Source organism: Misgurnus anguillicaudatus, chromosome 11 (genome assembly GCF_027580225.2).
Source record: "Misgurnus anguillicaudatus chromosome 11, ASM2758022v2, whole genome shotgun sequence".
Lineage (NCBI taxonomy): Eukaryota > Metazoa > Chordata > Actinopteri > Cypriniformes > Cobitidae > Misgurnus > Misgurnus anguillicaudatus.
Window position 1 is genome coordinate 26,450,839 of NC_073347.2, and position 72,089 is coordinate 26,522,927.

Sequence of the window (72,089 nt, forward strand, 5' to 3'; positions counted from 1 at the left end):
CAACATAACGCATGTTCAAACACAGCCGGACACATTGCGGTAATGAGAATTTCAGCAGAAAATGAGATAAAATTTACAATTATAAATTCTTATGTTGAAATCACACATTGTGCAAGGTAGAACACAGTATTGTGTTAATTCTGATGCTTTTTAATGTTACTATATTACACATTTTAAAGCTAAAATCATTAGTGCCGTGGTGTTTCAGTGGTTTCGTGAGAATCACCCATATAGTTACAGTTAACCATGCTTATTTTTGTAAAATATGGTATTTGGTTCTCTCTTCATAGTCACAATTATTTGACACACTAGAATGCATCAAAATAATCGGTTAAATTGTTCTTTGATATTTACGTAGATATAATGACTTGATTGCGCCTGACGTCACAATTGTGAAGCCACTGTGCCGCCATATTGGAATGTCCAAACATTCTATTAAGTCAATGGATGTTATCAGGTTTTAATGATAAAACATTACTTTGGTACTCTCTGTTTTATATCTGACATCTCCCTGTGCATTATTACAAAGCAAAAGTCCTACGCATGTGCATAGTTATGTACATTTTGCTTTTTAAACAGTAAGTTACTATACATTTATCTTTATTACAGTATCAGATCAACAGAGAGACAGCAGCATATTTAGTATTAATGACAAACGTGCTCATTCTGAAATCTAAATAAATAATTATGTTTTGTACCGTATGTGCATGCAATAATTTGCTGGTTTTGTAATTATCATATCTTTACAAGTTAGTTACCTAAACTTATTCAGAGAAATAACACAGACTGTGTAGCTTACTGTCAAAAAACGTTATTTATACTTGTGTCATTAACAGAATGCAGCAGACACATTAATCTTAAAAAAAAAATTATAAATCCCTTATAAAAATTTATTTACGTACACATATCTCAAAAATACATTTTGTATGACTGATATGATGTTAACCGGATGAATTTAGATCATGGTTTTGAATTTAAGTCGATGACGCCCTCTGCCAAGATGGCAGCTCCAACTCTGCACTGGCTTCACCTCACGTTGTTACGTTAAGCGATCTATGCGCAATCCAGTCATTATAGATCAGTGGTCATAAATAAGAATGCTGGGCTCTGCTCTGATTGGCTCTGCCCTGCTCTGAGGCTTATGCCAGTAGCTCACATTAGTAAACATGTTGGGGCATACATCTCGACTGTTACATCACAGTTGCTGTTATGTTGAGATTGGCCTGTTTTCCAACTGTCTTTTGCATGCACAAGGTTTACATAGAATGAGGAAACAAATGCGTTTGAAGGGGATCGCACACCGGCCGCGCAGCTCAGCGTCGCGTCGCGCCTAGGAGAACTCGGAGGTATTGTAAACCGGAAGTGCACATTAAATAGCGCGAGCTTCGTCCGATAGCGTCTACTTTAAAATGCAAAATATACGTTAGCAGCCAATGTTAATACACCGGCCGCGCCGTTCTAAAAAAATCGAACACATTGTTTTTTATGAGTATTTGCACACTGGCGCCACCAGGTGGTGCCTGTCCGCGCCACCCAGCTTTGACTCTGGAAGTTGCTCAAATCCCTGTCGTGCCACACAGCGCCACTCACATAGTTTAACATTAAATAACATCATATTTGTCCCAAATCATTAACGATTAACATTGGCTGCTAACGTATACTTAGCATTTTGAAGAAGACGCTATCTGACGAAGCTCGCGCTATTTAATGTGCACTTCCGGTTTACAATACCTCCGAGTTGTCCTAGACGCGGCTCGACGCGGTGCGGCGCGGCCCTGCACGGCCGGTGTGCGACCCCCTTAAGTCACAGCTGGGCGGCGCGGACAGGCGCCACCTGGCGGCGCCGGTGTGCGTATACTCATAGAAAACAATGTGTTCGATTTTTTTTAGAACGGTGCGGCGCGGTGCTGAGCTGCGCGGCCGGTGTGCGATCCCCTTGAGGCTCGCAATATGTCATTGAACAGAGCTCCTATACACTGAAAAAAATGATTCATTGAATTTAATAAATTTTTTTAAGGTAAGTGGTTGCAATCAATTAATTTAAGCTACATTTAAACAAAAAAGATTAATAAAGTAAAATAAAATATAAAACTTTTGTTTAAATGTAGCTTAAATGGATTGATTGCAACCGCTTACCTTGAAAAAATTGATTAAATTCAATGAATCATTTTTTTCAGTGTACCTTTAAATACAGTTTTTTTATTCTATGGCACCTTTAAGTAAAAAATGCAAAATACTTTTGCAAAAAAACTCTATGTAGGCTACTTAACAAAAATATTAAAATTGTCTTGTCAATAAATTATATAAGAAGTACTTAAGAATTGTATTCTGCAATACAAATCACTAATGGTATTATCATTTAGCTTCATTGTTTGGACTAAACTTACGGGAGTAACTTACATGTCCAGCTCACAAAAGCCAATAATGCAAAGCTTTGTTTCATGTACACTGGTACGAACATGTGAATATTAATTATTTCAATTTGTGCTACCTGCAGGTTCATAAATATTAATTAAGTGGCATGTTTTATAAGAGATTTTCTTGTTTATAAGCTGTAGTGTAATTGAAAAAGTTTACAACCTTTTAATCGTGTCCTGTAGATGGTAGTCTTTCTCCAGTTAAGCCATAAGTGCAGATTGGTGCTTAAGGTTTTTTTTTTTTTATATATATATAAAACACTTTCTTTTTTCCCATGCTTTTAAATATTTTGAAATATTATTTAATGAATCTCAGTCAGATTCAGGAAGACAACAGTTTAAATGTTGGTATTTTAGCAGCTTGTGGAAAAAGCTAGAAACATGATGAATATAAAATACAGCATACCAGCTATTGATCAGCTTGGGTTTAACTGGCAGTGGATGCCAATAAAGAAAACATAATTATCTGATAAAATTAAATTAAATTAAACAATATAAAAATCTCTAAAGTAAGACCTGGCCTCAGACAAAAGTAGCAGGAACATGTGCGTGCTTAATAATAATAGGCTATCAGAGCTTATAATGACATGATGGACACAAGCTTGCTAGATCTTTTCTCCACTGATTATTTTGTCCGATTTTTATCTCCAATCACGGCTGACTGAGAAATGAAAGTGAAGGAAGTTGTCAGTCACTAATCACATATAATGGTGTCAGAAGAAGTGTTTCCTCTGCTTTTTCCCCACACCGCACTCCTTTACGTCACAGCATTTGCTCATGCTCAGTCTAAGAAGCTACAGACCATGAAAACACAACATCTGCTATTAAAGATCTACTACTAATCAAAGATTTGATCTGTTCTGGATTTGAACATGCCAGTCTGTAAGAAATTAAATGAAAGACATACTTGAAGTCTACACTAATCAAGATCTGTATAGTTAGTATAGGAGATTTGAGACAGCAGAGGGCCTTCAATGTTTTTTCTTTTGTCAAATACACATCAATGTTTTTTACAGTGGATTACTTAAAGAAACACGATACGGCGAATGTACTACTCAATTTGTCATTATTCTATTTAAATATGACCGAATGTTCATATTTTCTAGTGTTCACATTTATTTTATTTGGCAGAAGTGATCTGGAAAAGCTGTATATTAAAAGTCATGCCGAATAAAGTCATATTGTGATTTTGAAATATTACACATCACCACTTAAATCTCCTACAGTATGTTTAATACGTTGTGTCTCAGAGCTTTAATAGAAATCAAAGAATAGCAAACAAAGAAAACGATAAAAATAAGTTAAATCATTATAAATTGGGTTTGTATAACTGAGTTCAGCTATTCACTCTTTTCTATATGATGTCTTGCCAGAAAAAACACATCAACTCACTTTCACAAGCTCATTTTCTTACTCTCTTTTTGATCTTGTAGTTTTGATATCAAGAGTCGTAGAAAAAGCTATGACTGCAGCACCACAACGTTTCAGGCTACAAAACAACGTACAATACACCACTAATTAAACTGTGGTGTGAATGTAAGCCAACCTAAATACCATTAATAACTGAACAGATGATTAAAGGAACGCACTTGTTAGTTGGCAAATGTGCAAGCATCTGGATGCAATGCTTAGATGAAACGATAGAAACCATTCCCTTTAAAAGCAAAGCACTGAGAGCATATTTGTCTTTTTTTTCTTTTAAAAGTCAATTTTATTTAAAACATAACCTGAATTGTCACAACAGTTCAAATACTTTGTCAAATATCTTGAGTAGACATGTAAAATAGTTAATGGACATCATGGGGTGCGATTAAGTGCTATCACTTAAACCGTTTCCAGATGTGACGGTCAACCACGACTCATTTTAAAAAAGGAAAGATGAGATTGTTGTCTGATGTCTTTGCGAAACTCTTGATGGGTGAATTGAAAAGAACTCTTACATATCGCCCACAGGTTTTGAGTCTTGCATGGTTTAGATATGATGACTGAAAAAAGCTTGTTATTTATTACATGACTAATGTTTTAAACAACCGGTTTTCTGTTCCAGAATGCCTTTGTCACAGAAGCACAGCGCTAAAAGGCAAACAAGTCTTTAGCACTGTTATAGAAAGTTATAGTAGAAACAAAAGACAATTACTCCAGCCTCAAATGGCACAGCATTGAACAATATAAGGACTCTATAACAATACACTGAAAAGAGGGGAAAAAACAGCATGAAGAATGCATTTGTTTTCAGCTTTGACAGGCCAGTTGTTTGGTAGCTTAAAAACGCATGTAATGTGTCAACTTTACAGATTGAATTAAATGATTACATTTCAATTGCAAGGTGGTGAATGTACGGATGATGGATTCATTTAACAGAAATAAACAATCAATCTGTCAGCCTCTAGAACACAGCAGCCTGCTCGCATGTGTGTGAAAAATAGCCATATTTGTCTTAAATCATATCAGCTTTATGTCAGGATAGCAAAAACAACTAAATTCAGTGTTAACATTAAAAAGTATAAAAATAAAAACCAATGCATTTAGGCTAGAAGAGTCGAGTTCATCAATTGAATTATTTTTCTAAACCCGACCAAGAAGAAAATCACTCACATGACATCTTTAATATTTGTAATATCAAAGAAAAAATTTAGCTCCCATAGCAGTGCGTTTCTCCTGTGTAAAACAATAAAAAAATGTAGTTGAAAATCATGAATTCTCTCCATTCAATCTGCAATCATACATTTGTGCCCTAGTTGAGATAAAAGTCAATAAATTTGCTTCAATTATTATTTTATTTTTTTAAATGAAATCTGATGTTGAAACAATAGAGTCATCAATACTTGACTTCAGTCAAAATACATGAATGTGTTTATGTAAGCATATAGTCCCGAGATGAGTGTTTTCAATTTTACTGGCAGAGTTGGTTTACTTATGGCAATGAGTCCATCTGTTTATTACAAATACCATCAGGCTGTGCTTATTTACAAAATGCTCAGATATCATACATAGTGGTCTAGGATGTTATCTCTGTCCTTCTTCTAACATAAAAGTAGACAGTGAGATTTTCAAACGTATAAGCTTTATTGCCTTTTCATCTTTTGATATGTTCTTGAGTAATTAATTATTGTTTTAAGACTATTATGGCCAAAAATGCACTTTATTAGTACTGGAAAATATGACAAATGTTTGACATGATTTAATAATTAAACACATTCCATCTGCATACCATATGTGTGCTATTACAGCAGACATTTTAGTACACTGCACTGAATTCTCAAGTTTAGTGCAACAATAAATAGCGGCACGGAAACAACTAATACAAATGAATACTAGATATCTTTGCAATGCTCAGACATGTTTATGTTTATTTGTGTATTTATGTGTATCCTATTGTTAACAGTGAAGAACAACCTTTTATCATGTTCTGCTGTAGCCTACTGCAGGTTCATTGATTACATTTCTGTTAAAATGACTACACTGTACTATATTATATGATGCTATTATACTATATTATACAGTACTTTACTGTGACCCTTTTAAGTGTCCTGTCAGTAGTTGTACTCAGCTCAAGTGAGATGACATTTCTGCTGCATTTCTGTCTGCAAACATTACATTAAACGCAACGCACGAGTGTGCCGCTGGGGGCCGCTGTTTTGCGTCACACAGTCACGTGTGTCACTGAACCAGGAAGTGTTTTGGTGTGACGCGAGCACATGCGCCGCTCATCATCACATCACAATCATGCAATAGATAGTCATCTAACTTCACATTTCATTGCAATCTGTTTATTTGTGTTATTAGTGGAGATGTTAAGCCATGCATATGATCGTGGAGATGTGCGATCTTTTGTCGTCATGCATCTAAACTTTTTACCCGAGTGAGTTTTAAAGTCTTTACTCTTTCATTCTGTTTCATTTGTAGCAGTCAGATCTAAGAAAACATCTCATGGTTCATTTAATCTTAAATGATTTAAACTACTCTTTTTACTACTACACTAATTATTAGTTTGAGAGCATGCAGTAAGAGGTTATTACGTTTATTAGATTATTATGTTTCAACTTTGCTTGTTGCTGCTCTGATAATTTCATTACAATGTAGATGTTGGCGTTTTTTATAAACGGCGCTAAAATAAAATACAAATTCTTTAACGTGAAAAAAACACTAGTATACTTTAGTATTTACTATAGTACACTGTGCTAAATAGTAGTAATTTAGTATTAGTAATTCACTACATTGTGAATTGTAATGTACTGTAGTATATTATAGTAATTACTACAGTTTGTTAGTTTATACAACAGTATTATGTGTCATTAACTACATTGAATTGCTAAGCTGTGGTAAATAAAGTAGTATACATTAATATTTACTATGGTAACTTAGGTTATAAACAGTATCTAGGAATTCACCACGGCATTCTGTAGTGAATAATAAAGTATACTGTATTTTATTGTTTGGGCTGTAATCTGCAAAGATTTTAATTGTCAAAATTACTATTATTTAGTTGTATATGTGACTGAACATTTTCACAGTTAAGTAGCTCTCTTTCTCTTTCTCTTTCTCTCTTTCTCAGGACTTTGAGAAGTATGTTTGAGTTGTAAGTGAATGATGGGTGAAAATGCAAGTTATACTGAATACGGGTCATGGAGAAACTAGAAAACTCGGAAGATTGCAGGGAGACTGCGTCTCCACTGAACAATTCAGGGTCTATAATGAACAGCACCATGCCCCATTGTGATGGGAAAGCCATGGGGTTTGTGCTGGTACATGCAGGTGAATCTGTGTCCCTTGTAATTTGTCTACTTAATGTTACCATAAGGCATTTGAGAGTTTGTAACCCAAATCAATGATATTATGGGCTTACGTTTGCATAATATATGCCTTATAAAGGTCCCGTTCTTTCTGTGTTTTTGAAGCTTTGATTGTGTAATATAACATGTGTTCATGTTTATGTGTAAAAAAACGTGTTATTTTTACTTATCTGTATACCGCTGTTTTTACTGTCCTAAAAACGGGCTGATGTCTTCCTTGTTCTATGAAGTCCCTCCTTCAGAAATACGTAACAAGTTCTGATTGTGTGGGTGATTCTCACGAAAACTTGGTTTTAAAAATGTCAAGCATGAAAAATGTAAAAATTGCTTAAATTTACTTTTTTTCCCACCAGACATTGAAAAACAAAGTCTGGAGTAAATGGGAACATTAATTTAAAAACTTTTACTTATCATTTAACACTTTTTGTAACATAATTTAAAAAATTAGTCCTAAAAAATCTTATTACTGCAACAGTCAGAAAACATCAACACTGACATATTTTCAAAATGACATGACAAACCTGAAAGAACATAATTTGGAGATTCTGCACATGCATTTAAAATCAAAGTATTATGCTTCTATTAATTAAATTAACATTTAATAAGCATCTGTTGCGGTAATGATAATCAAAATGTCGTGTAAGCATTCTGACAAAACAATATTTCAAATTAACTGTAAAAAATTATCTTACCTGGTAGCCATCTTGAAGTAACTGGTTCATGTGCTTGGTCACTCAAAATCAAACTTTATTAAAATTCTGTATGTGTGCTTAAACTGTTCTCAAAAAGTGTTGCGGAGGATGAGAACATCAGGCATGGACACATCATTTTGCTAATTTTTCTTCATTATTATTATACATGAATATTCAGTAAATATTTTTTCTGTCATCTAAAGTAGTCTAGCAAAACATCCATTTATTTTTTTCCTAATATTTTTGTGTTAATTTGATTAAATTACAACATAACGCATGTTCAAACACAGCCGGACACATTGCGGTAATGAGAATTTCAGCAGAAAATGAGATAAAATTTACAATGATAAATTCTTATGTTGAAATCACACATTGTGCAAGGTAGAACACAGTATTGTGCTAATTCTGATGCTTTTTAATGTTACTATATTACACATTTTAAAGCTAAAATCATTAGTGCCGTGGTGTTTCAATGGTTTCGTGAGAATCACCCGTGTAGTTTGTTTAGTGTGTTGTGATTCGATAGCAGCTTAGCTTGCCGTTAGCTTAGCTGGCGACTGACATATTCCTGTGGATACTGTTTTACTGATGTCATTAAAGCAGGAAGTAGAGGGCTGTAGTCCAAACCGCCCGTTCGCTGTAGGCTTTGAAAGGTGAAATTCTGTTAAAGAAAATATATTGCCTGGCAGTGAACTATGAGCTTAATAATTTTACATGTATTATTTATGCTATTATAGCAACATTACACACTAACTATTTAGCACCAAAAGTGGTTCTTTGCTCGTAATCATAGAAGAACCGTTTTTAGTGCCATATAGCACCGGTGAAGTACCAGTGAAGCACCTGTGTAGAACCATATAGTGCTATGTAGAACCATATTTGGTGCTATAGTGGTTCTATATGGCCCCTATATGGTTCTACACAGGTGCTTCACCGGTGCTATATGGCACTAAAAACGGTTCTTCTATGATTACGATCCAAAGCAACAGTTTTGGTTCTATATAGCACCGTTTGTTTTTTTAGAGTGTAGGGTTTAAAAAATGGGATCAGAAAGAACATGACCTTTAAAATGGATTGTGTCATTGTTTACTCACCCTTATTTAATATTACACATATTACAAATCATTAGCACTAATAAAGTGTAAACCTTGTCATGCACTGTAAGTCACTTTGGACAAAGTGTCTGCCAAATTGATAAATGTTAATGTTATTTTCTTATTTAAAATAAAACTTTTTCTTTGCAATTTCTGCAGATAAAATGATGGAAACTATATGCTGCTAAAGAGAGCTGCATTTGCCTTATTTTTTGTGATTTTGGTCTCCTCAGGGGCAGGCTATCATTCTGAATCCAAAGCCAAGGAATACAAACATGTGTGCAAGAGAGCTTGCCAGAGAGTGAGTTGCATGTGATTCTTCATTTAAAACTTGATACCTTAAAAGTACTTTTACATTTCTGCTTCGACCTATAACCTATGGCTAGCTCTGCCTGGGGTCATGTCGACAAAACGTCATTTCAGTAATACTTACATCTGCCGATGTACTACTAAGGCTTGTGTATCGTTTTGACAATGCTTCTTTTTACACCACCGTTTTTCAATATTTTACTATGAACTTACCTCAACTTAGACGAATTAATACATACCTATCTTTTTTCTTTACACTTATGCTGCGTCATAAACCGCCTACTTCCATACTATATAGTAGGCAAAAAGCAGTAGGCAAGGCGAGTAGTATGTCCGAATACATAGTATTCCAAAAACAGTATGAGAAAAGTGCTCGGATGACCAACTACTTTCAGTTAGATTTTGCAACGTGCATACTTTGGACACTTCACTATCCCATGATGCCCCGGGAGTGGGCGATGCGACTGTTTTCACCCTGGTATGACATGACGTGATGACAACGTATGTCACGTGATGTATCAACATGGCGGATGTAGTATGTCCGAATCGCATTCATACTACCAGGATTCATACTATACAGTACCTACTGTTTTAACGGTCAGTAAGTACATCTCATTCAGTATGTACTGTACAGTATGCGGTTTCGGATGCAGCCTTAATCTTTGTACAGTGTGTTGTGAATGTGTTAGCATTTAGCCTAGCCCCATTTATTCCTTAGGATCCAAACAGGGATGATAAAAAATGAGAACTATATTATACGGCGGAAGAGCTCTTAGTTTGCATACTTTCGCCTAGGGTGCAGTAATATTGAGGGATGTTTGAGCGAGAGGGGGAGTAGTCAGGAGTGACGATGTTACTGCGCGCTGAGGTCAAAGTTTTTTTTTTTTTGCTGAGGTCAAAGTGCTGCAAACGAAGTGATCTTTCGCCATATAATATAGTTCTCTTTTTTTAATTCACCACGTTTTATTTTGTGCCACCATACTTACTTGTGTAACTACTCATGTAACAGTCTTTACATAAGAAAAACATGGAAGTGTTTGGTGGCTTCTAAATTCATCCCTGTTTGGATCTTAAGGAATGAATGGGGCTAGGCTAAATGCTAACACATTTACGACACGCTGTACAAAGATTATGTGCACATATTAAAAAAGGACAGGTATGTATTCATTTGTCTAAGTTGAGGTAAGAACATACTAAAATATTGAAAAACGGTGGTGTTTTCCTTTATATATATTTTTTAAATATATTAGGCAGGGCTTCTTAAGCAGTGTGTGTTTTTACAAAATCTAAGCCACAGCAGTGAAGAAGATTTTTGCAGAAAGCAGGGTTGCACAGAAGAGCAAGTGTATGTGCAGTGCTTTTGTGTGTCTGAAGTGCCGTGTAAAGGCTGAAAATAAGAGATCAAGCTCTAGTGAAACACCTGTGCCAGGGAATTTGAGTTATGTGTTGATAACCTGACACCGGCAGCAGCCTAAGCGACTGCCTGGCTTAATATAACGTTCCACAGTCGCTGCATAAAGCTTGTCAAGCTGAGAGCATGAATCAGCTTCATTCTTAGCTGTTTGTATTGAATTATCACTTTTTGTGGTTTGTCAATATAATTTCAACGTGCTCTTTTCTGCTTTAAAATGCTTCCTGTAATAAGTCAGAGAATTCTCACATTCAGGGCACAACAAGTTGGTTTTAGGCTTTGGCACATGTGACGTTTCTGTCATCAGTTGTGATTTAATGTGTTTCAGGCGGTGGACCAGCTCAGAGCTGGAGGATTGGCTCTGGAGGCCGTGACAGCAGCTCTTATAGAGCTTGAGGTAATGGCTGATCACTTTTTTTGTTTGTTTTTTTTAGTTAATTCTTACTGAATAGAGACCACTGCATTATTTCACCCTGTATACAATTTTGTGGACATCCTGGTAGTCCGGGTCAAAATGCCAGAATTCTTGTGTCCAACTGTTTAAACAAACAGCAGACTTTTTAAAAAAGCATTTGCACTTTGCAGTGTCAACCGACAAAACATTTCCTCTTTGGTGGTCTCTTAATTTTAAATGGACATAAAAAGAAATACAAGTTCACACATCACTCTTCCTGCTTTCAAACTCTTTACACTGCTGTACTACGTATGCTTACAAAGTATACTGCAAGGGCCCATATTGTGCAAAATACAATTTTATAAGTTGTTTGGACCTAATTGTGGTTGTGTTCACACACTGCCAGCACACTATACAATGAAACAAATCCACCCACTCTTCCTATTTTCATCCCCATTAAACCAAAGCAGTCTCATTAGACATGCTGTTTTGATTCTCTTGTTAATGTGATGTCACACAAACAAAGCCTCACCTATGGCCACTGACTGACTTGTTAACTTAACCCAAAAGCTTTAATAAATGTGTTTGTTAGCACGTTTTTAGTGCTAATGCGATACTATTGTCTGTAATCAGATCAGATCTGTTTTTTACCGAAAACTGTATCTCATTTGCATTTAGAGGTACACGCATGAAAACGGCACTTTTTGTTCCTGTCCAAAAAGGGGCATTTTGGAAATGCTATGACAAATGATCTATGGGGTATTTTGAGCTGAAACTTCACAGGCACATTCTAGTCACACCTGAGATTTATATTACATCTTGTAAAAATGGGCATAATGTTGGGCCTTTAACACAGTGTTAATTTGAAAGCCAATCCCAGTGTTTAGTTTCAGAATTAAGCTTATGTGATTTTGTTAGATTTTCTATGGTGGTCTAATTCCTAAAAGAGCTCCCGAAAACTTTACGGTTAATATTCACTGACAGGACTCTCCATTCACAAATGCGGGTACCGGTTCCAACCTGAACCTCTCGGGTGAGATCGAGTGTGATGCCAGCATCATGGATGGGAAGTCATTAAACTACGGAGCTGTTGGAGCTTTGAGCGGTGGGTTTCTGAGAAGGCTGGTTTTGGCTTTTGCCATTTTCATGATATGTATTTCATGATAGATATCATGTCTGAATATAGTGAAAAACAAATATATATATTTATGTTTGCCCTCTTTATTCTCATCAACAAAAAACTGTTTTTTTTTCTTCTTCCTGACATTAGCAAAAGCAAGCGAAATGTAGATTTTGGGCCAGACTTACTAAACATGATTAGCATGTTTAACATGATTAGCATGTTAACTCTTTCACCGCCAGCGTTTTTAAAAAAAGTTGCCAGCCAGCGCCAGCGTTTTTCATGATTTTCACAAAAGTTTAATGCCTTCCAGAAAATGTTCTTCTTCAAATATATAAACATACAATATACCAAATGAAAGAACAGACCTTCTGCTTTCAAAAAAAAAAAAAAAGTTTCATCCTACCTTTAGTAGTTCTTTTGTAATCAGCTTTTGAATACGGGTAGGTTTCTGCAAAAACACCACATTTTCAGCAAAAAGCAGAGATAATTCCATTTTTGTGACGGACTTTTCATAGAGATCCCATTCAGAGCGATCTTTAAAACAGACACGGACATGCAGCAGCTTGTCATAGAGCAATATTTCCGGTTTTAAAAAGTTGCGGAAGGGTGCCACCTGGTGGATAATAGCGGTATTGCGGAAAGACGGAAAATCTCGTCGTTGGCGGGGAAGCGTTTTCTCTTAATTGACGAGATATCTCGTCAATGGCGGGGAAAGAGTTAAAGAACACAGACGCAACATCTCATTAAGACATGCCTTTTTAGGCGTCAGATATTGGTGCAAATACCAGAAAAATGATGAATGCAAATAGTAGTATTCTTCTCCCATAAATTTTGCATCTGAAAGGGAAACTCCCACAAGTGCATGTGCAAATATAGTAAGTTGCAAAAAATTTGCATTTAAGTGATGTAATGTTTTTTTTCAGGAATCAAAAACCCGGTGCTGGTAGCTGGAAGGCTATTAAGTGAAGCTCAGAAAGGTAAACTTTCAGCTGGCAGGATCCCTCCATGGTGAGCTTCACTCTCTGTTATTCACCTCCCTTCAGTTAGCTCTTACTTACTGTCGGCCACATTCAAAATCTATGAATATCATTAGAATAACCTTTATGGGGCGGTTTCCCTGACAGGGCTTACATAAGTCCCAGACTAAAATGCATGTTTGAGCTGCTTTAATTTCAAAACGCCTTGCACTGACATATTTTAACATGTATATCAGTACCATTGTTTTGTCAAGACCGGTACCGTCCCTATATATAAGAATAACATATTGAGCATGTTTAAACGTGTCTCTTTCACTAAGTCATTCGAAATTGGCAGGTCAATGTGGTGAACTTTACATGCCGTTGGTCTGCTAGAGCAAGTGACTTTAAACATCTGCGTAAATAATCTGGATACTATCTGATTATATAAATAATTGCAAAAATACTACGAAAAGATACTCAATACAAAGAAAAGTGAAATTATTTCTGTAAAAAATTCAGGATTTTTTATTTTGAAGAGTTACTGTACAGTGTAATGTAACCTTGAAACATGTTTTATGAAATGTGGACATGTTTGTAAAGTGCTAAAATTGTAAATTTGGCCTTTGCTATTCCTTGTCAGTTTCTTGGTGGGCAGAGGAGCAGAACAATGGGCAATTAGCCACGGTATCCCAGCATGCCTAACAGAAAAGATGACAACTAGTGAGTATCAGACCACATAGACTTACCCAGAGACTGACTGCTGTATATGTTACTGCATGGGTAGATTTCATGAGTAGATTTGCCAAAAAAGCTCATTACAGGCATTTTTAAGTTGTCTAAATGGTTTTATTACATGGCTCGTGGGAATGCTTGATTTTGATTGTCTAGTTGCGACATTTGCAGCTTTGATTATTCACAAATATCACCTGCTTAATATTAATAACACACGGTAGCCTGGATGCTGCAAATAGTTTTGACAGATACAGTTTAATATTATACACAAATAAACTAGAAATATGTCTTTTAATAAAATATGACATTCTATTTACAAATGATTAAACCAAATAGTGTTTGTGACATTTGAACGTCTTATCTTAAAACCAAAAGTTTCATGTTTTCCTCATAAAAATGAGCTAATGCAATATTTCAAATCAATATTTAATGTTTCTTACCTTACTTATGAGGTAAGTAGCTGTGTAATAAGCGGAATAATGTCTGATACAAAACCTGATTGCACTGTTGGGGCTTATTTTTGTGAGAACAACCAGCTGACTATACATCATCCCTTACTTATTTAATTATTAAAAGTTATGTATATGTTTTCAATTCATACTGTGGAGTTTTTTTATGTGTGTGGCTTGTGTTTCTCATGCCAAATTCACGTAGCAATGAAAAATGAGGCAGGTCAGTCGTCATTGCTATTTTTAATGCAGATCTTAAATATGGATATTGCGTAGTGCTTTAGAAGGACAGCAAGAGGACAATGTTTGCATAATAATGTAAATTATCTCAAGGGTAAATAAGGTTTTTATAAGCTGTACGCTGGATCGCCATTTGTTTTGGCACACAGATGTGGAATCAATTTGGATGTGTGACAAAGGTTTAATCAGTTTAAGATATTTTCATTTTGCAATCTCAAGCCAGCAATTGTATTACTGAGGTAGGCCTAGTTAAATGTTTACTTGGCAGGATAGAGATAAATTACCACAGTTTTGATATTTCTTTTTTAAAACCCTAACAGTAAGTATTAAACTCCTACAATTAATTCAGCCCAAACCTCATATTCTATTCAAATCTTTTGTATTTAATTTAACCCTTGGGTTTGACCTGGATAGAATATTTAGCATTCAAAATGTAGATGACAGTGAAAATGCCATTGCAATAGTTGCATATTATGTTGTGATAGATAGTGTAATTTTAATGCGCTGTAAGTCTCTTCGGATAAACCGTCTGCCAAATACGTAAATTTAAATGATAGCTATTTTTATAGTCTTGACGTGGCATGTATCGATTAGTGTTTGGCAAGAATACATGTGCTTTCATTTGGTAGACTATTTCTAAGCCATTAACTTTGATATATATTATTTAGCTGTAATTACATTCCATTAAATTCATTGATTCATTTACTTTGATTAAAGGCGGGGTGCATGATCTCTGTAAGCCAATGTTGATATTTGAAAACATCAAAACAAACATGCCCCTACCCCAATAGAATCTGGACCTTCTTTTGAGGCAATGATGTGGGTTAGTAGACACGCCCCTTGCTGCTGATTGGCTGCAGGTGTGTTTTGGTACTTGGCGCGACTCCCATTTCCAAAGTGTTTTTCAAAAATCTTGCACCCCGCCTTTAAAAGATTTTCACATGAGTGGAGGCCAGCATTGGTAAATAATGGTTTTATGTTCTTTTAATAAAGGGGTTAACTCACCGTCTAAAAGATGAAGTTTGTGTGTGTGCTGTGTGTGAGTTTTCACTGTTGGAAATATTCTGTTGCCAAACGCATGACCTTACTATGTCCTATTTTTAAAAAATAAAGTGGAGGATTTCCACCACATTTTCACCAATAGACTGATTTATCATGAGAATCAAGGCTTCATCCTGCCAAAAACTCTCTTGCTGCATTATATAATTATGAAAAATACGACCAATAATAAGATCAGCAACAAGACCAAAGAAGCAAGGAGTCTATCTGCATTAGTGACTCATGACTCAAATGCTCATTTTTATCCGTTATGGACTGTCATGCCTTTATTCAACTTATTTCAGAGTTCAGTTTGTCAGCCTACAAAAGGAACAAGAGGAAGATGGAGCTGGCCGAGCAGGTTGAGACCAAGCGGAGGCGACAAACAAGTGGACGTGTAAGTGAACGTCTAAAAATGGGACCTTATTTGGTGCTTTAGTAATCCATACAGTCTTTTTACCAGTGTGTACAAGCGTGATGCGGTCACGGATTACTCTGTCCACACTGGACATGAAACACTATTACAACCAATCAGATCCTTTTCAAATGTTATGCATTTATAAAACACAATTTTGGTCCAATGTGAATTAAAGGATTAGTCCATTTAAAAAAAAAAAATCCAGATAATTTACTCACCACCATGTCATCCAAAATGTTGATGTCTTTCTTTTTTCAGTCTAGAAGAAATTATGTTTTTTGAGGAAAACATTCCAGGATTTTTCCCATTTTAATGGACTTTAATGGACCCCAACAATTAACAGTTTTAATGCAGTTTAACATTGCAATTTCAAAGGACTCTAAACAATCCCAAACGAGGCATAAGTTTATCTATCTTTTTGGCAAAAAAACACAACTTCTCATCTTCCTCAGGTTGTGTGATGCGCCAGCGCGACCTTACTTAATACGTCATCACGTCAAGAGGTCACGGATGACGTATGCGAAACTACGCCCCAGTGTTTACAAGTGTGGAGAAAGAGGACCGTTCCGACGTTGTTGTATGTCAAATGATACTAATTAATGTTTTTGTGTCAGTTTATTGTTTAAAATGGTCCGCAAATGTGCGTTTCATAAATGTAACATGTGACCTTTCGACGTCATTACGCAATTACGTGAGGTTGCGCTGGCACGTCACACAACCGGAGGAAGAAGAGAAGTTGTGGTTTAAAAGTGCATATTTTTTATTTGTCTTGCCAAAAATGACAATCGTTTCGCTAATAAGACCCTTATGCCTCATTTGAGATCGTTTAGAGTCCTCTGACACTGCAATTTTAAACTGCATTAAAACTGTTAAGTGTTGGGGTCCATTAAAGTCCATTAAAATGAGAAAAATCCTGGATTGTTTTCCTCAAAAAGCATAATTTCTTCTCGACTGAACAAAGAAAGACATCAACATTTTGAATGACATGGTGGTGAGTAAATTATCTGGATTTTCTTGTAAGAAAATGGACTAATCCTTTAATGGTGGGAGTGACTATCCAGAGCAATGGAGCAGATAAAGTCACTTTTCCATCGCGGTGCCAAACCGTTCTCATTCTCAACTCGTTCTTACAGGCCATACACACCTAACGCTAATTCATTCGAGTTATGCGAGAAGATTACATACATACAACATGAATGCAAAGACACGAATAGACAGGAACTTGTGCGGGCGATACGAATCACGCAAAATTGGGTGGCGCGATTGTTGTGAAAACGGGCTATTAGCCTCAAACGCATCTTCACGCAAGTAAAAAAATTAAACTCAAGTGAGAAATTCACATGACACGAATCCTAATGTTGCGTTTACACCAGCCGCGCATAGTTGGACGCTTGAACATTTGAGTTTACTCGCTTCATTTGCGCGTGAAATTCTAGTCATTTGAGACATTCACGTGGAAATCCGCGTCATGGGAGGGGCTTCTGTGACTCTGCTGAGACTCCGCTCGCTTCCTGTAATCACGTCACTACTACAACAAGGTCCTGATTGGTTAACGCGGCATGGAAATCCACCTAAGTTCAGATTTTTTAACTTGCGCGTTTCCCACGTGTACGGCGCCGCAGGATGCCTAATCGTCTTTGCATTGACTTAACATGTAAATCACCCGCGCTTGCCACCTCTACCGCGGCTGGTGTAAACACAGCATGAAAGTTTTGTGGAGTGAGAAAGGCGGTGCTTCGCGTTTGCTGTGTACGCAGCATTAGAACAGTTCAGCCCGAAGGTGGAAAAGCGCTAAAAGTGTTTTTACAAAGTTTTTACTTAAAAAATCTTTTATTGCTTGTTTATTACAACCCATTTAAGTAGGACACAGCGTGGAAGCAAATTTTTTGAGTCTATATAACGCACAGGATACATTTTATATTTGGCAGGGGCGTTCTCTAAAACTTTTTCTGAACTTTTTTCTATAAATGCGCCGTGATCTATACGTTTCCACCCTTAAATTGAGTTAGACACATTTAATTACACCTAAACACAGCACGGCAGAGGCATTCACTCTGACATTATTACTGGACTGATAACAGGATCTGCATCTGTTTAGTCCTCTAATCCAAAACCACCACATAGCCAGAGGAGGAAACCAGTGGCGTAATGACGACCTTCAGGAGAAACGTGGAGACCTTAATTACTCACGATCACAAGAAACACGCACATATACTTATACGCCGCTTATATGGCATTGCACATTATTGCACAGCTTTACAAAGGTGACACAGGAGCTTTTATGGTGAAATGTTAAGCATTAGCGGGCATATGTTTGCCAACTAGAAAATGTTTATTCGGTTTAGTTTAGCGACGTCATTGATTTTATGGGTCATTTATTTCTCAGTTCATTGCAACCAAAAATCACAGATTTGTGTGAGGTCACGATATGAGGCCTCATGAATGTTACAGGAGATTTAAAGCAATTGTTGACGCTACGCTGTGATTTGAGAGTGATTGCAGAGTTTTAACACCACCCTGCTGCCCGATTTCCCGCACCCACATCTTGAAGTTATTTCGTCAAATTCTTTCTCGTAATGTGCTTGAACATGTTGAATCTCTTCAACTTTTCTAGTAGATTTTGAAGGAAGCTATTTGAAAGGTACACATGGAATGCAGGTGTCGAGGAAAAATGGTTCGGTCAATGGGTCGTTCGTTGTGACGTTTGTGTGGTCCCGAAAAGTGGATAATTATCTGCAAATTAGTGTCGGAATATCCCAGGGAAAATTTGGGCGAAAAATTTTTTTGACAAGAAAGACAAATACGTCAGGGGCTGGCTCGGTTCGGTATACATGGTATTCACGTTTGGAGTTTGAAACTCGTATGGTTTGTTTTAAAGATAGCATCAGTTTAAAATAAATGATTGCTATTGGTTCTGTCTACATGAATGATCTTTGCCTGTAGGCTGCCACATGGTATTGCGTCCTTGTTCTTAAATGCAGTCCGGTTCAATGATCCCTTTGCTCCAAAGCTATGCATTAAATAGTAATTAAGATAACAACACGTCCCCCAGTCTCCTCTCAAGTGGCCTGTGGTTTGTTTGATTTTATAAGTGGCATATTTATTGTTTTACCAGGGATGAAATCCATTTGTATTGCTTGCCTGGAGGCCCTATGTTCCTTGGATCCAAACGCATTTAATGTGCTTGACAGAACTTTCTGTAACCTCTGTTATGTGGGCAGACTCGAGCAGAATTAACGTCTGGTGGAGTTTTTTTTTGCGTTACGGTTAAAACAATATAGTTCAAACTTTGAGTCGTGGGAATTCGTTGGTCAAAACGGCTCACAAACAAATATATTTTTCTGTATCCGACTAGAAAAAGGTTTCATATTCGCTCCATGAGCTGATTAAAGGTTTTAACCAATCTGTTTTCATCACAAACTAATTTTTAAGACACAAAGGTTATACAAACAGCTACCCATAGAAGAAAAATTGATGCTCCTTTTTGGAAAGGTCTTGCAAGCAGATGTTATATTTAATTTGTCAGATTTATAGCTGATGGAGATATCAATTATTTTAACGTCCGGTTTTTCTCTGATGTTTTCGAAAGTTAATTTATCTAACAATCAATCGACGTCTGAAGATCCAAGCTCCTTTAATGACTCTCTGTTCATGGGAAGATTGAATTATAAATTAAAATCAACACATTCCCTGCCACAATTCCCCAGGAAAGGCGAATCCATCAAGTGTCTCAGTGCTTCTTTCAGTTCACAGAGACTCGCCAAAGTACACAGTAATCAGCCAATAAAAACAATCCTTTAAAATGACCACTTTACTCATTATAAATGAGATGCTAATAGATAATGGACCACAATTAGGCTTTATTTGCACAAGTAAGATAGCGAAGTATTATTCATTTCTCAGGTTTGGTTGTGGTAACCAGCTGGGTCTTGAAGCGACTGCATGATCAAAAAAAAAAAAAAAACTAGTGTCTCTGTTTCACATGAGTTCTGGAAACATGCCTTTTTGATGTTGCCAAAACCTCTTTGTTCATATTTTTTGGCACACGGTTAAGCATGAAAATACATTGACACTTTAAAAGAGTACATTTATTTTTGATTCCACTGCGTAAATGAAGTCAGGATGTTAAACTGAAAACTCAAAGTGCTGTTTAATATCTTTGTGTGCAATAGGAAATTGTAATTGAACAGCAATTTTGTGTTCAGGGGAAGGATTTTGGCTGCTTGGAGCCTGTAGGAGAGATCATGGTGGAAGGTGAGGAGAATCATTCAGCTTGTTTGGACACGGTAGGGGCGGTTGTGGTGGATCGGGAAGGAAATGTGGCAGCTGCTGTTTCCAGCGGAGGCCTGGCCATGAAACACCCGGGCCGGGTCGGACAGGTAACATTGGAAAGGCAACATCTGATCATCTGTGTTTGGGCTGCAGGCTGTTAAACATCACATATGTTAAAGAAATTAGCGTGGGAGATGTTCTCAACTAGTTTTGCTCCAAGTCTCATACTTTCCATTGAACATCAAGTGGTGACCGAGCCCACTACCAAAACTATATTATTTAAACTATACATTATTTCAAATTAATAAAATTTTAATTCAAATTTATGATTTACTTTGAATATTTTGCTACAATTTATAATAAAATATTCAGTAACACTTTACTTGAAGCTGTGTGCATAAGACATGACACCTTCATAATCATGACATGACATGTGTCATGAACATGAAGGAGATTTTATGCACATTTGTGACGGCTGTCATGGGGTGTCATTTGTTCAGTTGTGTAATTTTTAATGCAAAGATGACATTGTTTGAGATGTCTTTGTTATGCCAACTTGACATAAACCAATACATTTTGACTTGTTATAAATCTGTCACAGACATGACATAGCAGAATAATTATCAAACTTAAGAATCTACCTAGCTTTATGGGTTAACATTACATTAAACTGTCATTTAAATAGCATTAAGTGTTAATACTGTCCAATAGTTTTATAACAACATCATGAATATTTTTCTTGACCTCAACTACAGTGGTACAAATTAAACTTGTAAATAAAATGTCAGTAAGTGTTAATATTATGGCAAATAATTTGAAATACATTAACAAAATGCAACAGACACGTCAAATGATTATACTTAACTTTATGTATGTGCACTAGGGCTGTCAATAGATTAAAAAAATTAATCTAGATTAATCGCATGATTTCATGAGTTAACTGCGATTAATCGCAAATTAATCGCACATTTTCATCCATTCTAAATTTACCCTAATTTAACACTTTTCAGGTTTTTAATATTCTAATCATATATACATATATAGATGCTTTATGCAAATGTATGTTAACAACAGCCTGTTTACATTTTAACAGAATCACCAGCCATTGTTCTGTATATGAATTTTCCTTTCAGAAGATTTTTCTTTCTCCATTTTTGTTTGCTGCTGCATCATTTGTGACCTGTGCTGGCAAGTTGAGTCAGAATTAGCAAATTTAAAAAAAATAGTTGTTCATATTTTGACATTCTCTATTAAAACATAGAACAATGCATGATTTGTTGAAATATAACAAAATATGACAGAACTACACGTGTTTGAAGTTGAAAGAGTCAAATTACCACAAAAATTTCCACATCCATACATTATATTACCACATTAATACCTTAAAATCACTGGTAAAACTAATAGATTTAGCACACACAAAGCAAAAACATCATCAATGTATGTTCAACTTTTTTCCTTTTGTTTGATTGACATTGAGACAGACTGCTTAAAATCTAAGTGGTCTAATATAATGTTACACATCAGATAGTTTTACCCAACAGTTAACCAAACATTTACTTAAAACATAACAGATTATAGAGCCTACCTGCGTGAATTCTTATCAAAACAGATATTTAAAACTGTAATTTTGTGTAGATGTCTATATATCTGGGTCGCGCACTCGCGCGTCTGCGTGCACGCGCTTCAGATATCAGTCAGTCAGCGTGAGGGGATCGCTTTTGAGTCTTGTCGCTCTTAATAACTCTTTAACATTAATCAGGTACCGAACTTTATCTCTCTTAATGACTCTTTTAACATCAAGCAAGTCCTGCAGTCTATTTTCTAAGTCATGCATAAAAGCGAAACCAAAATGAATTGAGACGCATTTTTGTATTAGATTAAGCATTAGGAGGACGGTAACGTTACACCTCTCAGACGTATAAATTAAGATGATATCAGATGTCCAACGAGCATTTAGAGCATTGGATTTGGTAGACTATTTGCTTAATGTTCTTATTTCTATGAAAACCTTTTACTCATTTAGAGAGAGTCACATTTGTCTGCGTCTCTGTTCATTCAACTATGGGCTGGACCAAGGGTCAAACAGAAATTGCGCGTTGCGTTAATCTCCGTTAAAAAAATTAGTGGCGTTAAAATGAATTTGCGTTAACGCGTTATTAACGCGTTAATTTTGACAGCCCTAATGTGCACAAATACACACAGAGGGTTCTGACATTTTTTGACATAGAAGAAAAAACGAACAAAACCATTTAATTAATAATTCATTTAAATAATTCACTTAATGTAATGAACTGTTTTCCAGTGATACACTGCATGGCTTAACCCATTAATGTATTGCTTTCATTTAATTTTAGGTGAATCGGTCTCAAAATGCAATAAAATATAATTTTATCGATTTAAATTATTATTATCATTATTGGATGATTGATTTTATTTCACCTGGAGGAAACTTAAAAAAAAACATTATGAACATTATGAATATTCATGACGTTGTTATAAAACTATTTGATATAGTTTTTACACTTAATGACATTTTAATGACAAATTCAATTTGTATCACTGTTAAAAAGTGGTCAGTTATGTTGTCTTGGTAATGTCAAGTTGTCATGACAAGTTGTGATGTATAGGTTAATGTCAATTTGCCATAACAAAGACTTCTCTTTCCATTAAAAATGACATAATTAAACGAATGGCACTTCATGTCAGTTGTCATAAACGTGCATAAAATCTCCTCCATGTCCATGGCACGTGTCATGTCATGATCATGAAGGTGTCACGTCAGTCCCATGAACAACCCTTCAAGTAAAGTGTTATCAAATATTCAAATAAATAATACATCCAAATAAAAAATGTATTCAGAAATTCATGAATTAGTAAATGTTGTTTTAATCTGAAATATTTTATCTTTGTCTCAGGCTGCTCATTATGGGTGTGGCTGCTGGGCTGAAAACGCCCGTGATGTCAGTCTTTACTCTACAGCTGTGAGTACCTCAGGTATTAAAAACACGAGTCATATTAGACATTGCTGTGTGTTTCATTACAACATTTGAAGGGTGAATTAGTGGGGCAGAAATTATGCCAATAGTATTAAAGGAACACGCCCACATTTTGGGAATTTAGCTTATTCATCGTATCTCCCAGAGTTAGATAAGTTCATACATACCTTTTTCATCCCTGTGCGTGACGTAACTCTGTCTGACGCACCCCTGCTAGCTTAGCTTAGCACAAAGACTGGAAGTGAATGGCTCCAGCTAACATACTGCTCCCAATAAGTGACAAAATAACTCGAACATTATCCTATTCATATGATGTGATAGTCACACCGTGTATAAATTGAGACACAGCCATCGTTTAATCGTATATATACAGGGAACTATGTTCTCAGAAGACGAAGCATTGATACTTGGGCGGAGTGATTTGCTCGCAACACCTGAGAAACCCAGTGGTGAGGTGCAGAGAGTTCGCTCAGAGTCACGACGCCCATGTAGCAGTGCTTCGTCTTCTGAGAATATAGTTCCCTGTATGTATACTGTTAAAAGATGGCTGTGTCTCTTATGACCCTGTTATTTATACATGATGTGACTATACAAATCAAAACATATAAATAGGAAAATGTTGGCATTATTTTGTCACTTATAGGGAGCAGTATGCTAGTTGGAGCCATTTAATTCCTGTCTTTGTGCTAAGCTAACGGGGGGGAATCAGACAGAGTTACGGCATGCAAGGAGTTGAAAAAGGTATGTATGGACTTATCTAACTCTGGGGGATACGGTGAATAAGCTAAATTCCCAAAATGTGTCCGTGTTCCTTAAAGAATCAGATTATACCGGTTCAGTTCAGATACCGGCTTAAAGGGTTAGTTCACCCAAAAATTGAAATTCTATCATCATTTACTCACTCTCATGTTGGTACAAACCTGTATACATTTCTTTGTGCTGATGACCACATAGGGAGATATTTTGAGGAATGTTTAAAACCAAACCGATCATGAGCCCCATTGACTTCCATAGTTGTAAAAAATAATACTATGACAGTGAATGGGCTCATGATCGGTTTGGTTTCAAACATTCTTCAAAATACTTATTTATACAGATTTGTAACAACATGAGAGTGAGTAAATGATGACAGTATTTACATTTTGAGTGAACTATCCCTTTAATGCCTTTTTTATTTACTCACCAAAGCTAATTTTAGCTTGCATTGTTTGCTGAATGTTAATAGTTTGATCCTAGTTGTAGACCACTAACCAGTGAAGCATCATTATCTTTGACTACAACATCTTAATGTCATTTTACCAGATATCAAAAGCAAAATAAGTTTTTTTTCTTTGCCTAATATTGCCTTTTCATTTCATTCTGTCACATAAATAAAAGCTTTTCTTTTTTAATCTTGTGACTTATGTAGGTCAGTAAATCTCAGACATAATTCACTGTCACTTGTGGGCAAAGAGGATGTCTGGAAAATAGTAATGATAAAAGACAGTTGGTTATTTCTGGCTAGACAAAGAGGAGGATTACAATTGGGTATAAATGAATGGTTTATAAGCTATTCTCTACATGTCAATCCTAAAGAAAAGAAATAGTCTGGAGGAATCTGCCCCTTGTAAGCTTTTTGGAAATGTATATACTTTGAAGCAGATGACTAGATTCAGACAAATAGGATTCAATTTCTTTCATTAATTTCTTTTCCAACAACTGGAGCAAATGATGTCTGGGGTCATAAATGTGCACTTGCTCATAACCACGACATGGTGTGAAGCACTTTTCAGGCAACTGCACCTGTAACTTCATAATAATATTTCACAAGACACCGACGTTGCTTTAACTACCAGACACCTTGTAAAAAACTCAGCTTTGCTTTGATTGGTCGAACTGTAGCCTCTGTTACTTTATTTCCTCGTGCTGTAATCACTTACACAACTTCCAGAGAAAGTTTGACTAAGATGAAGGCCACATTTTTTCCTCTTCAGCCTTTGTGTCACATACATGCACATGGCCTCAATGGCCCTGCGGCACACTAGTGCGAAAGCACCTTTGGCCCGGCCCGATCCTCGAAGGGAGCGCACACCTGGCCCGTCGGATAGAGACTGTGGTTCATTCACACTTGGCATGTTGCACAGGGGTGCCGCATGTATGACTTCCTCTAGTAAAACAAAATCACACGAAAGTTGCTTTTGTTGTTGACCACACTTGCTTTTTGAAAGAAATTCTTGCTTTATTTTTAACACATTGCATTAGAAATCCACATTTTGTAATCTGCATATAATTTAGCCAACTATTAATTTATTTTTATCTTTATATAACATCATGTGAGAAGTAAAAAATAATAATATTTATACAAATTGGCTGTCATTTCCTTGCAAAACATCATTTTTGGCTTTCGATCGTAGTAGACACTTTTGACAGGTTTCGTGAGATTCACTTCATTGATCGGTGCAACAGCTCTGAAATATTACGAGCGATGTTTTACATGTGTGCTCCCTGTTGACATTTTACTTTATAATCACAGAACTCATATGCAACAGGCACGAAACTCGCGTCGTGTTGTGTGCTGCTTTGTTTTTGATCGTCCGCCATTCCAAAAACAAAAGCAGAATCACACATTTTATCACCTTCTCCCCTCATGGCCATTTCAGCATGTGTTTCTCTTTCATCTTACTCAAAATTGAAAGCGCATGACTGTGAGGACGGCCCGTTCGAATGTGCGCTCCAGTGGTGCACCTGCTTTTCATTTCCCAACTTAAAAGGCGTTCCTATCAAAAGAGAGAGAAAAACAATCATTCTGGCTTCATACTGACATGCAGAACCCGCGTTCTTCCTCCACTTGTGCCCAGGTCAACCCTGTCGCCGTTTGCTGCGGTTTTGCTAAAGGCCGAATGGCTAGCCGGTGTTGTTTCCTTTCGTGGCCTTTTTATGCCGTCTCTGTTATGTTTTATTTACTTTTTTGTTGCACTATGATGGCACTTGTTTGCTTGTTAAATGAACTGTTAACTAGCAGTAATGTTGCCAATAACATCCATTTCTCTCAGGAGAACGGTAGGGTTTACGGTAACCTGAAAATGGCAAGCCAACGGTGGAGCCAGTCGTTTGTTCGCTCTTTTGTTTGATGCAAACAAAAAGAAAAGAAATTAGCATCTTAATGTCATGGCAACAAACCTGCACAGGGTTTTGTTGTAGTTACCTGATATTTTACGAGACCTACGTTTGTGTTTACAGAAACAACACAGCTATTTTCTTAAGACTTTATGGTTTTTGGGGTTGAGCAGCTGCCAGACTTTCTGTGTTTAAGGCATTTCTTAACACCCTCTCTCCCTGTCTCTCTCTCTCTCTCTCTCTCTCTCTCTCTCTCTCTCTCTCTCTCTCTTTTTCTCTCCTAAACTGGCTGCTGTTCACAATTGGCTTTAAAGACGAATGCTGCAACGGGCTGGGGCGGGTTGACAGTCAAAGATTAAGAATTTTTATCTTTACATTTCTGTAGTTCCCTCACACAGACCTGCTGGCTGTTTTTCTACAGCATTGCTGTTAAGATGTTTTTAATATCTTTTTTTTTAACGTTATGGTGATTATATAATTCAGTCCTTTGAAATAACATAACAGAACAGCCAAGTTCATAGTTTATATAAAAATAAGAACAAGCTTGACATCAACCTTCCATTTGAGAACATTTTTAATCCCTGCTTTTCTTTCTTTTGAAAACATCATAAACCATTAATCTCATTTTATTGTGTAAAGGAGATTGCAGGTTTGCACCTGTCTTTCAGGTAGATATCCAAAGGGATGTCAGGGTTTCCCACAGAAAATGTGTTAGTTAAGGTGGTAGGGTTTGCAGCCACACGGGGTGATGGACTATAGACTCTGTACATTTAACAATTATTTATTAAATACTAAATGTAAAATATAACTCATATTAACAATAAAGCAAAGCCATTTTATTACACCTGATAACAGTTCTGGCCTCTCGTAACTTCTTCTATTCTTATTTAATCCACAACATACACACATTCATACTTTATCTTATACTGTATGCTAGAAACATCTGTTGTTTCTATTTGCTTGACTGACAGTGACTGCAGCAATAGCTTTACATGGCAAATAATCTTTTTAAATTTTATTTTAAAATCAAAATGGCAAAATTCACCTAAAGTTCAAAAGTTTGCATCTCTGGGTTTGCTAATTATCTGTATTTAATTAATATAAGGACACATTTTCTGTAAAATAGCTTTGAACAATATGCATTCATGTTTAAAGAACTATACACATGCTCAAACATAATAAACATAAACTCCCGCCTTCGTTCATTTAATTGGTTGGAATGCTTCTCAGCTCTGTAATGTGATTGGCTGGAATTCCTGTTTGTCTTAAAGGATTAGTCCATTTTCTTAAAAGAAAAATCCAAATTATTTACTCACCACCATGTCATCCAAAATGTTGATGTCTTTCTTTGTTCAGTCGAGAAGAAATTATGTTTTTTGAGGAAAACATTGCAGAATTTTTCTAATTTTAATGGACTTTAATAGAACCCAACATTTAATACTTAACTCAACACATAACAGTTTTTTTCAACGGAGTTTCAAAGGACTATAAACCATCCCAAACGAGGCAGAAGGGTCTTATCTAGCGAAACGATTGTCATTTTTGACAATAAAAATAACAAATATACACTTTTAAAGCACAACTTCTTGTCGTGTAGATCCGGTCGTGATGCGCCAGCTGACCCCACTACGTCACCGCAATACGCCATGACGTCAAGAGGTCACAGAGGACGAACGCGAAACTCCGCCCCAGTGTTTACAAGCGTCTTGAAAGAGGACCGTTCTGACGTTGTTGTATGTCAACTGATACTAATTCATGTCTTTGTGTCTGTTTATTGTTTAAAATCGTCCGCAAATGTGCGTTTTTTTTTATATGTAACACGTGACCTCCCTACGTCACTACGCATTTACGTTAGGTCGCGCTGGACCTTGACGAAAAGTTATGGTTTAAAAGTATATATTTTTTATTTTTCTTTTGTTAAAAATGACAATCGTTTTGCTAGATAAGACCCTAATGCCTCGTTTGGGATCGTTTATAGTCCTTTGAAACTCCTTTGAAAAAAACTGTTAAGTGTTGAGTTAAGTATTAAATGTTGGGTTCTATTAAAGTCCATTAAAATTAGAAAAATTCTGCAATGTTTTCTTCAAAAAACATAATTTCTTCTGGACTGAACAAAGAAAGACATCAACATTTTGGATGACATGGTGGTGAGTAAATTATCTGGATTTTTCTTTTAAGAAAATGGAATATTCCTTTAAGAAACAACGACTTCTTAAAACTTAAAATTCTTGCTTGATTGTGTAATTCGATTGGCTGGGAGTCGTTCACTGCGGCTTCTGTGATCAGAAACTTTAATTTTGATTTGTCAACATTTTTACACTGTTGTGCGCTGTTAGATCGCTGCGATAAGCGACTGTGTGTTTTGAAGGAGGCAGCAATGACAACGAGTTTACAAGTGTGTCCAAACAAAAAACACAGTGTTGTAATCATGATTGTCATTACTCTATAACTTACGTGCATTAAAACAAACCAGCCCACATATTGTGATGTGGCTCACTGGGAAAATTCTCGGTGCTACAGATAACCAGTTGGCTACTGCGTCCGTGTAACCTCTATATGTAGAAAAAATCTCACCGGCCCACATAAAAAATGGCCCTGTCCCTCTCGCATTTGCCAGAATTCACAGATGGTCAGTCTGCCCATGTCCTTCAGACAGCGACGGTGGACCACGTCTTTTTCTTTCTCTCATTTCGGTTTTGTGGCGCTCGTGCCCGCTCACGGTGTAAAGCGCGTCTGCGCTATTCTCCGAGATGCACTTGATGGCATTTTGTGCAGCGGATTTTTTTTTTTTGGACAACCTAGTTAAGGCAGTAGGGTTCCCAGCCTAGGCGGGCCGCCCGAACTGCAAAGTGCTGCGGGAAACCCTGGATGTAGTTCAGCATATCAAAGCTGATGTTATTGGAATTGACTTGTACTCTATTCAGAAATCTATTCTGAGAACTGCTCTCTGTCATGTAAGCATAGAGTCTCATAGGCCTCGTACACACTGCAAACTTTCGGGACTGACAACGGCATTTAAATGCAGGAGTGAATCCCCTAAACGTTCGTTACATGTCTGAACGGAACAAGACTCACTCCCGAAAATGTGATGATGGACACAGAGATAACCATAGCATCGTTCTGCCATCTTGCATGGTTATCACTTACAGCTTTGACCAAAATAATTTAACAGCATTATGGTTTGCAATAAATCTCCGTCTTGCCGTTGTGTATTGTACGCATTTGTGAGCGTGCTGTCTTGCAGTGTTGCCAGGTCCTCGTCTTTTTTTTGTACTTACATACTGTTTTGGCGCTTAACAGTTTATGGCTTTTGGCTCATGAAGCGATGAAGTTTTTGGTGTTATTAAAGTGTGAAGATGCCGGTCCCAATATTTTGATCTTTGAGGTAAAGCATTTGGATTTATTTCAGTTTATTATTGGATTTTTCTTGTTCGCTGTGTTTTTCGTGCAAGATCTGGCAACAGTAGTCAGCAAACGCTCGTGCCTCTGTCATTTTCTGCACCGTGCATACAGAAGACTTTTTCCCCTTCTTAGGCATTTATTTTTTTCTGTCATGTCCACGATGCATGTTTAAACACTTTATTAACTACGGTCTCATACACACTGCAAACTTTCAGGAGTAAAACCGCATTTAAATGCGGGAGTGAATCCCCTAAATGTTCATTTCATGTTTGTACAGAACAAGACTCACTCCCGAAAATGTGATGATTGACACAGAAATAACCATAGCAACGTTCTGCCGTGTCGCATGCTTATCACTTACAGCTTTGACCGAAATAATTTAACAGCGTTATGTTAATAAAACTCTGCCTTGGTGTTGTGTATTATATGCATTTGTGAGGCTGCTACACAGCGAGCTGTCTTGCAGTGTTGCCAGGTCTTCATAATTTTATGTACTTGCATACCGTTTTAGCGCTTAACCGTTTATGGCTTTTGGCTCATGAAGCGAACAAGTTTTTGAAGATGCCTTTCCCAATATTTTGATATTTGAGTTAAAGCATTTGGTTTTGTTTCTGTTTATTATTGGATTTGTTCGCTGTGTTTTTTGTGCAAGATCTGGCAACAGTTGTCAGCAAACGCTCGTGCCTCTGTTATTTTCTGCACCGTGCATACAGAAGACTTTTTCCCCTTCTAGGCATTTATTTTTTTCTGTCATGTCCATGATGCACATTTAAACACTTTATGAACTACTCATTTTTCAGTTCGGTTATGTACACACTATGCAGAGTTTCTGTAAATGCGATGTCACTACCTGCATTTTGCGGGAGTTAATTCAGTTGTAGAATGCACTTGTCAGTCCCGTAAATTACTGAACTATGTGTGTACAGAACAGGAATAAGCATTAAAAGGTGAACTGACAACCGAATTAATACGCAGTGTGTACGGGACCATAGCCTTGGGGTCGCTTGAGATGCAGTGGAAATGCACATATGGTCAATGGATGCATGTTTTTCAAGGCGCACTGCTTTAAGGACCTGTGCCCGGTTGCATGAAACTCCTTAAGTGAGGGTTTCTCTGAGGGAGAAAAAATCCCTGAGGTAAGGGATTTATTTAAGAGCGTTGCAACAAAGGTCTTAACTGTCACCCTTACCTAAGTGTTTATACTAAGTATTTTACGGCAGTCTCTGCCAAAACACGGCAGCGGAGACGCGGTTGTTGTAGTTACAAAATTTCACAGCGGTAACAAATCAACGCACGCAGCTCAACAGACGGCGGATTTGTGTACAATGAAACATCGCAAATAACAGACTGTAAAGTGCCGCATGTATAAAACCTCAAAGTAATTCAAACTGGAAACACCTTAGATTGACGGACGATCAAACCGCTATTCTCCTAATAAATACGCATCACTTTTCTCTAGGGATTATTTCGATCGTTAGAAATGCGCGTTGGTACTTCATTTTCTTAAATAACCATACAATCAGCCATCGCTTGTGACGTTAAGGGACCTGTTATAGTCCCATAAGTTTTTAAGGGAAAATTGGACTTAAGGACTTTGTTGCAACGCATAGCAGAACTTAAGGTAATACTTTAGCATTTAAGGGTAAATACTTATTGACAGCCTTAAGGTTCACTTAAGGGTTTTTCTTGCAACCCATTTTTTATTTAGGGCACCCTTAACCTTATATTTAAGGGATTTCTTAGCTTAAGGACTTTCATGCAACCGGGCACTGAATGTATACTGTTTTTTATGATTATTTAAAATAAGGGATGCACAGGTACCAAGCAAGGTTATTTTCGTAAACGAAAACTGAAACTAAGACTAAAACTATCAGCTAAAAAACATTTTCGTTAACTGAAATAAAATTAAAAATTCATAATAAATGAAAAACTAAAACTAAACGAAACGAGTAACAGTTATTGAAAAACTAACTGAAATAAAATAATAATTATCAAAAATAAGTATTCGTTTTCGTAATTAATAAGCTCTCATCCCGTGGCGGAAAATCTGAACAGGCTTTATAATAGACCCCTTAATCGCCTACGTCATTGTGACGTCACCGCTCTAGCTGAAGGCAAAACATGAAGAACTCATAGCAGGCGCGCTAAAAGTTTGAGGTTTTGACTTTAAATTGACGTCATCTTGTGTTTTTGGCTGCCAAGATAGAAGTAACAGCACTTTTCATTCAAAACTAAAGTTTTACCGGATCCCGGCAGACATTCCTTCACAGAAATAAGGAAGACAATTGTGGTTGAATGGACGGAGACGATCGCAAATACTGCTTCATATCAGGTAAAATAATATATGCATATGTATTGGTCTTATCTAGTACAAATCAGAAAGTTTCTGTTTTATAGGTGATGATAAGTCAACCGTCAGTGCACTAGTTAGCTTAAATGTTAAAACAAACATACCATCCTTTGAATGATCTCTTAAAATAATCCCCATTGCTATTCATAGTTAGCCCAGCGATAGGTTACATTAGACAATAAGCCTTGACAAAATCCCCCAAACCAGCCGAAAAGACTTTATATGTAGGAAATCTGGTTAAAATGTTTCCAATGAGAACAAGATACAAAAACGAACTGTTACAGAGTTAATTTAATTAAAATAGCTGTCACGCAGAGTCAGTAACTTTACATATTCGGACAGTTTCGAACCTTCTTCTGCATCTATGTTTAATAAATCCCTCCTAAAACGTCCTAGCTTACGCTTGTCAGCATTGCGTCCACGCCTCTTTTTGCCTCCAACTAATCCCCGCCCACCCGGAGACGTTGCAATGTTTACAAACTTTTAAGGAGTCTTTACTTGTAGATGGCGCTTTATGCATGTGAGGTTAGCTTAGGCTGACAGCAACATCAGTTAACTGATCAATATGTCAGACAGTCTACCTGCTGTTAGCTGCTAAACTATAATTACTAAAACTATAACTGAAACTAAATAAAATAATAACTAAATAGAAATGTGTTTGCAAAATAAAAACTAAACTAAAACTAACAGAACCATTCATGAAACTAACTAAAACTAAACTTAAATTTAAAGCAAAATTGAAAACGATACTAAAATAAAAACTAATTTAAAAAAGCAAAACTATAATAACCTTGGTACCAAGGTTATTATAGTTTTGCTTTTTTAAATTAGTTTTTATTTTAGTATCGTTTTCAATTTTGCTTTAAATTTAAGTTTAGTTTTAGTTAGTTTCATGAATGGTTCTGTTAGTTTTAGTTTAGTTTTTATTTTGCAAACACATTTCTATTTAGTTATTATTTTATTTAGTTTCAGTTATAGTTTTAGTAATTATAGTTTAGCAGCTAACAGCAGGTAGACTGTCTGACATATTGATCAGTTAACTGAGGTTGCTGTCAGCCTCAGCTAACCTCACATGCATAAAGCACCATCTACAAGTAAAGACTCCTTAAAAGTTTGTAAACATTGCAACGTCTCCTGGTGGGCGGGGATTAATTGGAGGAAAAAAGTGACGCGGACGCAGTGCTGACAAGCGTAAGCAAGGACGTTTTAGGAGGGATTTATTAAACAGAGTCAGAAGGTGGTTCGGAACGGTCCAAATATGTAAAGTTACTGACTCTGCGTGACAGCTATTTTTGTAAATTAACTCTGTAACAGTTAGTTCTTGTATCTTGTTCTCATTGGAAACATTTTAATCATGTTTTGGATATTTCATACATATGAAGTATTTTCGGCTGGGGGAATTTTGTCAAGGCTTATTGTCTAATGTAACCTATCGCTGGGCTAACTATGATTAGATTAGCAATGGGGATTATTTTAAGAGATCATTCAAAGGATGGCACACACATCTATCGCTGTATGTTTGTTTAACATTTAAGCTAGCTAGTGCACTGATGGTTGACTTATCATCACCTATAAAACAGAAACTTTCTGATTTGCACTAGATAAGGCCAACACACCAATACACATACATAGATTATTTTACCTGATATGAAGTGAATTTGATTGATTGCAAACACGAGCATTTGCGATCGTCTCCGTCCATTCAACCACAATTGTCTTCTTTATTTCTGTGAAGGAATGTCTGCCGGGATCCAGTAAAACTTTAGTTTTGAACGAAAAGCGCTGTTACTTCTATTTTGGCAGCCAAAAACACAAGACGACGACATTTTAAAGTCAAAACGTCAAACTTTTAGAGCGCCTGCTATGAGTTCTCATGGTTTGCCTCCAGCTAGAGCGGTGACGTCACAGTGACGTAGGCGATTAAGGGGTCTATTATAAAGCCTGCTCAGATTTTCCACCACGGGATGAGAGCTTAGTAATTACGAAAATGAATACATATTTTTGATAATTATTATTTTATTTCAGTTAGTTTTTCAATAACTGTTGCTCATTTAGTTTAGTTTTAGTTTTTCATTTATTATGAATTTTTAATTTTATTTCAGTTAACGAAAATGTTTTTTAGCTGATAGTTTTAGTCTTAGTTTCAGTTTTCGTTTACAAAAATAACCTTGACAGGTACAACATTTAAATAGCGATATTGCTATTTAATTATTTAAAATGACATTTGCTGAATTCTTGTTTCAAATTATTATTTTAAACAGTCAGCCTATATGTCTGGTGATAGTGGGTAAAATTGCTTTTATCTGCCGATATCGATTATAGACTGATACATCAGTGCATCTCTTTTTAAAATTTATCGTAGTTAAATCAAAATGATGTGATGATGTTTTTAAGTCACACGCTATCAATAATCAATAAGAAATAATGATTTAAAGGGATAGTTGACCCCAAAAAAAGACAAATCTGTCATTATATACAACAACATCTGAAGTCATGTTGTTGTAAAGCTGTATGAGGTTCTTTATTTTGTTGAGGAAAAAGAAGATATTTTGACAAATGAGGGTAAGCACACAGTTGACGGTACATATTTTGACATCCATAGTATTCGTTTTTCCCAGGTTTATGAAAGTCAGTGGGTACCGTCAACTGTGTGGTTACCATCATTTGTCAAAATATCTTCTTTTGTCTTCAAAAAAATAAAGAAACTCATACAGGTTTACAACAACATGGGAGTAAGTACAAGAATTTTCATTTTTGGGTGAACTATCCCTGAACCTGCAAAATGAAGACAATGCAAACTGAGAGCACGAGAGGATGCAACTGATTTCATACATCCTCTAAGAATATATTTGGAAACCAGCTGCATAAAATTCATTTCGGAAAGTTTTTCATTATTTGTGATAAGTTACTGTGTGATTTTCATGCTTGTCTGTACTATTGCAGGCTCTGGAGAGCACCTGATTCGCACCATATTGGCCAGAGAATGTTCCTCTGCCATGCAGGCTGAGAACGCACACCAAGCTCTACTGGAGGCTATGCAAAACAAATTCATCAGTGAGTGACAATTACAGACTCTCTTACCCTTCTTGTGTCTCTCTCTCTCTCTCTCTCTCTCTTTCTTTCGGTCCCTTTCAAGCTAACTTCGCCTCACCACGTTATGTAAGAGGAACCCTGAGCTAAAACTAAACAACCAAATCATTAACAACTTGCTTCACTGGAAATGAGCGCTACAAAAATTCACTAGCCGCCCTTCTTTTTGTTTGTTTGTTTGGATTCCAGTATCATTGACATTCTCTTGAATGCACTCCACAAGTTTTTGGTTAAATCATATTTTTGTGACCACAGTTATTTTCAGACTTTGTAAATACTCTGTTGACAGTGTATTTCTCTTTTATGTTCAGAAGCTCACTCGATTGTTTTGTTCTTCTGGCCTCGTGAAGTTGGGTGACCGCTTGGATTTCATATTAAATTTAACGTGCGCAGTGCGTGTGGGAATTTGTTGGTTTTGGCCTGTGACCTTAATAGTTTTGTTGCACGGAAATTCATGACACAAGTGCAGATATTTAGGGCTCATTTTCATTTACATTTATTCATTTAACACATGCGTTTAAACAAAATGACTTAAATTGACTTAAATGCTGGCTTGGTCAGTAAATATTATTAGTGTACTGCATAAATGTCCAAAACTAAGTTATGGAAGGAAAGCTTCTTAATGCAATATTGAAAACAACTGATGCGTTTTAACTGTAGTGTTGAAACCATATTGTATGGAAGGACAATTCAGGTTTTCACTTAAATTTCCAAATATGAACATTTTCCCATAATTTACTCACCCTCATGCCATCCCAGTATATGATTTCCCTTCTTCAGTTAAACACACAGTTTTAAAATTGATAACATTAAATCTCATTGGTTTATTTGAACTTACCATGGTGGTCTTTTTTTTGCTATATATATAACGTATATGATGTATAATAAACTCAAAATATTAAAGGTCAAATTCTTTCTGTGTTTTTGAAGCTTTGATTGTGTTTACACCTGTAAAAACGTATGATTTTTCACACAACTTACTTATCTTTATACCGCTGTTTTCACTGTCTTCTTTTACTGATGTCTTCCTTGTTGTTTGAAGTCCCTCCTTTAGAAACACGTAACGAGTTCTGATTGTGTAGTTTGTTTAGTGTGTCGTGATTCGACAGCAGCTTAGCTTAGCAGAGCCGTTTGAGCCAAAGCTGGTGACGGAAGTATTCCTGTGGGCGGGGTTTAGTCAAAAACTCTTTTATTGACGTCATTCAACCAGGAAGTAGAGGGCTGTAGTACAAACCGACCATTCGCTGTATGCTTTGAGGGGGGAATTCTGTTGGGGAAGGTGTGTCGCCTGGCAGTGAACTTTGAACTTTGTCATTTTGCAGGTATTAATTGTGTTGTTGGAGCAACATTACACACTAACTAGGGTTTGAAAGATGGGATCAGGAAGAATGTGACCTTTTAAAGGGATGGGTCACCCAAAAATGTCTTTAAACCCAAATGAGTTTTTTTATTCTGTTGAACACAAAAGAAGATATTTTATTAAATGATAGTAATCACACAGTTGACGGTAACCACTGACTTCAGTTTTAGGAAAAACGCATACTATATGGACTTAAATGGGTACCGACAACTTTGTGCTTTTACATTGAAAGTGTCATAGAAAGAACCTCACACCCCTTAAATGAACACAATATTATGTGCAAAATCTGTATATTATTTTATTTTGCTTTAATATATTTAAGTATATCATCTGTTTTTTTTTTTAGGTGATTTTAACTCTTTCCTCGCCATTGACGAGTTAACTTGCTTCCCAGCCAATGACAAGTATTTTTTGGCTTTCCGCTCTTCCGCAACTTATAAAACACGGAAGTATCGCCCTAGGGCAAACAGTTGTATGTCCGTGTATGTTTTGAGGATCGCTTTGCATCTGATCCCTATCAGAAGTCCTTCACAAAAAATGTTATTATCTCAGCTTTTTGCTCAAAATTTTATATTTTTGAAGAAATCTACCCATATTTGAGAGGTGATGAAAAGAGAACTAATGAAGGTAGGATAAAACTTTTTTTTAAAGCAGAGGGTCTGTTCTTTCATGTGATATATTGTATGTTTATATATTTTAAGAAGAACATTTTCTGTAAGACATTAAATGTCACGTTCTTTCTGATCCCATTTTTTTAAACCATAATTAGTGTGTAATGTTGCTATAATAGCATAAATAATACCTGTAAAATAATAAAGCTCAAAGTTCACTGCCAGGCGACATATTTTCTTTAACAGAATTCGCCTTTCAAAGCCTACAGTGAACGTCCGGTTTGGACTACAGCCCTCTACTTCCTGCTTTAATGACGTCACTAGAACAGATTTTTGACTAAACTCCGCCCCCAGGAATACGTCAGTCGCCAGCTAAGCTAACGGCAAGCTAAGCCGCTATCGAATCACAAGACAGTAAACAAACTACACAATCAGAACTCGATATGTATTTCTGAAGGCTTCGTAGAACAAGGAAGACATCAGCTCGTTTTTAGGACAGTGAAAACAGCAGTATACAGATAAGTAAATTGTGTGAAAAATACTGTGTTTTTTTTACAAGTGAAATATGAACAAATGTTATATTGCGCACTGTAAACACAATCAAAGCTTCAAAAACACAGAAAGAACGAGACCTTTAAACTTTTGTGAAAATCATGAAAAATGCTTGCGCTTGCTGGCAACTTTCACAAAAAACGCTGGCAGGGAAAGAGTTAAAAGCCCGTCAATTGAACTTAAGCTTGTGTGGTTTAAGCTCAACTTTGGTTTTGCGATAATCATTTAAATAAACTTTAATGCTGTACAAAACCTTCTGTGGAAAACAGATTATTAGCTTTTTCCCATCTGCCTACTTTCTCAACACTCACTTTATCTGGGCTCCATGTGGGGTTACAGAAATAACATCTTCCACTATTAACCTAATAAAGAACGAAAAGTGGATTTGCTCCCAATTTTCCCTCAGTCGGTTAATAAAACAAAAGCTTTGGAAAGAATAATTGTTTTCAGTCGTTTAGGTTGGCAGGGAAAGTACGGAAATGTATAGCCTCATTTCATTAACTTCCATGAAAGAGCACAAATCAATCACAGAATTTCATAATGTACATTCATGTTTACTTCAGATTTAAATGGACTGGTTATAGTGGAAAGTGAATCTGGTTGTAGAGGGAACAAAGTCACGGTTGAAATGCATTTGGCTTGTTTGTGTTTGTATGTTTAAGGCTCACCGTTTCTGGCTGGTGAGGACTGTGTTCTGGGTGGGGTGATCGTTCTGAGGTGCTGCACATGTGAAGAAACCCAGAATGCTAAAGACATCAAAGCTCTCTTGGGTATGTAATCTTCTGTCTTACCTCTGTGCAAAACAACACTACGGTATAAAACATCAATGCGTACTAGAATAAAGTCGTCAAGCCAAAACCGTATTGCTGAATCTGAAACATAAATTACTTGTATCAGAAAAATTTCCAGATGCTATTTGTGATTTCCAGGCCTCATAAATGACTCAAAAAGTCTTGGAATTTCATTGGTTAAAAGCGTGGGAACCTTGTAAATCACAATAATGTACAAAATCTGTTGGGGTGAGGTTGCCAGATTGACTCGGTCCAGTTTCAGCCTATGCTAGTTAAAAGATTTTGCCTCCTCCTAGATTCTTGAATGCATGTTTCTAAAAAAATAAAATGAGGAAAAAGTTGGAATGCTTCTTAAACTGTTTAAGGGGGCATGCACACCAACGCTTTTACGCCCGCAGCCAGCGCATGTTTTCAATTCATTTTAATGGAAACTGTGAGAAATAAGCCAGCAGGTAGCGTTTTTCTTCTGCACTAAAAACCGGCGCTCGGCCGTTTTCCGCGCTCAGCGCTGAGCGCCGAGAGATGAAAAATGTTCAACTTTGAATGAAAAGCTCTGCTCGTCAATGTCAGTTTTCACGCGGCCGTCCAATCACAGTGGAGGAGGGGCGGGACAAGTATTGCGGCAACCAACCGTCTCACAGCTGACGTATCACAGCTACCAAAGCGCTTAGCTGGAGAATGCTGGCACTCAGCTGAAAAAACAGCTGGCATTTGGCGTTGTCCAGGCGTTTTCAACCGCGTTTAAAAGTTTTGGTGTACACAACCCCTAAGAGTGATTATATGTTGGGCTACATAATAGTAATATTTGACGATTTTGGTTTCAAAAAGCAATAGATCCATTTTGACTAATTTCGGTAAAAACGTGTTTTCTATTCCAAGAAAGTGACAAGATGAATTTCTGTTACAAACTTTCACATATCATCTTTGGGTTATAATAACATTAAAAATTCAAATCCATAATTTTATTTTCAAAGATTTATTATAAAAATATATTATAAAAAGTATTTTTTTTTCAAAATGCAATAAATCCATGAATTTTTTTTCTCAAAATGCTATAAATCTATTGAATCGATATATAAATGTGCATTTATCTTTGCCATGTTATATTTATTTAGTTGACTAGTGGTATACACTGATTAAAAAAATAAACATTAATGGCATTAATCAAAACACTTTCTTTGTCATATTAATTCTGTGTTTGCACCAACTGCGTCTGAGGTGTCAAAATCGCGTCTACCGCGCCTAGTCTGCCGCTTGAACAGTTTGAATGCATTTGCGCGTCTAGAGTAGCTCCTGATTGGTTAACGCGGTGCGAAAATCCGGCAAAGTTCAAATTTTTCAACTTGGCCGTCAGCTGCAAATTCGCGTCAAACGCAAAATGCACAAAAAGCACCATTCGTGCATACCGCGCCAGACGCTCAATTCGCCCCATTCGCACGAACTAGAAGTATAGCTCCGGGTGACTTCTCAAGGACAATATCAAGCGTTTCTTCATGTTGAATGAGTGACTCCACTAACTAGACGTGCGAATGAGGCGGAATCGCATTTACTGCGCCGCACTTAACGCCTCATTTGCGCAGCGAGACCTCCATACGCGTGTCAACGCATCTTCATATTGACTTAACATTGAAATCACTCGTGCTTGACGCCTCTACCGCGGCTGGTGTAAACGCAGTAATATTAAGAACACTGTCATTGCTGCTGTCATCCTTGGGACGTCGTCGCAGAACTTTTTTGACAGCGATCAGCTGTAAAATGTTTTGGTCCTGCGAGATTTTCGTTGACTTCGAGTAAAATGTAATTGGATAAGCGGATTTATTGCATTCTGCAGAGAAGGAAGAGTGGCGTTTACACAGTTTGGAAAAAAATTAAGAAAAGATGACGGCGGATATCGAATTTTGCGTAAAATGAAAAATTAACTTTTTAATACTGACCAAATACAATACTGATTTTGGTGGTAACTCATTAAAAAAGGCGTTTATCGCGTTTTGGAACCAAACTCTTCATTTGTAGTAATAGCTACAATTTGCATAAACCTCTGTAAATCTTTATAAGGTGTCTGTCTTTGCATTACTGTAACAAATGATGAAAAAACATCAGCTCATGATCGGCAATTAGAAAGGATTTTCCAGAAACATTGGAGTTGCATTCATACGATTGCCTGTTCCATGTTTTGTTCACACTTCCCGACGCCTCCCTCACATTCTTGCTTAAAGATGCTGACTATTTTTTCAGGCATCTTCGTGTAAACATTTAGGGATAAACATGGCAGCCCATTGCTTTGACAAACAGGAGAAATGAGTCTGTTCTGGCCCTGGAGTACAAGCGTTGTTACGATGACTCAGCTGGGCCCACGATCAATGAGCAGTTATTTCACAATTGAAGCTGATGGTTTTGATAAAGCACCTTTCCAACATCAATTTTCGACTCAACAATGTCCAATAGGAGAGAGTGCATCCTGGTGAAATGTTAAGTAATGGTGCTCTGCGGTTTATGGTTCATTGCAAGTCTATCAACAAAACATTAGATGACCACAGCATTTTTTTTCATTAAGAGTAGAGTCCTTTCTTACATGTAGCTATGAGACAGTAAAGGCTTCGACTGTTATGTTGATCCTCAGGGCTGATTGGGTTTGTTAGCATGCCATGTTGTTGTGGTGCAGTCTTTCAAAACATATTTATGTTTCTTTAGTAGTTGAATCTCATAATCTTCTTCTTTCTCTTTGTATGCAGTGGAGTTTCTGTGGAGCCACACTACAGAGAGCATGTGCGTGGGATACATGTCCGCCCAGGACAGCAAAGCCAGGGTAAGAAGTTCCTGTAGAGATTCTCCTTCGTCAAGCTGTCTTCACCGAGATGCTTGTGGCCATTTTATCAAGTACTTAAACTGATTGTGTGAAGTCAAACAGTCCCCTATAAAACCAGATGTGACATCGCTGACACATTTTACGGTTCTGGCTACAAGTGATACAGCTATGGCCAAATCTCGCAAAATGTTGGGAATAAGAGTTAGGTTTGGGGGTAGGATTAGGCTGAAAATCAGCAGTTCTGGCTTGAAAGAATGCAGCTACGGCCTAAATTACGTGCAATGTTAGGTTTAGGGTTAGGTTTGGGGGTAGGATTAAGATGAAAATATCACTCTTCCAGCCTGATTGTGTATTCCTAGCCACACCGTATTTTACTAACCCTCATTTATTTTACTGTAACTGTTCAACCATTTGTGCTATCAACAAAAATTTTAATTGATCCTGAAATATATGACAGTATTTGGTTTATTACAGTAATTTTTTGCTTTCCATCAGCCAAACGCTGCTGTTTCGTGGAGAGCGGAAGGGACGATTTGAACACTAAGATTTGGAGTGCGTTAGTTTAGAGAGATTTAAAGGTGCTCTAAGCGAATTCACGCGTTTTAAAACATAACATTTTTTTGTTACATACAGCAAACGTCTCCTCACTATCTGCTTGCTACCTGACTGCTGATCAAACTGTAAAAAAACGCGATCTCTGTAGACAGCCTAGGCTCCACAAACGGCAATAACAACACAGTGACCAAACCTAGCACAACGAAACATAACAAAGTGTTCCAGCCAATAAACGACAAGAAGGATTTGGGGGTGGAGGTTGGTCGCATTCATGAAAGCACGGAAGGGAGGTGGAGGAGTTAGCTACGCTCCGTTTGTTTGAAAACAGTTCAAACTTCAACAAAAAGTGACGTCACAAAGATTCGCTTAGAGCGCCTTTAAGTGAAAGCCAGGTAACACTTTAAAATTAGGTTGTATTTGTTAACAATTAGTTGATGTGTTAGTGAACTTACAATGAACAATACTTCTATAGCATTTATTAATCTAAATTCATGTTAATTTAGTTTCTAATGCATTTATAAAATTAAGCATTGTACATGGTAACATTAATTAATCCACAATGATCTAATGTAAACACTGCAAAGGATGACTTTCTTACTTGGTGTTTTTGTATTGTTTTTAGTGGGAATATCTAGGAATTCTTAAATCAAGATGTATTTTCTTAATGAGCAAAATGACCTAAGAAAAAATATTCAAGTAAAATTGTGGTTTAAACAAGCGAAAATATCTGCCAATGGGGTGAGAAAAAATCTGGAAATAAGCTCATCAAGTTAATATATCTTGATTTAAGAATTTTTAGATATTTGTACTGAAAACAAGACAAAAATACTAGGTAAGAACATCATTTTTTGCAGTGAATAACTGCACTGCAAAAAAGGATTTTCGAGAAAAAAAATTCTTGGTATTTTTGTCTTGTTTTCAGTGAAAATTTCTGGGGATTCTTAAATTAAGATGCAAGACGACCCAGGAAACTAGGTCTAGTTTTTAGACAAAAAATATCGAATGTAAGGGATTTTGTGCATAAAACAAGCAAAAAAATCTGCTAATGGGGTAAGCTAATTTTTCGTGAATTTAGTGTTTAAGAAAAATGTTAAAGATTTTTTTGCTTACCCCATTGGCAGAATTTTTTGCTTGTTTTATGCACAAAGTCACTTAAATTTTAGATTTTTGGTCTAAAAACTAGACTTATTTTCTTGGGCCGTTTTGCTCATCAAGAAAAAGCATCTTAATGTGGGACTTTTTGGATATTTTTACTGAAGCAAGACAAGGATATGAAGAATTTTTTTCTTGAAAATAATTTTTTGCAGTGTGTATTGACATTAACATTAACAAGAATTCATAAATCTGAAAAACGATATTGTTTATTGTTTGTTTATGCATTTACTAATGTTAACTAATACAACCTTATTGTAAAGTTTTAGCAAAGCCATTTATTCTCTGAAAAAAAGATACATTGCACTTGATTATAACACTGCAAAAAAAATAATTTTCAAGAAAAAAATGTCTTAGTATTTTTGTCTTGTTTTCAGTTAAAATATCTAAAAATTCTTAAATTAAGATGCTTTTTCTTAATGAGCAAAACGACCCAAGAAAAAAGTCTAGTTTAACAAAAAATATCAAATTTAGGTGATTTTGTGCATAAAACAAGCAAAAAAATCTGCCAATGGGGTAAGCACATTTTTCATTGAATTTTGTAGTGTTTAAGAAAAATGTTCAAGATTTTTTTGCTTGTTTTATGCACAAAATCAAGAAAAAGCATCTTAATTTAAGAATTTTTAGATATTTTTACTGAAAACAAGACTAAAATACTAAGACATTTTTTTCTTGAAAATCATTTTTTGCAGTGAACACATTGTGTTGTTCAATCCAAAAAGGTAAAAAAAGTGTTTTTGCTTCAGGTTTAAAATACATTCTGGTCCTAAAATTTGGCTATTTATTGTCATTTTCAATTAACATCCACAGTAATATATCCGCAATTACATAAGCAAAATTAATTAAAATCAACGGGATAATTTTTAATAACATGTAGTGTGATAAATTATATAAAATTATTAGCAATGCAAAAAGTGCACTGTCCTTTTGATTTGTGTAAACTTTTAGGAACAAAATCATTTACGAATGTAACTACAACCCCTTTGGACACTAAAAAGCCATATACGTATTTAATTTGTTATATGAAGTTGTATGAAATGCACAGTGCTGATGAATCGCGACCGCCCTGCTTGTGTCTTCAAACCACTCCAAGGAACGTGACACAAACCCATTCCTGTATCATTCCAGAAACATTCCTTCCATTCCTCTGTGTATTGTACGGCAGTATGTGTGTGTTTGATAAGATGAAAGCCGGCAGTTGATTGGCAGCTCAGAGAGATAGAGAACACAGTCCAGAAATTTTGGAGTGTGTGCCGTTTTGCCGTTTCCATTCACGCTTGTAGCTCCGAGCGCGTCTGCATTGACCTGGTTTAGAATAGTCCTTTGTTGGACTTGTGATCTAAACAGGGGCTCTAGTCAGTTCTTGTAGGCGCCAGTGTACTTTTTTGTCCAGTCTATTGTTAATGTAGGTTTGGGTTGGCTGGCAGTTGGAGCTTTCTGTTGCTTCAAGCTCTTATGCCTGGCATTGATGAATCTTGTCCCCTGACTTAAACTTTTCTGTAGCAACATGCTATATGTGATAAATTGATACAGTTATACTGTATGCCATGTGAATATGCTTTAAAGGGTGTAAAATTACCCCATGATTTACTCACTTTTAAGCCATCTGAGATGCATATGTCCATCATCTTTTAGAAAAGCACATTTGGAGATATTTTAGTAAATGTCCTTGCTCTTCCAAGCTTTATAATAGTAGAAAACACGGATCAGAAAAAAATGTGACTTTATAAACTGTAATAACTAGCTTCCGTTAATGATGCCATTTTGGACTCACGCGATTGATGAGAGAGTTTTAGCATAGCGAGCGTTTGTTGACATGGGTACGTTGCGCAATGTCTCTAATGAATCACGTCCAAGGTGGCATTGTTACCCAGAAGCTAGTTACTACTGTTTATAAAATTGGAGCCGTATGGATTACTTCTGTAAAGGCTGGATGTACTTTTTTGGGCTTCAAACCTGACGGGAGGGGTTCCTACGGTAACCTACGGTGTAGCTACTATAAATTGGACTCAAGTAGCCAGGTTCCTTCAAGTGTAGATTATTTTAGAACTGGCAAAGAAATTTGACTAACGATAGTCTTTTAAAGGTATGACAAATGCTTTCTTTGGCACGGACAAAGGCGCTAAGATATTAAACTCACAGAAAGCATTGCACGTCGACACTTAAGGTAATGTTATTGAAAAGAGACTATATTCGCAGTGGTAGTTTCCTGTCTAGCGTGTATATATGATAAAATCCTCTTGGCATGTTTTTGTGCTAACCTGCCACAATCCAAAAGACTTCTGACAGTTTAATAGAGCTGGGTTTTGAGTCCTGCTTCTGGAGACCCACTGGTCTGCGAAGAACAGTTCCAACCCTGATCGGACAACTCATCCAAACCTTGATTCGCTGGTTCACATGCGTTTGATTAAAATTGGACCTAAACTCCGCAGGACAGTGGGTCTCCAGCAGCAGGGTCGAAAACCTCACCAATAGAGTAGCCTGGAATGTGAATTATTTTCTGAAGCCAGTGAGAAATTAGATGGCAAGATTTCAAACCTTCCAGCTTAATTCCCAAATCCACATGCATAATTGCTATTGAAAAACAACTCTCTTCTCTGTCCCCTGATTCCCGTTCCTGTGGTTGGGTACTAATGGATGTCACCGGTTGCTCTTTCTGTTTAGTGAACCAAAATAGAATGCGAGACCCACGGCAAAAGCTCCGACATAGATGTGTTTTTACACCAATTCTAGTCTGAACAACCAGCTCTTTAACACATCATACACTTGAGAGTTTTTGACAAGGCAGTTAGGAAGGAATTTTAATGGCATATTTTTGGGAATGTCCCTCAAACAAAACAGTTTTCTGATTATATCCAACTGCTTAAACGCATGAGTGACTGATGTGTTGATGTCCATTTCGCCTAGAATGAATCTCTGGTTTACCACAGTGAATCGAGTCTTATCTGCATTCAGGTTCGTAATTATTTCCAGCAGTGGTAATTCCAACCACATGCGAACCATCTTGGATAAAACCCCATCCAAGTAGACTTAAAACTGTGTTCAGTTTCAAAACACTGCTGCTTGTTATTAAGCTTAAGAATCAGTCAAGGTTAAGCGTTGATGATGAACTCAACTTATTCAAGTTATTAAACATCTATTATAAGGAATATATCTAGAACTAAAAGAATAGAGACTCCATTAAAACACAATGCTACGAGTGAGCGAGCTGACTGAGACAAGATGGCCGCCGCTGATGACATTAGAGACTCCCATAGATATGTACACTAGATGTCGCCTTGGCTACAGCAGTTCATTGGACCGAATGCGTCAACTAGAGCCGCCATCTTGAAACAGGGGAACCCCGCATCAGCGTGATTGTAGGCAATGGTGTAACAGAAATAAAATCACCATAAATCATCATGAACGTGATATTCTTGGTTTTCTTTTGGTTCGTTTCAACAGTCAGACATTACCATTTAGTACAGGAAAAAATTAAAGTTTTGATTTTATGAAAATTTACTTTTTCTTACTGTAATGCATTGTGCTAGTAGGCCTAACATCCATACACAGCACAAAAGTCCGGCATCGTCCAAGAATTCAAAGTACAGGCAGAGATAGCAGCTCTACCAAGCTACTTCCTATGACAAGACCCCTTTTCCAAGATGGCAGCGGTTTTGACGCATGCTCGTAGCCCCAAGGCAACATCTAGTGTATATATCTATGAGAGACTCCCCCATAAGACATCTAGCCTTTATTATACATATCTATGCCCAGTATATGGCCCTTAGCAACCACCCTAAACACCTTAGTAACCATATAGAAATTGCTCAGAACTCCGGGTGTTGCTTGGGGGGGCCACTTCTCAACACCCTTGGGTTGCGGTGAGTTTGGCATAGCCAAGCAGCACACAAAATTTCTTCAAAAAATCTACATGCATTCTTGAGAGAAAAACATGTTTTGAGCTTTCGGGAAGTCAACCAATAAATCTGTCACACAAGACAGAAACATCTCAATTTCCCAAACTCCACGTCAGTCTTGAATACTTAGGGGATTTAGTCACAAAGGCGCTTGTGTTTTTGAATAACATGGGCATGTATAATGACAAGCTTTTATCTATGTATAGGACAAAGTTCCACAGGGAGTCGAGAAGAAATGTGTAGTTGTGGTGAATTTACAATGATAGGATTCCCCCAGTGTTCTACCCATAATCCTTTTTGTAGAGTCATTAGGGAAGTTTGAGCCATAATTCTGAGCTGTAAAAGTGGATGTTTAGCCCGCAGTATTATTATTTGGTATACGGACAGTTTTGTTTTCCTGCTACCTCTCTCAGTGAAATCAATAACCTGTATAAGCTTGCGCTAGATGGTCATGCGAAGTCTAGGTATTAGTTGGGGGTCAGTTGATACAGTGACGTGCCAAAAGGGGGGTCACCGTTTTCCATTTACTGCCGCCATATGTGTGTCATCCGGCCACAGACCAATGTTGGTGACAGGTGGTGCGGGGTGCTCCAGGATAACACTTCCACTGTCACTCTCTATCTAGGCACTCCGACCGGGAGCTGTCTGATTCTTCCTGCTCCCCAAGGGCCGCTTATCGTAACCTGTCAGAAAGAGCGTCTGTGCGTGTGGCAGCTGCCTTTGATTCCAGCGGAGATGCCTCGCTCCTGGCATGCAACAGCTGTGTGCCTTTTCTTCACACTTGTATTTACTCTAAGCACAATCTCTCTTTCTGTTTGCCAGACTCGTATATCCAGACTTCCTCCTGGAGCGGTGGCAGGACAGTCACTGGCAATCGAAGGTGGAGTTTGTCGACTTGGGACGGCAAGTGACTGAAGCCGCGTGAAATCATCTTCTATTTCTGCAGCAATATGCCAGCAATAGGATTTTAATAGCGAGTGTTTGGCATTGTAGGGCACAGTTATAAATGGAGACGTTTGTTGCAATATGTTCCATTTTTTTTTTTCATTTTCTTTTCTCTTGCACATACAAGCAAAAATTATTTATTCATTTTTTCCCTATTCATGCTCGTTCATAACCTGTTGTACTGTCACTTGATAGAGGGTCGGCAGTGTCATTTCTGCCAAGTGCACTTCAGGACTATAGTGCCCTGCTCGGGCTTCCAAGAAACCTTTCAGCTTCTAGTATGCGCTGGACAAGACTTGATACTTCATTTCTATTCCTTTCTTTGGAACAATATGCATCGTCCTTACCTTTGTATATAAGCTATGGGATGTTAAAACAGGGTGTCTTTATAATAACGGCTTGTTTTTTTGCTTCTAAACTCAAAACTTGACGTTTAATATTACTTTTACTATTACTTTTTTATATATAGCTAAGATGTTTGTTTTGTGAAAAGGTGAGTTAAGTAACTCAAAAAATAAAGTTCTGAATGGTTCAGGATTTTTTTTAAAGAGTTTACGCCGTGTGCTTGAAAAAATAGTCTGGATGAGTCGCAAGTATGTACGCATTAAGCAAATATTTGATTTATATATAACGGTTTGAGTTAAGAGTTGGACTACGATTAAATCTTACTATATGCACTATGTTGAATATGAACTGATTCATGGTTTATGCCACAAGGTTGAATGCAGTAAGATCGCCGTATGATAATCTGAGAATAGATGCACTTGCACTTTCGCCTAGCGTCTTACTGAAGTGCACTACTTTTACTAACCGCACTGCTCGTAAGTGTACTAAGCAAACTACATGCCCAGTTCGTTTGAATGGCGCATGATGAGCAATCCAAGTATGCATTCTTTTGCGTACCATCAGTTTGAAAGCTACATAGTGCACTTCTGTGGTTGAGCTGTATAAGTAGGTGAACAGCTTTGTGTTTTGTAATGCCATGTGTAGTGCTCAGGAGTTACAAGGAAACCCCCAAAAAGCTAAAAAGACTGTTGGTCCATCTTTGAAATATATTTGTAAGCAGATAAATAGATCTGTATTTTATAAAGGCATAAACAGGAGAGGATCTCTAAAATGCATCTATAATTTAATCAAATATGTTAAAGGTTATTACAATGATGAGGGTATTTTTGGCATGGATTATGTTTATTAAACTGATGTTTAGAACGCTTCTTCAGTTTAGATATTTGTTTTTTAGTTATATATCTCTCTCTATATATATGTAATGCATTTAAGCTTATTTTAGTTTTACTTGACTTTGCATTTATTATGAAATGTCTGTAAACATTTGCAACAGCAGATTGTAATCATCTCTTGCTATTATAATGTTCAATAAAATTTGTTTCTTTATGGACATTATTTAATTGCCTGTTTCCACTGAACTTGTGGGGCGCCACATTGACTTCGTGGATAGCATGGTCTCATCTGGGTTGGAGTTTGCATGTTTTTTCCATGTCAGCGTGGGTTTACTCAGTATGCTAGATGAATTGGAGATGCCAAATTGTCCTTCCCCAAATTGTGTATAGGTCAACTTGTGTATATATTAACTTGTGTGTAGATAAAACAGTTCGTACCATAGCCATAGATGCTGTAATGGTGTTAAAAGGGTCATTTGACGTTGCTAAAAAACATTAATTTGTGTATTTGGTTAATGCAATGTTTAAGGTTCAAAAAACATATTTTCCACATACCATACGGTATTGTTGCTCCTCTATAACCCGCCTTTTTGAAACTTCAATTTTTACAAAGCTCATCGTTCTGAAAAGCGTGATGTGCTCTAATTGGCCAACTATCCAGTGCGTTGTGGTTGAATATATATCTCAAGCGTTTAACAGAAAGGTTACGCCCCTTGCCACATTTTTGGAATATCAGCTACCAAAGCAAAGCGTCTTCACAACATGACGGTGATGGCAAAGATACTACAGCGAAAATAAGTGTTACGCCGCCTTTCTTTGCATATGGGTCAATGATGTGACGTTAATTATTTTGTGTCCGTATGGTTCAATTAAATGTTAAAATTTTAAAATAAATTTGCAGATTACTGCCATACATTCTTTTTTTAAGGACCAAGTCTGAAATTTCTGGTTATATTTCATTTTGACAGAATATTTGGAGGATAATTGCAAAAATGTCAATGTGGTGTAACCGGTCTGTGTCAATTGGTGTAACTAGTATATATATATATATATATATATATATATATATATATATATATATATATATATATATATATATATATATATATATATATATATATATATATATATATATATATATATATATATATATATATATATATATATATATATATATATATATATATATATATAGTTCAATTTCAATTCTCAAGAACGCAGGTACTGAGGAGGCATGAAAATACCTGGATGTGTTCTTAATATCAAGGATGCATCGGGTGCAGACTTGCACGCTGAAATAGTTTAACACCCCAGAAGTCATTGCCGCAAAACCATGGCGGAGGAAGGAAGACCAACAGGAAGATCGCACTCATCTCAATTCTCACAAGTGCGTTCAGTGTTCTCACGACTTCAGCCTAAACGTTAAAATAGCATTAAAGGCGGAGTCCACGATGTTTGAAAGCCAATGTTGATATTTGAAATTACCTAAACAAACACGCCCCTACCCCAATAGAATCTGGACCTTCTGTTGATAGACTCGCCCCACACATACGCAACCCGGCAAGGATGTCGGTTAGTAGACACGCTCCTTACTGCTGATTGGCTATAAGTGTGTTCTGGTAGTCGGCCCGTCTCCTTTTCCAAAGCGTTTTTCAAACATTGTGCACTCCACCTTTAACTAGCATAACGCTAACTCAACAGTAAAAACTTTATTTTGTAACAACATTGTAATTAATGTGTAATTTAATGTTGGGGGCGTACATCTTCACTGTAACCTCACAGTTTTTGTTATGTTGAGATTGGCCTGTTTATCAGCAGTCTTTTGCATGCACAAGGTTTACATAAGGAGGAAACAATAGTGTTTGAGGCTCACGATATGTCATTACCATGCACAGAATTCGTATTATTCATCCATGCCTACTGCAAGTAAATACAGATTTACATTCCATGGCACGTTTAAAAATAAATAAACACTGAACTTAAGGCATTTACTTATTTACTTTACTTACTTACTCATAAATATTTAAAGGTGACAGAATGATTGAACGGGGTATTTATTCTTGTTCTGTGATGTGACGTAGACAACAGAATTTTGGTTGGGTCTGTAATGCCTTAGAAGTTTCCTAAAAACCTCTCTCAGAAAGCTATATTAGGGTGGGGTATTTTAAACGCTGGTTTTGCACCTATTTGGCATCCCTTCAGGCTTAACTGTCAACCTCATTATGAAATGCAAGCACTTGATGCTGATTGGCTGCCTTTGCTGCCACTCAAAAGAATGTAAACTTTGCCGTCTTCAGAACACGGAAACACCAAAATTTTACAGATAGAAGAGCACACCTCAAAATGCGACTCGACATTACGCCTTGAACTTCGTGAAACAATGATGCAATTTACTTCCCGTTGGAGACCAGAGGCCGGATTTATGCAAATTATTTTGAAGGGGAGGGAATTGAATGAGAGTGCGGGGGGGAGTGAGATGCATTTTACGTAACATGTATCCGTTGTTCAGATTGGGCCATTTTCTGGCGGACATTTCTAAAAGAGGAATTTCTATGAAACAGAGATGTTCAGAATGTCTAGCACTTTTTGTATGTTCGTGAATGCGGGTAGACTACCGTTATTCACTTGGACCTCTTTAAGATGTTTCTTTGGGTTCACATTTATTTTTGAAATTAGATCTTATTCTGCTCCCCGTTCTATTCACTGTGTTGTTGTTTGTGTGTTAACACTTAAATATTTTGTGTATTGTTTATTTTTGGTCATGTTGAAATCTCTTTGCCCACAGTCTGTTGTTTACTGTATATCTGTACTGATACTGTACCGTTCTCTTTTATTTCATCTACACACCCCGCGAGTGCTCCAGCCAAAAACGCTGCTCTATTTGTAGCATCACATTTGTTTTTGAGGCTCTAACAGACAGCACAAGTTCTATCCCTGTCTTACTCCTGCCTGCTCCACTCCCCACATATCTTATAATCTTAACTGTGGTCTGCCAAAGATTTATAGTCTAGAAATAAATTACACACTGGACAATAACACATGGGTGAAAATAGAAGCTATCCAGAGAAGCAAGAGAAAAGGCAGAGATCACAAATGTCGCCTCATGTCAAATCGTAGATAGATGGCTGTCTTATAGCATGTCTGTTGTGTTTCTACACACAAACTGTAAAAGTGCCATTTTCAATTCACTGTATGTAGCTCGAGAGAAAGATATGCATTATGCATGTTAGATTGTTTCTGAATGTCAATCGGGGCTTTGCAAAAATATCGATACAGCTAACTATCGTGATATTTTTCACGATAGTCTATCGATATTTCAATCTCTACTGTCGATATTTAAAACAACTGCCAAATCCTTCTGTGTGCGTCAAACGACTTCCTCCTCCGCTGGTGTATTTGTCGCTGTTCAGTTGTCTGTCATATACGGCCATCCGCCCAATGTCTCAGAAGTTAACGGGAGTGAGAAAATGGCAGAAAATGTAAAAACGCCTGCAGCTTTCAAAGCTGACGTGTGGAAGCACTTTGGCTTTAAAAAAATTTTTTTATTTAAAAATTCAGCTCTATTTTTTATTTTTGATAAAAAAGAAAAATTATTGCAATGTACTGCAGCATGCAACAAATCGTACCATACAGCACCGCATCGTATCGTGACACATTGTATCATGCCCCATGTATCATTATTTGTAGTGTATCGTGGGGCCAATACCCAGCCCTAATGTCAATAGCAATGTCTGGATCAGGGGTGCCCAAACTTTTCCTACCAAGGGCCAAAAATCAAACCTGACTGAGGGCTGTGGGCTGAAAGTACATTTTGCTGTGTTGCCTTGATTCTCTAAATTTATAATTTTCTAATATTTAAAAAATAAATAAGCAAACAGTACTACTGTTTATGCATAACTAATGTAGTTTTATTTTTAAAGTTAACTTGTAAAAAAAAAGAAATAATTTTGCCAATCATTTTCAATTTAATTTTCTGTTATTCACTTTAAAGGTGCAGTGTGTAAATTTTAGCGGAATCTAGTGGTGAGGTTGTGAATTGCAACCAACGGCTTAGTCCATTGCTCACCCCTTGTTTTGAAATGCATAGAAAAGCTACAGTAGCCACCACCAGACAAACGTGTCATCGTCGGACACAACTTAGTAAAAAAGTTTGTCCGTTAAGGGCTTCCATAGAAACATGGCGGCACAAAATGGCAGCTTCCATGTAAGGGGACCCTCTGTGTATGTAGATAAAAACGTCTCATTTTTAGGTAATAAAAACATAAAAGTGCATTATAAAAAGGTCTTTATACACCACTGATAATATAGTTTTGTATATTATTTTGCATTTCTGTCAAGAGATCCTTCTAAAAAGTACACACTGCACCTTAAAAATGAAAAGCAAGGTGCAGTGAGTACTTTTTATTAGAAGTATCTCTTGACAGAAATGCAAAATAATATACAAAACTTTATTATCAGAGGTGTATAAAGACCTTTTTATAATGAACTTTTATGTTTTTATTACCTTAAAATGAGACGTTTCATCTACATACACAGCATGTCGAAGTCGCCATTTTGTGCCGCCATATTTCTATGGAAGCCCTTAACAGACAAACCTTTTTACCAAGTTGTGTCCGACGATGACATGTTTGTCCAGTGTGCGGCTACCGTAGCTTTTCTATGCATTTCAAAACAAGGGGTGAGTGGACTGAGCCGTTGGTTGCAATTCACAACCTCACCACTAGATTCCGCTAAAATTTACACACTGCACTTTTAAAATGTTACATTTTAGTAAATGTTTAATTAGAAATATGAACATCTGCGTCAATGACGTTTATGCTTTTTCCTTATCTCACGTGGCATGACGGACCAAATTAAAGGTCATTGCGGGCCAACTTTGGCCATAGTTTGGCCACCTCTACTCTAGATTATGGGTTGAGTTCCCAGGGAATACATATACTGATCAAATGACTTGGACCTTGAATGTACTTTTGTATAAAAGTGTGCCAAATGCATACATGTAAATACATGTGGTCAGCCAGTTGAGCAATGCCTTGCCTTTGAAAACATCCAGTCTTGTGGCTGTTCTTCTATATGTTGTGCCGAAATCTGTACAGGGTGTCCGTGGATTTATAGTTTGCCCATTGTGTTTGCGGTCAGTGCCACATAGCTGTTTGGTTTCTTTCACAGCCTATAAAAATTTTACTTTTTCTTTAAGTTCAACCATTTTAGTCATTTTTCTTGCTTTTTTGCTCGTATTCAGGCTTATACATATTCATGCGTGCTCACTGGGATAGAACCCACAACATTTGCACTGCTAATGAACAAAACACAGAGACTCAGTGTGTTGGCTGATTTTTTTTCTGTTGTTCCTGGTTAGGACAGTATATAAATTAGTTATAAAATGTTATTATGAACTGAAGTGTTAAAAATAGACTAACATGGTCTGCTTGAACACTATGTGGCAGATTCACGGACACGGCCTATTTCCAGATTAAAATGCATGTTAAAAACATTTCATTGACACATCTTGACATATTTCAGGGCTGTTGTTTGTCTTAAGAAGCACAGCGGTAATGTTTTTTTGTAAGGTTTTCTTCCTTAAATGTCCTAATATAACTTAAGGCCTAGTCTTAGATTAATCTAAACCCTTTTCAGGAAACCGCCCTAATATGTTTAACCTTTTTAAGTTTATATACTATATAGCTATCTTCAAGTATAATTTTTCTCATGGGGGCATTTTAAGACATTTTGTTTATAACCCAGATTAAATCAAAGAGCTTGTTAAACTGTCAAAATGCCTTTCATTTATATTGGAAACAGAAATGGTATGTAATGTCACTCAGGAGCTGGAATTGTAGCAGATCTGTTTCACTTTTTAGTAGATGGGAAGTCCACCTGTTCCTCGGCACAGCACGAGCGCAAAAAGCAACCTCGCAAAACGATACGACTTGCATTGAAGGCAAGCACCAGACGCAAGCATATTCCCTACCTCATTTTCAATTTCGATTCTTCATTTTGGTGGCACTGTCATGCTGCGCACCCTTTAATGCTATTTGTGAAGTTTTAAAAGGCTTTGAAAAGAGATACTGGGTTTTAAAAGGTGGCAGGGCACAGGGGTCCCCTCGACATTCAAGGTGTATCCAATGCCCCTCGCTCAGCGGGACCTTAAACGAAAAACAGACGTCAATACGGGCGGAGATCAAAGACTGTGGCCGTGCCCCCGTTCGGCCTTCTGTCCGCACATGTAGAGCTCTCCTGTCAGAATGAATCACTGCCGTGTGGTCTCTCCATGAACACCAGCTCACACGCAGGTAAAACCTCTGTATTACTGCACTGCATCTGAACCGTGTGACAGTCACGTACGTCCCTGCTCATGTCACACAAGGACATTCTCTGCCAGAAATAGCCCTTCTATCTTAAAGCTTTGCAGAAGAGAACTTGGCATGACTTATTTTCCAATCCGACCAATATAATAAGTAAATGTGTTAATCATGCCGTTTAAATGCATGTGCGGTACCTTAAAACAGTGAGTTGCAAACAGGAACATCCTTTCCTACAGATTTTGAGCCTGAAATTGAACAGATTTATAAGTGATTGAAATAACTGTAACCCTTTCCAGCTTTATGCAAAGCATCAATTCTTGATCTTAGCTCCTCTGAAAGCTTTTTTTGGCGAGGCATGGCTCACATAAGAGTGTTCTTCTTGTGCTGAGCAAACTCCAAAAGTTTGAGGGGATTTTATCAGTCAAAGTAGCTGTAGTCTACATCTCCAAACGTAGTATCTTAACCAGACTCCAGGTGTGCTAAAATCTGACTCCAGTTAGCTTTTTTTTAGGTCATTAACTAAAGGGTTCACATACTTTTTCCACAAGTACTATAAGTTTTTTGGTGGTTCTCAATACAGACAAGATCAGAATTTTTGTGTAATTATTTGTAGACACATTATATTTGTCAATACCCTTGACCCTTGATGAATATCAGATCACATTTGATGACAAATTTATGAAAAAAAAAATTATATTTATATATATGTGCGGCAAGAAAAAGTGAACCTTTTGGAATTTAATGGTTTTCTGAAGAAATTTGTCATCAAATGTGATCTGACCTTCATCTAAGTTAAGGGTATTGACAAATATAATGTGTCTACAAATAATTACACAAAACAATTCTGATCTTTCATGTCTTTATATATTTTTATATAATATATATCAATTATGTATAACATTGTTTTGCAAGTCAATTCAACCTATTTTAAGTTTTGGCTTAAAAAAGTGGACTTAACATATTTATATATATATATATATATATATCCAGTCCTGTGGGCGAAAATGCCTTGTTGATGCTAGAGGTCAGAGGGGAATGGGCAGACTGATTCAAGCTGATAGAAGAGCAGCTTTGACTGAAATAACCACTCGTTACAACCGAGGTATGCAGCAAAGCATTTGTGAAACCACAACACCAACAACCTTGAGGTGGATGGGCTACAACTGCAGAAGAGCCCACCGGGTACCACTCATCTCCACTACAAATTGGAAAAAGTGGCTACAATTTGCACGAGCTCACCAAAATTGGACAGTTGAAGACTGGATAAAATGTTGCCTGGTCTGATGAGTCTCGATTTCTGTTGAGAGATTCAGATGGTAGAGTCAGAATTTGGCGTAAACAGAATGAGAACATGGATCCATCATGCCTTGTTACCACTATGCAGGCTGGTGGTGTAATGGTGTGGAGGATGTTTTCTTGACACACTTTAGGCCCCTTAGTGCCAATTGGGCATCGTTTAAATGCCACGGCCTACCTGAGCATTGTTTCTGACCATGTCCATCCCTTTATGACCACCATGTACCCATCCTCTGATAGCTACTTCCAGCAGGATAATGCACCATGTCACAATGCTCGAATCATTTCAAATTGGTTTCTTGAACATGACAATGAGTTCACTGTACTAAAATGGCCCACACAGTCACCAGATCTCAACCCAATAGAGCATCTTTGGGATGTGGTGGAACGAGAGCTTCGTGCCCTGAATGTGCATCCCACAAATCTCCATCAACTGCAAGATGCTATCCTATCAATATGGGCCAGCTGTTCTAAAGGCGAAAGGAGATCAAACACCGTATTAGTATGGTGTTCCTAATAATCCTTTAGGTGCGTGTGTGTGTGTGTGTGTATATATATAAAAAAAACTTAAGTCGAGTCTAGGAGTCAAGCAGTGGTGCTGTAACCTCAGTCACTGTCATACTGAAATAAAATTGTCTTCGCAGGTGAACTTTCCTTTCAAGGCATATGATAGTCCCGCCACTCTTCTGTCACATAAGCAGAAGTTAGACCGTTTGGTGTATGAAGTGTTCAGCAGAACACACTTTATTTATTCAGTTAAATGAATGAATGCTTCATCTGGGTACTTAATGTGGACTTTCTCTTTTTAAATTTACAATGTGAATGTCTCATGCCAACGTCTGTAGTCCCATGTAGCAACTTCTTAGCAACCAGCCTTTTAATCACTAAAAAAGTCACAAGTTGGGTATTACTGGTGTGTTTTATGTTGTAGAATAAAAGACAAAAATATCTTGAGCTTGTATTGACCCAAGATCTTATTTAGGACGCTAACCAAAACCCATTCAAAAAACTCATTGACTTGGGGACGAGAGAGCTGGAAGTGCTCAAATGCTAAACCTTTTCTAACCTAAACCTTTTTTTTTTGTACATATTTACATTTTGATTAAAGATTTCATACTTTTTATTTGTGGACAAACTGGCACAGATTAATTGCTAATCACCACACTAGCAATGTGCAATAACAAAGTAAATAGAGTAAATTCATTGGGACTTAAAGAATTTGTAAAATAACCAGACACATTTCATAAATATGTGTATACACACAACATATGCCATAATATATGATCATACTTTCTTTCATCCACAAGGCTGCGTACTCGATGTAAGGTGAAAGGTCATGTGTGCATTTTAAGCCACATTTATAGCTTTTTTGCTTATGAGGTCAAACCCTCACAAGGGTTAATCTGAGCCCCTGATCCCTTTGAGGTGTTTGTCAGCTACTTGAACTGTTTGTTCAGCTGCGTGCACCTCATTCCTGACCCCTTCCCAGCCTTTTGTACCCCCTGTGCCAACAAGTTGACTGTAGGTCAGGCTTTGTGCCAGGTAATACCCCATTCTCCAGCAACACTTTATCCAAGGCACTCGAGTTAGACTTTGCCAAACTGCGACCCGGCAGTCCAGGTCAGCTATTCCAGGTTCGACGCAGCAGAGGGTGCCTTCTAATTAGGCTTGCCATGCAGCCGCGGCATTGCGGGCCAGACACTTCCTGAAATGTGCTACACCACCTATAAAATGCCAGCTCTGAGAAAATGAGCGCGAGAGCAAATGAGATTTGGTCTAAAAATGGCCTTACTCGAAACCACCACTCTTCATCTCTCTCAAATAAAATAAAAGGGTGGTCAACTGCACACAAGGGTCTCATATAAAAGCCAAATAATTGTTCTGCCTCACTGCAGACTTCTTGGTCTAAGCTGTAAGTGCCTTTGCAGATTTCAATTTTTTTATTTTGTAGTAAAATTTATTTATTTTTATTTTTTTTTGTAAAAAAAAAATCAGTTGATCACATAAAAAATAATGTTGAAAACGTCTTTATATCTTACTCTGATTCGCAACAATAAGCTTATAATAATAATTTGTCAATTAAATTATTTGTTTGGATTTTGCGTGAAATGTCCGTTTGATGTCATTTGAATTTAACCCATGCAAAGATACGTACTTAAAGTAACCTGCAATTTTATGTTTTAAACAGAGATGGCGATAAAGAGGGAAACGTTACAAATCGTAAAGTTTAAGACATCTTAAAGCATATATGTTAAATTAGGTTTTTCTTCCTCCATTGGCAAATTTTAAGCATACATTTCGCAAAATCTAATGAGATTAAAGCGTTAAATAAGAAAGAAACCACCATTTAGATAAAAAACCTGCTTCATTCAATATGTCACATTTATATTGTCACTTATATCACATTTTAGCTCAGGTAAACTTTATCATTTGTTGATGTTTTGATATTTTTAATAAAAGCAATGCAGCCGTTAGTACTGGTTCGTCCAAAGCATAACAACGCTTGAAATAGAAATAAGCATCACAACATTTTCCAAGGACATGTGGATTGTGTGCAAGAGCGAGATCTGACGGCACTTTAACACGAGCCTGATGTTTTAAAATAAAGCAGTCTGTTTGCTTTGATGTCGAGAGGCCTCTGAAGCAGACGGTCTGATTCAATAAAGATCACCGTTGCTTATTTCACTCCACGTCGTAAGCTTAGCCTTCACTGCGAGGTGCTTTTATTAAGGTGAGACAGGAGAGACCACGAGAATTCAATTTCTGGCAACAGCAGACAGAATTTAAACCACTCTCAATCTGCATCCTGTGGCTATGGTCAGTGTCAGTATTTCTGCAGAGCGGATGACAGCACCCAGGTGATCCGAGCTGCTAGATACTTTTTGACCTGGAGCTGTTATGAAAAATAATCTGGCTTACTGTGCAAATGCATCAAAAATTCAAGTTGAGTAAAAATGACTTCAGCAGGAAGGGAAATAAAAACATGCCAGTTACCAAATACACGTCAGGTGGTGGTCACTGTGAATTAGGTGGTCTAATAAAACCTCTTTGAGCTTTTGATTTCCATTCCTGAAAACTTTGCATATTCCAGGAATTTGGAATTCTTTGATGGAAAATCTAGAAGCTGAAATGTCTTAGTTTACTTAGGATTCAAAAAGATTTTTGCCTCAGCTTTCAAAGATGAAAGTTGTATCTTTGAAATGTATAGAACTCACTTACACTGTAAAAGTTGGATGAACTTAAATTTCTTCAGTTTCAAAAAATATTGGTTACATTTAAAAAGCAAGTTTCCTGGTTGCCTTAAAACTTTGAGGTTATTCAACTTAAAAATATGCTTTACACCACTTTGAGTCAAATAATAATTTTAAGTCAAATGTTAAAGGGGACAAATCATGAAAATCTGACTTTTTTTGCATCTTTAGGTGCTCTAATTGGGTCCCCAATGCTTCTATCAACCGAGAAAATGTAAAAAAGAACAACCCAATAACTTAGCTTTGGTAAACCGTTCTCTGCAAGCATGTGAAAAAATTGGTCATTGACATTTGGCTCCCCCTGTGATGTCAGAAGGGGATAATACCCCGCTTAATCTGCACTATCCACCACAACACTACCATTTAGTGCAGAGATCAGCTCATTTGCATTTTAAAGGACACACCAAAAAATGGCACATTTTTGCTCACACCTACAAAGTGGCAATTTTAACATGTTATAATAAATTATCTATATGGGATTTTGTGCTATAACTTCACATACATACTCTGGGGACACCAAAGATTTATTTGACGTCTTAAAAACATCTTGTAAAATTTAAGGCAACCTTGAACCAACAATTTTTTTACAGTGTGTTAATACCACAAAAAAAAGATTTTACTAGTAAATTTAAGATTTACTTTAAACAAAAATGTATGTTGAAAATACTTACATTTTTAGGTGTTACCAATTTAAAGGAACAGTATGTAGGATTGTGGCCAAAAGTGGTACTGCCATCACAAAACTTGTGGCTAAAACTGGTACTGCAATCACACAACTGGTGGCCAATACACAAAATGACAACATAAACATCAGTTGAGGGCTGCAACTCTACTTTTTAAATGACAATATTCTTGCCGGACCACTTTTGTCAGTGATATAAGTATTTGAAATGAAAATGATTCCTTAATGTCTAGTGACATATCAGGGCCATTTTATGATTAATTGATATACATTTCTTACATACTGTTCCTTTAAGTAAGTTTTTAAAAAGTTTTTTCACCCTAATTTTTTTTTTACTGTATATAAAGCCTAAATATATTAAGTATTACCAATTGAAGTTTTTTTAAGTATCCAACTTTCACCTTTAACATTGTATTTGCATGCCTAAATATAAAACAATACAACCAAGTTGCACATTCTGCAGAAACATCACATTTGCATTTCTGCTTTGAAAATAGTATATAAGGTTGGGACTTCTCAGAGTCCACACTTTGATGACATCATGTAGTGCAGACCTTAGGGACCCTTGGCGCGAGTCTAAGAGGGCGCAACAAAGTCGTATTTTGGGACAGACTCAAGCGTCACGACGGAAATAGGAAGAGAAGTTGCCCATCAGTGTGAACTCCTCCCTTTCGTCGTCTGATTGAGCACTTTCGCAAGGACTTCTGGGTTGGTAAAGTGCGCGAAGCCTGCTGCAGTGCGGGCTTGGCCGAAGACCGCATCAAGGGTGCAAAGGAGGCGCTGATGAGCACACTTCAGGGCGTAAAAATGACAGATGGGACACCCTACGGACTCGTAGACTACGCAAGCACGTGCGATTTAAGGCTACGAGACCGAAAGTCCACATGAAGTGTGCCATTTGATACAGAGCCTTTGTATGTTGAACAAAAGAAACCATTTTTCCTATTGCTTATCTCATGTATGACACCACATGAGCTAGGACAGTGCAACTGGAACATTTTCAGGTTGATGAAGACACCATTCTGCAAATTAGATTTGTGTGTTTGACATTGTAGTCCATGCTTGCCTAAGAGTGGTCCAGCACAAAACAATAAAAACATCAGCGAAAGCATGGACACGAACATCTGAAGAGACGTTCTGAGGTTTCTGTGTTGCCCCTAAAAGAATCCCACTATTCATGTGATTGCACGATCATGGTTGGAGAAATTACTGAGGAATTTGAGAATATGAGCACGCTTGCAAAAAAAAAAAAGAATTTGAGCCCTGTTTAAGGGGGGAAGAGCATTTTGCATCAGACATCAAAAGCAGAGCTTAGGTCAGTTTCTGGATGGGATGGAAACTAGCTAATAGGAGTCTTGTGGAATGGCTTAAAGTGTTTGGAAGAGTTTATTATGTGAAGATGGATCGTATTCGAACGCCAGCCAAGGTGAAAGACCCTTTGACCTCAGCAATTCCTATATGAGATGGAAACCATTTGCACATTTGATGTTTAATGTGACCTATTTATTTATTTATCACTCAAAATGTGTCCATACATCTCTATGCACAAATTCTCTTTATAAATCCTGACACATAACTATGACTCAATAAATACTTTGTAAAGATAATGCAGGGATCGACTTCACTGTTTGTCACCAAAACATTTAAGGGATACAACAGGACATTATATGCTGTATGAATTCTGTTCATACCAGCTAGATATGTATGCTTGTGTACATGGGAACCTGCACATTAACCAATATACTAATAATACCCAATAGCTATCCAAAGATCCTGAGAAGAGAGGGTTACCGACCACATTTTGGGAATAATACAAGCATGCAAAACTCGATTGTTTTTGTTTTGTAAAGTGGAGGTTAAAATGTAGCATGGTGATTCCTGACATGGTATCCCTTTATGAAATAGATTATTTCCCTTTAATTCCTCATAGCAAAATTAAGCAGATGCCAAATATGTCTAGATAACCCAAGTCATATAGATGTTATACAAAAAGAACCATGAAGAGTTATGTGGTTATTATCTTGGGTGTTATTATTTTTTCACTTTCAAACCAAAGAGCCAGAAATTTCGCTCCGCTGTGTTGAAAGTCCAAACACACAGCCACTGTTTCCCATTGTGTGCAGTAATACTTTGTTCTGCTCAATCCGTACAAAAAGTTCAAAAGTTTCACAGTATGTCCAACATCCTCGACTCAGAACTCTCTGGCCTCCTCAAACTGTTTGTAGTAGTCCTCATCCTGGGGGTTCTCTGCACATTTTTGGCCATTATTTGGAGGTCGAGCCTGGTTGTAGCGACTCCAGTCGCCTTTGCAGATGATCCACGGCAGGATGTCCACCTTGTAGTGCAGGTCAGCAGAGAACTCCGTGCTGATGAGGTTTGGCGTTCCGGCTCCTTTGCCGCGGGTGATGAGCTTCATGCTGTCGTCATAGCAGCAGTGCTGGGCGGCCAGCGTGGTGGATTCCAGCGTGAGCATGGAGCGGATGCAGTAGCGCGCGGTGGGTTTGTAGATCTCCAGTTTTTCCTTCGGCCCGCTGGCGTCCTTCCAACGGAAGTTACGTCTTGTGATGGCATCGTGGACGTCTGCTGTACTGTAGGCCACCTCGGTTGGGTAAAAGCAGGGGCAGCTGGGTAGGTCGCTGGCCACTTTGCTCATGTATTTTTTGAGGAACTCGCTCTTGCAATTCATCCAGCGCTCGCAACTGTCGGTATCTGAAGAGTAGTCAACATCAGAATCATCAGTTTTAAGGTTCATGTAAATATGTGCAGCGTGAAAGGTTATGGATTATGGTGATGTTAAATTAAAAAATCCCAACTCACCCACTCCGAAGAGCTCTGTTGCATTAAACTCCTCTGTGCCGGCCAGCAGACTGACTTCTGTCGCAGCTGTCTTGAAGGCATCTTCAATCCCTGCATAAACACAAGCAGTCAACTAAGAACCAGCACATATGCCATGTGTAATTTACAAAGAGTTTGCTTTTATAACCAGTCTCACCTGGACAGTTGGGCATGTCACACGTCCGCGACTCCGTGGCGGTGCAGGCATAGCCACACGACCGGGTCCGCTTCTGGTTGCCATTTCCACAGGTCACACTGCACGGCGACCAACCACTCCAGTCACCGTCCCCGTCTATGTAGTCTGTCAGAGCCAAAATAATAAAGAATCAAAATTCACAGCCACTGACAGTTTGAAATTGATGGTGCTCGGGCACGAGTTGTGTTCATAGCTCCATTTGTCCCACTGTGTAAATCTGATTCAGACCGTATGTTTCGGATACCTGAGGCACACAAACCCCATCCGCTGGCTGTACTATTAGCATACCTCTCTAATTGGCTGATCCACATGGGAATGAGCCAGGACTTAATACTTATGCCGACTTCCAGCTACTTTTTTAAACAACTCAACCTGTCATTCAATGAGTACAACGGTTACTTTATTAAACGTCAAACACCAATGACAATTTGGGAGAGGTAGTGTATTCTCACAAATATGTGAAATATTTGATTGGAATTTTTCAATTCTAAATATGTGGTTACATGTATATATGAGGAGTTCAGATGCAAAACCCTCTAAGTGCTTCTGACATGTTTCTGGTAATTGAGCATTTTTTAATCAGGTTCATATGCTTAAGCTTAGTAATTTCACTTTAATGGCAATGAAGCCAGTAACAGAAATGCCTTATTTTTTTTACAAATGTCACTTTAGGCATTTCATTGGTATTTAACAAATGTGACGGTATCTAGCTACAAAACCCTCTAAGTGCATGCAAGCTTTGGCAAAAACCTCCACTCCAAAAAAAAATCACTTCTTTGGACAAGACAGTAAACCATTGCAAAATCACTAAAAATGCTACACTGAAAAAAATACTTTTTATCTAGTGTTTTTTTGTTTTTAGTAGAAATATCTAAAAATTCTTAAAACAAAATGCATTTTCTTGATGGGCAAAATTACCTAAAAAAATAAGTCTAGGTTTAAATAAAAAAATATAAAGGGGACATATCATGAAAATCTGACTTTTTCCATGTTTAAGTGCTATAATTGGGTCCCCAGTGCTTTTATCAACCTAGAAAATGGGAAAAAAAATCAACCCAGTACCTTAGTTTTGGTAAACCTTTCTTTGCAAGCATGTCAAAAAATAGCTCATTGAAATTTGGCTCCCCTTGTGATGTCAGAAGGGGATCTTTTTACAATAATAGCACAACTATCACTGTCATCAGTGTTTGCATGTCATCAGCTCATTTTTGCTTGCATCTACAAAGTGGCAATTTTAACATGCTATAATAAATTATCTGTGAGGTATTTTGAGCTTAAACTTCACATACGGACTCTGGGGACACCAAAGATTTATTTTGCATCTTTAAAAAAATCTCATAATATGACCCCTTTAAGTGAATTTGTGCTTAAAACAAGCAAATAATCTGCCAATGGGGTAAGAATTGTTTTCTTGAATTTAGTGTTTAAGAAAAAAGTTAACTTATTTAGAGTTTTTTACCCCTTTGGCAGTTTTTTTTTAATTTACAAATTTACTTACATTTTATATTGTTTGTCTAAAAACTTGACTTATTTTCTTATGTCATTTTGCTTATCAAGAAAATGCATCTTTATTTAAAGGTGCCGTGTGTCATTTTTAGAAGGATCTCTTGACAGAAATGCAAAATAATATACAAAAGTATATTATCATAATGAACAGTTATGTGTTTATTACCTTAGAACGAGACCTTTTTATCTACATACACAGAGGGTCCCCTTACATGGAAGTAGCAATTTTGTGTCGCCATTTTTCTACAGAAGCTCTTAATGGAATTTTTTTTACAAAGTTGTCTCCGACGATTACATGTTTGTCCGGTGGCGGCTACCATAGCTTCTCTATGTGTTTCAAAAGCGAGGGGTGAGCAGTGGACTGAGCCGTTGGTTGCAATTCGCATCCTCACCACTAGATGCCGCTAAAGTCTACACACTGCACCTTTAAGAATGTTTAGATATTGCTACTGAAATCAAGACAGAAAACTAAATAAAAAAGTCATTTTTTGCAATTTAGAAACATTGCAAATAATGAATGTCAGACTCCGAATGAAAAAAGAGAAACTGAACCACACATTAAGGCGAGCTGTGATCCATGTCACTGCCACATTGCGTTTGTATTCAGGCCCAAGTACTCAAAGGTAACCAAGTCTAAATGTAAACAACGGTCGTTTCACACACCATATTCCATCAAATTAATCTTCGTGTACTTAGAGGACTCATTGTGGCATTTAACCGATTCTGCCAACAAAGCAGTATTTCTGAATGGCCTGAGGAATAAACCACCGTTTTTCATTATTTTACTATGTTCTTACCTCAGCTTAGACAAAATAATACATACCTATATATTTTTTAATGCGTTTACTTAATCTTTTTACAGCGTGTTGTGAATGTTAGCATTTAGCCTAGCCCCATTCATTCCTTAGGATCCAAACAGGGATGAATTTAGAAGCCACCAAACACTTTCATGTTTTCCCTATTTAAAGACTGTCACATGAGCAGTAAAATAAAACGTGGCGATTTTTTTAAGCGGGTAAAAATGAGAACTATATTGTATGGCGGAAGAGCACTTAGTTTGCAGCACTTCAACCTCGGCGCTCTGTGTTTTCCTCTTAGCAGATTTGAAGTGAAAATATTTGATGAAAATAAAATATACTTAAGCAATATCGCTCGAGTAGGAGTGCGATACAGCTCTATATCATCACGACTCCGAGAGCGATATTGCTTTTATACAACAGTTCGACGGCACACGTTTGAAAAACGAAAACTAGAAAACAACAACGGAGTTATTTTAAAAGCCTCTTTGTTTGAGAACTACTTCTTCTGCCACGGATTTGAGGGAGGCCAGAATGACAGGTAACACTTTCGGCTGCTTTGAATCTCATAATAACTCAATGGACAGAAAAGCTGTTACTTTATATTACCGTTTCTTGGTCACAAAGTGTAGTTTTAAGATTAGTTCAGTCGAGAATGTATATGTATTATATTTAAATCTGCAGTCGATTAGTAAAGATAGCGCCTGTTTAAACGTTTGCTTAGTGAGATTCGGTACGAATGAGAACCAAAGCATGAGCGGACGTCAGTGTTCACTCGCCCTGCTGACCACCGCCCTCTCTGGGCTACATCTCTGACAGGGATTCCCTGGCTCTCATGTTGGCCTTGGTTGTTTATGATCGTCAAAATGAGATCAAATCAGCAGTATTTGGTGTCATGATAAAACTATTACTTGTTATTGTTTTGGCGCGAGGTAAAAGTTAATAAAACTATACTTGTATAACGTTACTATTGCTTTCTCATTTATTCTTAACGCGATACGAGCACTCGATTATTATTATTAAACTTTGTTCTTGTCAGTACTATATAAAACGTTTTTTTATAAGTGTCAGAGAGATGTTTTTGCATGCTGCTTATAAATATATCAGTGGCGATATCTCATAACATGTTTTAATAGTCACGTCACGATAAAGTAAGTTAAATGATCAATGTCCATAATTAAAAGCTGCGGTGCTTACCTGCAGTTCCACGGTGTTTTCGCGTTCTGATAAGAGATATAGCTCCAGAAAAAAAACGAGTGTTTATATTCCTCTTTCCAAGTGTTAATCGTCCACACGATGTGACAAGGCATTACTCCCATTAACTTCAACGTAACATCCAAGAGCGCTGATCTTTGACGGAATAATAACTTCCGATTGGGGATTCACAGACTGATTTATGAGCTAGTGAACTAATGAGACACACGGAGAGTGATTCAAAACAGGGCGTCTGTGTTTTTCCATTCAGAGATGAGCCTGTTTAGGACCTCCATTCACTAGGTGGCGGAATGATACGAAAGGTGAAGCGGTTACAGTGCCGTTATCAGCACAATATCGCATAGCTCTTAGCCAATCAGATTCGAGAACCAGAAAGAACTGTTGTATAATATGTGCTAAGAGCATTCGGTTAATATCATTATTGTCATAGAGGCTTTTGCATTCAAGCTCCTCATTTATATAACTTAGTATAACCATATAGGAATGTATATATTGTGGTTAGACAATCCGTCTGACCACAATCTATATCCATTTCTCCTCATGAAAAAAAAGATTTTGCTTTTAAAAGCCCCGTCACCAGCTCGGTGCCTACAAACCACACGGTCACAGTCGAGTGCAGCCCAACACACAGGCAACAACATGTTTGAAACCCACACGACCCAGAGTTACATGAACACACCACTAATGCGAACTAATATGCCAATCAACAACACTTAAGGCAAAACCATACAACTTGTGTTGGTCATGAAGAATGGCCACAGAAAATACTCAGTATTTGGGTCTGGTATCACCGTAATGCATTGATCAAAGACAATTCCTCTAAGGCATAAAGGGTTTAAGCGAGTGATGACAGGGTAAGAATGTGTTTGACAGGAAGTCTGATCTCTGGCGGTTACACATATTCAGAAATGAGAGAAGGAGAGGTTTTAGTCTACAAGCAACAGATGCTCTGGATTCTCTCATTCCTACACTACGCCACACAGACATCTGTCCCTTACAAGTGCAAAATATACAATGACAAACTCTTAAAGATGCTCTTCTTCTGTTATAGTGACAGCTCAAACCATTTCTAATGTTTAACAAGAATTTAGGACTATGGAGTGTGCAAAGATGTTAACTGGAGGTGTGCCGTAACGTACCATATTCTGTTTGGGTTCTGCTCCCTGTGCCGGCAGCTCCTCTCCGTTCCCAGTCTCCAAGCGGCTTGAGGAAGTTGCTATCTTCTGTTTTGCTCTCGTAGGGGTAATCCTGTTCATCCGGCCCCTTTGGGGTCGACGCGGAGGATGAGGAAGAAGAACGTTGCCACCAGTTCCTCCAGTTCGTGGCTGCCCAGCCTGGTTTGTTTTCTTTACGCATTCCTTTTTCTGGCTCTGAACCTTCCAGACTGTCCACCACTTCTATGGTAACCTAAGAAGACAAGAAGGAGAAGATAATTGTTATTTTTGCTGTTATGAAGTATAACATTGTGCTCCTGTAGCTCAATTGTATTGCATTGCATTAAAAAGGTCTTGGGTTCGACCCCTTTCATCTTGTAAAAAAATTCATATTGGTGCATAAATTATTTTTAATTATATAATGAAATCTTACTATGACTCGCACTCCACATTCAGTAGGGGAGAGCGGGGCACAACCTAACGCTTTTTGGTTTTGGCTCAATCATTCAAAAAATATTTGAGATTGATTAATTATATTTGTACACAAGCAACACACACATCTCTGCTACAAATGAACATTTTAAGTTGGTTTCTAGTACTTTTTTACACCAAATGTGACAGAAGTGCAAACGTTACAACTTACCCCATAGGTGGGGTTAATTGTAACAGACAGGGGGTTAGTTGTAACACTTGCTAAAAATTAAGTTTGCAGGCAAATATTTCAATACTATTTTGTATATACTTGAAGTGGATATTGTTTATATATCTGCCTATAATAGACAAGTATTCACACTGTATTCATTCATTCAGCCCTTTTCTAACAATAGTTCAATTATAAATGGATACAAATGTGAGAAAAAGCAACACAATTATGACAAATCATTTTTATATGTGACTCAGTCTGTAATAACCCCTTATCAAATTCTGAGATAATGAGGATCAAAGTCTGATTTTAGCCATTCATTTCATTATGATTTTAATATTTGACGTGACCTTATTTAATCAATATTAATGATATGAACAAAAATAAATTTGAGACACAATTTTTGATAAGACAGGCACATTTATTTTGTTGGCAGCCAGCAATCATTCGTGTGTAGTTAGCCTATTTAAAACAACGGCAAGAATTACGCTAACGTTAGCGGTTTTCATATTGTAAGTGCTGAGGGGTTAGTTATAACACAGCGTTACAATTAACCCCGCTGGGTCAAAATATTTACAAGCCCACCAAAAAAGTTTCTAAGAGCTGCAGACATATTTCAAAACGATGCTATGTTTTAGTCAACAAGACACTGATTAATATGACATAACATTGGATTTGGTATCTTACACACCCAACTTAGAAACCGAAAAAAAAAACATATGATAAAAAAATTTACTTACATGCCACCAAAACACTCGTTCATCAATAACTCTCTGGAAAAACATTATACATTTCCAAAAATGTACGGGAGATCGTCTTTTGGTAGCGTGAAAAAAATATCGGGAAACCAAAATGCTCAACCTTGTGCAACAATGTAAACAGTCCATGTTACAACTAACCCCGCATTAGTTTTTGCCACGTGCACCCCAACATTCAGAAGAATGCAGCCAACACACATACTGGTAAAATGCATAGTTTGAAGTCGCCTGAATACCATCTGAATACCACCGTCACTGTACTGTATTACTATCACAATAAACAGTAATTTCACGCAGAATGCCGAAATTACAAATCCTGCATCAATCCTTTTCATTTTTAAATCGTATTTATTTATTTGCACATGTTAAAAATAATCATACAGATGAAGTGTGTTTGTTGTACTGTGAGATGGCTTTGTGAGGGGCAATGTGTGATCTGGTGGAGGGTCCAGATGGATCTCGGTTTAGGTCATGGTCCACAGCTCACTCTGAGAGCTTGCAGTGACACCCCCACCCCATCCAAACACATCACAAGCAACATGTGCCTCGCAGATTGGGGCATGGGGGCGGGCTTTCCCTCTTCAAGCCCTCTCTCTCTCTTGCCCGCTCTATCCACCTAAACATCAAGTTCAAAGGGCCTCTCAGCCTCTTTAAGACCATGAAAGCCAGATGATGCCTTGGATCAAAGATACCCATGCCCCCTTAAACCCCCTCACACACATTCACTCATTGACTTGCTCCCTTCCATCTTTGGACATTGATACTTTTTATCTACTCTGGGATTTTTTGGATATGATTCCCAGGCTTTTGCTTCTGATGTGGACCGAGCCCAGTGTGTTAGCTGGCAGGTGGATGTTATTGAAGTGTTGTTTGAATTGTGTGTATGCATATGTGTGAGTAAAATAAAATGTGGGGACCAAAGACTTGAATAGAGGTGCTGATGTGCAACAGGGCTTATTGCCACTTGTGTGGGTGTGTGTCAACATTTGGCTTTATTGTGGAGTTGGTCAGCCATGTCTCCTTTAAAACTCTTTGCGTTTGTCTATGTATCTGCATTAAAATTTCAATGCAGTTGCATACTTTTGTAACATTTTTCGCAACATGCAGTAACAGTGATTAATTTACTTATCAGACCCTTCCATTCAATCAGACCCCAAAAGTGGTAACACCAGGTGTAAACCCTACAAAAAAACAAGGTTTTCGAAGCTGCGGTCACACTGCACTTTTCATTTAATTGACTGCATCAGACCGGAAATACGAGTTTCACATTTCGCTGCTTCTCTAATGTTTAACTTTGGTGAACTTTGAACCTGCAAATTCATATCATGTGAAGGCAAGGTTGACAAATAGATAATCGATACATAAAAGCGTGCCGTGAGGAAAAACAGAAGCGCACAATCCTATTTTGTGAAATAATAATAAAAGCAACCATAACGGTACATTCACACGGGGCGAAAGCGTTAACGCTTGACGGAAGGCTTGTCTGAAGCGTGGCCAACAGCCAATCACAGTGGTCGTAACACATGCTCTAGTCTTCCATAAACGTAATTGGGTGGCTCTGCCTAGGTTATTTGCATAAGGCGATCTGATTGGGTGACGCACGCGTTGCTACTTGAAAAGTTGAGAAATGTTCAACTTCTGCCGCGAGCAACGGCACTGACGTGTTGCAGACGGATCCACAATTCAGTTCGGCAACGCATGACGTCATCTATTAAAAGTGAATGGGAAGCGTTAATGCTTGTTTGAATAAAAAACGACTTGATGTCACATATTGTTGCTGCAAGGATCTGTGTAGAAATTTAGCTGAAATGCTTAAAGTCTAGTGTGACCACTGCATAATAGGAGAGCATTCGTTCATACCTGTATATTAGGGTTCTGTTTATTTATGTCAGCTTTGGAAAGATCAGGAAAGTTCTGCAGGTCCAGCAGAAAAGCTCCCGGGCCGTCTCTCTGCAAGCTGCCTCCTGTTACATGACTCTGTACCCATGGTTGAGATGCTGAACTGTGAGCCACTCTGGACTGTCTGGTCCCAGAACTGCTTTCTGCATTGACATTATTCTGTGTTAAACAACAATTGAAACAACATAAAATATTAGACAGTTGCCAAACAGTCAATTTTATGTCTTGATTTATTCTGAAAAAGATAAATTATGCAGGAAGTTTTTGGTGCTTTTCCATCACATAGAACGGCTCGGTACAGCACACTTTTGGAGGGTTTTCCAAACACTTTCCCAAACTCCCGTTTTAAGCAGTGGATGTTTTTCACAGCTAAAAGGGAGTTTTGGTACTTGTACAACAAAGCACAGATGAAGACATCACTTGGT

General features: G+C 37.3%; 2 protein-coding genes across 2 annotated transcripts in view; one reads left to right on the top strand and one right to left on the bottom strand.

The window, feature by feature from the left end:
* Window positions 1–6,079: 6,079 nt before the first annotated feature.
* tasp1 (taspase, threonine aspartase, 1) lies at window positions 6,080–49,350 on the top strand. The gene is made up of 14 exons (XM_055170314.2): window positions 6,080–6,279; window positions 6,973–7,172; window positions 9,230–9,297; window positions 11,045–11,113; window positions 12,095–12,215; window positions 13,157–13,241; window positions 13,833–13,912; window positions 15,957–16,048; window positions 20,275–20,448; window positions 23,260–23,338; window positions 35,132–35,242; window positions 38,464–38,571; window positions 41,325–41,398; window positions 47,827–49,350. The coding sequence occupies exons 2-14, from the start codon at window positions 7,043–7,045 to the stop codon at window positions 47,917–47,919; spliced, it is 1,284 nt and encodes a 427-aa protein (XP_055026289.1). The 5' UTR covers window positions 6,080–6,279; window positions 6,973–7,042; the 3' UTR covers window positions 47,920–49,350.
* A 12,799-nt stretch (window positions 49,351–62,149) lies between these two features.
* Window positions 62,150–72,089, bottom strand: part of ism1 (isthmin 1) — a 19,309-nt gene continuing 9,369 nt past the window's right edge. The window contains exons 2-6 of the mRNA XM_055170589.2: window positions 71,626–71,823; window positions 68,350–68,617; window positions 63,654–63,797; window positions 63,479–63,568; window positions 62,150–63,370 (exon numbers count right to left, since the gene is read on the bottom strand). Coding sequence (XP_055026564.1) covers window positions 62,853–63,370; window positions 63,479–63,568; window positions 63,654–63,797; window positions 68,350–68,617; window positions 71,626–71,823 — 1,218 coding nt within the window. The 3' untranslated portion in view covers window positions 62,150–62,852. The remainder of the gene's footprint in view (window positions 63,371–63,478; window positions 63,569–63,653; window positions 63,798–68,349; window positions 68,618–71,625; window positions 71,824–72,089) is intronic.

What these genes read in the sequence shown, in the direction of transcription:
- tasp1 (XM_055170314.2), top strand. Translation starts at nt 7,043, where the DNA reads ATGGAGAAACTAGAAAACTCGGAAGATTGCAGGGAGACTGCGTCTCCA. An exon ending in GCAAGAGAGCTTGCCAGAGA is followed by an intron (nt 9,298 to 11,044) that starts GTGAGTTGCATG and finishes AATGTGTTTCAG; the next exon opens with GCGGTGGACCAGCTCAGAGC. An exon ending in TACAGCTGTGAGTACCTCAG is followed by an intron (nt 23,339 to 35,131) that starts GTATTAAAAACA and finishes GTACTATTGCAG; the next exon opens with GCTCTGGAGAGCACCTGATT.